The following is a 52,655-nucleotide window of genomic DNA, read 5'->3' as shown; positions in this document are numbered from 1 at the left end:
CCGAAATGTGTGCTCTCACAGAGTCAGTCATTTGGATCCTGTTTCATCCAAAATTGGACAACATTTTTTAAGAGTGTGTCATTGTCTTTTTAGTATATTAGCCATCTGCTCGTATTGCCGTTTTTGAGTTTTCTTGAATAATAATTTGAAGAAAAACTCGTACGAAAGCGTGTTTATCAAACGGAAAATTATCTCGGGCTCTATTTAACTACATGCGTCGTCTATTAGTTTCGGTTTTATGTGAGCTTTTCGAAAACATCTGCAAGTCTTTTTCGTTTATATTAAACTCGTTCTTATGTCTATAAAATTGTTAGTATCGAGTGAGGTGGCGGTGGCTCAGTTGAAAAACAAACGCTTATCAATCTAGACCCGTTTCTATTATCGGCTGATCCATTGCGATCTTATCAAGAAAATTTATTTTTCGATTATATTACATGCGCTCCTATTTTTGAAATTATTTCAAACTGGCGAAGCGTCGGTGACTCAGTCGTTAAATAATTACCTACAAGGCAATAGAACGGGGTCGAATGTATTATTTTACACCCAAGATTTAGTTAATTTTTTGATTACATTCAATCGGTTAGTATTCCTGAATTCCTCTGCCGAGTATTACGCTTCGGGGGTTCAATGGTTAAACACGCGCCTGCCATGCTGGTGACCCGGGGTCCAATCCCAAACGATGCTATTGGTCATGACAATAAGACGAAGCCCTGCCCTTTGGATGTGGAGACGTTTCTCGTAACCCTCAGCCCTCGGTCACTAAGCAGTAACTATCAACCCAGTATATGGGGTGGCGGAGTGGTTAGCGCTTTCGCCTCGCAGCAAGAGGAGCCGGGTTCGTTCACACCTTGTGGCATTGGGTGAAACCTGGGAACCACTCCTTCCGTGTTGAGTTTGAAAGATCTCTCCCTACTGGTTAAAGTGGTTTTCCCGCGAGTTTTCCGGTTTCCCCTTTCCATAAAAACACGTAAAGATTAACGGCAATAGTTCGTGTAGAGGCCTAAGGTGGTGCCTTGGGTATTAGCCTAGCTGATTATTATTTATTATCTTTATTTATCAACTTGTAACGTCACAGCTGAAGTGTTAATAGTGGCCGCCATGACAGTTACCGTTTTATATCAATATGCAAATTACATTTTCATGAGTTTCGAATTAAAAGCACTATACTGTTATGTATTTCTTATGTCAGGCCGTCTAGTCGAGTTGCCAATCCTTTAATTGTGATCTTTGTAAATAAAGATAGTTCTAGTTCAAGTCATGTATAAGCTTGTGTCGTTATTTTATAGTCCTTTAGTTTAACATATAAGTAAACGAGACAAGGATATAACATATACCACTTCCCGTATCTCAGATCACTTAATTGGAGCAGTAATAAAAGTTGCCTTTTCTACGTCTCTGGAAACGGCGAACACAATGATAACGCTTCGCCCCGGTACGTCAACTGCGAACACCCGCGAAAAAGACAGACAAGGCGAAGGCAATTTATCTCTCCGTGAACCCAGTTCACTCGGGGAGTTAAAAATTACGGCGACAAAAACAATAAACTTAATTTGCTACGGAGTATTCGGGCATTTAGTATTTCTCGTACCAAGAATTTAAGCATCAATTTTAGTACCAGTTAAACGTTTTACGAAAGAAATGCGGTTAAGTTGACCAGGTGCTCAATCCTTTTCCAAGCTAATATCTATTGCGAACAATAGTTTTGCATTTAAAACAAGTAGTGGTTCTATCATTGCCACTTGTATTATGAAAAGGCCCCTGTTATTAGAGATGACCATGAATTTTTCCGAGACAGTGGGGTGGCGGAGTGGTTAGCGCTTTCACCTCGCAGCAAGAGGAGCCGGGTTCGATCCCAACTTGTGGCATTGGGTGAAAACTCGGAGCTAATCCTTCTGCGTTGAGTTTGCTCCCCACTGGTTAAAGGGGTGTCCCCGAGTTCTTCGGTTTTCCCCTTCCCATAAAAACCTGTAGAGGTTAACGGTAATAGTTGGTGTAGGGAGATGTTGGCTCGCGTGGCATGTAGGGCTTGCCACCACCCTCTTACGCATTGTAACCCGGCCACCTGTTCAAAGGCATTATAAGTCGTTAGATGACTTGGGCCTAAGGTGGTGCCTTGGGTATTAGCCTAGCTGATTATTATTATTATTAAATGACCAAAAAACGGCAAAATGGGAAAAACCGCTATAATTTAAATTATGTTTGCATATTTGGAAGATAAAATGAACGGTGACTAACCGAGAACAAAACTTTTTCACCTGCGCCCCCTAGCGGCGAATTTTGCTTCCCTTTAAGAGCACAAGGTTTTCGTTGGTGGCATTAGATAGACCGTAATGGCGTTATTCAGTACTATAAAAATCATGTCCATGGGTGTCTTTATTTTTGCCTACATTAAATTTTTGTGTCCAGAAACTGCGTTTTCAGGCAGGTTTTCACGCATTTTACGCGGAAAGGCGCGATTGGAAACCCATTTTTTAAAAGCCCTCTAGTAAATAAATATGGTAAGTTTCAATTCGCGGCTTTTGGGTGAAAGTCGAGTTTCAAAATCTGGCCATATGCGACTTAATTTCAAGCCCAATTTTGGCTATAAACAATTATATACGAAATTATACCAGGCATTTTTCTCAAAAACTATACCTTCTAGAAATGTGAAATTTTCAGTATGTACTCTCTCGGTGGCGATCGTTGTTATTTGTGAATTTCAGAAAATTTTCACGGTTTTAGAATTTGTAGTTTTTGTACGCTAGGTGCTAAACGAAAGGTTTCAATGAGTAAGTTGTAGAGCATACTCGAAAACCTTTAATGGAGTAGGTATGGTCCAAATCGTACATTTCGTCATGAAAAATAACAAGTTGATACTACCCAAATGTTTTTAAGCCTCATGTTATTGTAAAGATTGTCTGTGAAAAATGAAAATGTTTGGAGCCAAATCATTGTTTTACTTTTAAAATTAAATGTTAGAACAAGTGCAACAGTCCATAATCGACTCCTACCACCAAAAATGTCCGGCAAATTCCACCAACCAGACAAGGTTAGTTCCTTGGTAGAATAATGAGATTGGTAGACTTCGCAAAACTACTCGAAAGCCTATAAGCAGACCATCACTTCCTGTCATAAGGCCATCCGGGAAGCCAAACAGGCTTCGTGGAGGGATTTTTGTGAGAGTATCTCTGATGTTCTCAGTACGGCACATAACAATACAAAACATTTGGATACTATTAAGTTGAAGATGGTAGTTACTCAAGTTTTGGAAGGTTCACTTTCCAGTGGCGTCGCCAGGGATTTCATTTGGGGGGGGGGGGGAATCTGGGCCAACAATTTCTAGGAGATGAAATGCCGAATATATATTTTTCCCTTTGGTTTTACAAAACACACTTAAGCAACCTGATTCCCTAAGATAAGCAGTGGCGTACCTAGAGGGGCGTCATTGTTCATTCAATTACAAAAAAATTGCGATTTTAGCAATGGTTACGTTGCACAATAAAACGTTTATTTAGAAACGCTACAGCTGTTTCGGGATGTGCGAGTCGGCCAGAAACAGCTGTATCGTTTCTTACTAAAGGTATTATTGTGCAACTATGGTGTGATTATTTGTTAAATGAGTATTATGCACAAGTTTGCCAGTAAATAGTTAAAAATAGTATCATAGTTTTACTGCTTTTAACTTTTAAACGATTGCTCTTTTGGAAATTCGGAGGAGCGGCAAATACGTCAACCGCCCGGAGCGTCAAGGGTTCTAGGTACGCCACTGAAGATGTGCTGCTAGACCGATACGAAAGTATTATCTTATCTTTGGGGGGGGGGGGACAATTTTGAATTTGGAGGGGCCATGTCCCCCCAAAAAGGGTTTGGTGACGCCACTGTCACTTTCCAGACTCTAAAGTGACTGATACCGATGACTCTTATGATATTCCTCTTCGGTCAAAAGAACGAAAAAGGTAGATTGAGATGTGGCAAAGCAAGTTGTCACTCACTCCAAGCTTATGTGGGCTATAAAGTCATTTAAGCCCTACAAGGCCTCTGGGCTGTATGGAATTTTACTCATTCTACTGCAGGAGGTTGGTTTTGAAATTTGAATTTTTTTTTTAATTTTTCACAGGGGGTACCCTTAGAAGTGCTCAGATTCCCATGTTATTTTCAGTGAGAAAATATACATACTGTGTTGTCAAAAACATTTTCGGTTGCCATGGCAAAACTAAAGCCCATTGCAATTTTTCCCTTGGTGAAATTTCATGTTACCATAAGGTCTTCTCCTCGTTAGTGTTACACCCCTCTCTGATGCTCATTATGCCTATCAAAAGGGCAAATTTACTGAGACTACCCTCCGTGGCATGATTAACTGCCTCGAACGTGCAATTGAGTTAAAAAAATAGAGTCAGCGGTTTTTCTGGACATCAAGGGGGCTTTTGATTAAGTCTCTAAGGCTGTCATTCTTAAGGCTGCTAAGCGTTTCGGTATTAATGATACGTTGTGTCTATGGAACGATTCTATGTTGACTGATCGGGTCGCGACGGCCTCCTTGCTGGCGAATCGCTGAGGGTCACAACTACCCGGGACTGCCCCCATGGGATTGTTCTCTCACCCCTGCTGTGTTTTCTGGTTGTAGACGAACTCTTGGTGAGGCTAAACAGGGACGGCTGTCGCTGCTTTGGTTACGCCGACAATGTAATATTAAAAATAATAATCAGATAGGCTAATTAATACCTTAGACCTAAGTCATCAAGTGACTTTTAAAGCCATTAATTCAGGTGGCCGGGTTACAATGCGTAGGGGAGTGGTGGCAAGCCCTTCATGCCACGCGAGCCAACAGCTCCCTACACTAACTATTACCGTTAACCTCGACAAGTTTTTATGGAAGGGGAAGCCGAAGAACTCGGGGAAAAACCCCTTAAGCCAGTGGGGAGAGAACTTGCAAACTCAACGCAGAAGGATTTTTTCCGAGCTTTCACCCAGTGCCACAAGCTGGGATTGAACCCGACTTCTCTTGCTGCGACGTGACAGTGCTAACCACTCCGCCACCCCACCATGTCGCGATGATTATTACTGGGAGATTCCCAGGAACCATTTCGGCTATAGAGTAATGGCAGTGCTACGTCACACGACGCCATCCATGCTTTTTCCTATTCATAAAAAATTCGCGCCCACAAAGGCGGCCATGGCCAAAGCTACGGAGTGCTACTACTCTATTATGAGAAAAGCCCCCATCTCTGTGGAATGCTGGTGTATAGGGAGGTTGGCCTCACCGTCAAGCCTGATAAGACCAGCCTGGTTCCCTTCACTCGGAGGAAGGTACAGGACTTGTTCAATGATATTTCATTCTTTGGGACCATTTTGGTCAAGACAACTGAGGTAAAATACCTCGGTGTCATTCTCGTCAGTAAGCTAACATGGAAGCCTCATCTCGATCTTTAGTAACAGGAAGACTAAAATGCTATTCTGGAGAGTTATCAAGTCTTGGGGTTTTTGTCCAAATGTTGTTTATTGGTTCTATACTATGATAATAAGGCCCATGCTCCTGAAGTATGCAGCAGTGGTTTGGTGGTCAATGGTAGTGCTTAAGTCAATTCAGGCTGAGTTACGCACTGTGCAAAGGCTGGCCTGTGTCAACATTACAGGAGCTATGAGAACAGCCCCAAGAGCTTCTCTGGAGGTGCTCCTGAACATTCTATTGCTCCATCTTTATATAGAGGAGGTTGCAATTATGAGTGCCTATCGGTTTACATAATGGTTGTTGGAGGTCTGCTAATTGGGAAAGTAGCCACACCAAATTTTTTCGACAATATTATGGTAGACTGGTCATTTACCGATCTTATTGATGGGTTCTGACAACATGGCTGCAAAGTTACAATTTGAAAAGCTGTTTAGTGTTTACTTTCCAAGTCACTTAGACTGTACTGGCAACACAGTTTTTGGAACCAAGGGTGAAATTTTTTGGTACACGGATGGCTAAAGGACTCACTCAGGGGTGGGGGCTGGAAGTTACTGTCAGACTTAGAAGCTTGGCTTTTTTGAGAGCCCCGGCGTTCTTGCTACGGTTTTTCAGGCAGAGATTTCTGCCATCTGCTTATGCGTATATATCTGTCTTAAGAAGATTTTCTTGGACAGCCAGGCTGTCCTTAAAGCTTTAGTATTACTTATAATCTCGTCCTTAGCTGTTTGGATCTCCTGTCAGAACTGGACACCCAAGGAGGGTGCGGAGGCTAGGTTTTTGGGTGTTGAACCTGCTATTCTAATACCCAATGGCCTGGTTCGCAGCCATGTGCATTGCACTATGGCTAGAGACAGTTCAGGCTTTGGCTTGAGATGGATGGTCAGAGGAAGGTCAATGAGGTTATCCCTGGGCCTTCTAAGAAAAGAGCAACTGAGTGGCTTTTGCTCCCTAAGAGTAGTATCAGGGTGGTCACGGGCCTAATTTAGGTCACTGCCAGTGAAATAGACATCTGTATCTGATTGGCATCAGTGAGAGTCCAATGTGCAGAGCATGCCTTGTAGAGGAGGAAACCTCCTCTCATGTCATTTGTGTAAGTGATTTTTATGCGGCTCAAAGTTTTGAGCATCTTGGTATGCACAGGCAGGAAAAGAGCGATCCTTCCAAAATCTCAGCGAAGCAAATCTGGAGCTTCGTTTCGAGACTGGGCTTTTCCGTGTCTAAAAGGCTGTGGTTTCTCAATTGACTTCTGGTCGAAGTGCTAGGTTGGGATTGACCCAACCACCCAACCCATACTAATAATATTAATAACAATACACATTATTATAATACAAGTATACAAGTTTTACAAAAATAATTTAGTATTGAAAATGTTCACTGGAATTCTCTTCCTCCATGGTACTCTCAAGCATAGAAATCTTATACTCATACCTAGAATGCTCCCGTCTACGGGAGAACCTGACGCCAAGTCATTTTCTAGCAACGACTAATGATTATATAGTCTTTGCTTAAGCTTCAGCCAATCAGCGGCCATCCATTGACTACGGCAAGCCGCTAGCGCCATAACATGGCGGTTAAAAATAGTAGAAGCTCAGACGATTTTTACAGGATCCATCCGATCCAAGCTCGCAGAATTCCCATAGGTTTTTGCTGGAGTTTTTCACATGAACCACTTAAACGTTTTTGGATTTTTATTTAAGATTTTTTGAACTTTTAGTTTTGTTTTCATATTTACTTATTATAAGGAATATTTAAATGCCATTGTGAGGAAGATAAATAATATTTCGTTTAGGTTCGCTTTGAAAATATTTAAGCCTAGGCCTGACATAGGCCTGACATAGGCCTAACTTTTAAAATAGCGGGCAATGTCAATGGCAGTTTTGGGAGAAGCAGTGACTTAAGGTCCTTAGAATTAACCTTTGTATTTAAAGGTTATTTCACATTTAAAGTAAGTAATATTATATTTATCTTTATGTTTGTAGAAACTTGGATAAACAAAAACCTTATTATATCCCAGAAAAAATACATTACACTAACGAATGACACTTATGACGAATTGACGACAGTCATTTCATTAAACAGCAACAATCATACTGATAATTGTCTTATTTTTCAAAACTTTACCTTCTATTTAATAATATGCTTTTTGTCTTAGAAGCTTAGCCAAGATAAATGTCTCGCACTCTGCTTAAATTCAACATTCCACTGTTAAACAACATAAGAGATAGTACTCAACGAAGACCGATATTTACAATGTTAAATAGTGTTTTTTAAAAAACGGATATTACAGTAATTATATACTCTTTTTTTTTTTAATTTTGCTGGGCGCGTCCTTGTTGAGTTTACCCCCCTTAACCCCAATTCTCAATATCCTGGGATCAAAGACCCGAGCCTAGACCCCCCACCGGGGTTTCCAGGTAATGGCCGACTAGCGGGCGGCCAAAAAGAGGGATCGAAGAGACCACCAAAAAGAGTGTATAGTCCTGAGTTGTTGTTCCACTAGGCTCACTGAACTTCCTGAAATCACTTTTACCAAATCATCAATTTGAAAGCCCGCCGTTTGTTAACATTTCAAAATGCCCCAAGGTTTAAGGAAACCCAAACTTTTACCTGTACAACGACACATTACCGTCCACCGCAAATCGTTTTCTACATGTGGAAATGAAACATCGAGGAGCCATAACAACAAACAACGCAATAGTTATCCAAAACGTTTACATATAAGAGAAAAATCTTTACGAGTAAAGAAACAGTCTACCATGTTTAAAAACTACATTAAACTCGATAACGGCCCCCTGCACGCACTCACGTGAGCGCGTGCAGGGGGCCGTGACTCGATTGACGTGGGCCAATCAAATGCGGGTTCTTAAGGTGACGTATTATAAAATCAAATTATTCTTTTCAGTAACTCAAACTAGATAGCAACGAATCGTTGTTTCGTTGCCGTAGTCCCTCTTTGAATCGTGATTGGCTGATAATGACGAAACCTCCGAAAATGTAATTGGCCCATTTTGTATTTATACGGAATCATTCTATTTTATAAGATTTCTATGCTCTCAAGCCACGTAATGATTGCACGAGGATACGGGGCCTTTTGCGTAGAAATTTACCCAACAAAAATATGACTCGAGAGCGGCTAAAATCGCAAAGCCGGTTTCTCTCAAAGTTTTAACTATATTTAATTGTTAAAAATAATGTGAGCATCATTTTGGTTCTAATTTTTAAATACTAATTCGATAGAATTAGGTTCTATAAGTTTTTCATTATCCTTTAACAGTGTTTTAGAATCCATTAAAAAAAGTATAATAAATGAAGGTACCTAAGAATGTGGGACTGAAGATATTCAAAGCTGAAAGCTCGCATGCTTTGTAGAGATAATTATCTGGTTTATATTTCACAATTCGCACATAATAGCCCACCTTCTTTTTTTACTCTTGTCCAAAATCCAAATACTTTACCTTTTCGTGGTCGTGTACTCTGCTTTATCAATAATAACTGGATATATTGTTTTATAGATCTATTATTGAAAAACAAAATGGAGGAGCACTCATGAAACAGATTTATTATATAGATAAAATCATACACGGGATTTCTTCTTTCTAGTGATTCCTATAGGTTATTTGAGTTTCGTCTTTTTCTGATGGTGCATAAAAACCCATTAATTACTGATTAATACCTTTGGTTTTAGCTGAAATATAGAATAAGCATATGGATTGATCCTAGATCGTACATTGGCTGTGGTAATTATGCGATGCGTTAACACAACAATAAAAAATTTAAGGCATTTGTAAGAAATAAATAGGGCCAGGGTCACCCTTCTTAAAGACAAATTTTTTCATTATTTTTAACATTAGGAGTCACTGGTCTTAGGGAAGAGTTGTATAAAATACTTTTTCCTAGCTTATTTGACTGATTCTATGGGTAAGACTCTTGTAAGGACGGACGTACAAGCATAGAATAATGGAAACACCGTTGGGAAATTAGCCATGAGATGAGTTTCTGAAAAGTGAAAACATAACAAAGTTTTAATTCTAGATTTGCGGTTTTGTGTTCCTATTTTCGTTATTTTCGTCGTTTTCAAAGAAACGAGTGTTCCGCAATTTCATCTTCACCTTGGCATCTAATTTCACTTAATTGGTAAAGTATAGAAATTGCCCGTTTTCTAATGGCTTTTTTTCAGTGGCATAGCCAAGTTTGGTTTCAAGGGGGGACACAAATTACACTATTTTAAAATTTGTCCATACAACAAAACATTTTGAGGGGAGCACGTGTTCCCTCTGGCAACACTCTGGCTTTTTTGCCATGGGTTACCCTGAAACTGAAATCAACTTTGGGCTTTAGACATTATGTGTAATAGGTTTAATGACAGTAATAAGAGTTGAAGGGCTTGTATGTGTAACTTGTGAGTTGAATATCATGTGCCTGGGGGACCTGGAAAAGGTGGTTTAAACTTAGTGTGGAATTTTCTTTTAATGGTAAGGGATGCGTGTGAAAGTAAGTACCCTGGTAAGTAATAAAGGTCAGAAGTTAACGTCAAACAATAGTTAAATTTTTTTGTTACATGTATATTTTATAAAATTGTTAATCTGAATTTAGTTTTAGTGCAACGATGCTGTGAAAAATAAACTAATGAAATATTTAGCCTAAAATAATACTAAAATGCTATGGTAATATTAGCAAAATAAAATTATTGGTTAAAGTACAATTTGAAAGCAATTAATAGGATGAATGTAATAGTTATAGGTAAATGACCTAATTTTGGTAAAGATTTGCGAACTGAATGTCTCACAAGGGAGGATGTTCCATTTCACTATAGTGTGTTAGGAAATGTTTATCTGTCTCAAATCGGTTTTTAGCCACATTGTGGCAGTCTTTGGTTCCTGTGGAGGGTGACCAAAATCTTTCTGATGACCAAAATAATTCCTACTTCATATTTTTCACGAAATTACCCATACCAAAAAATAAGTTGGATTTTAGTTTGTATACACATTATTAGTTAACATGAACTTGGTGTTAATTAGGAAGTTGTTAGCATATTTCAAGTTACTAGTTAAATGGTTAATAAGTTGTTATTCAGTTGGTAGGAAAATTCTTATTTTTTTAAGTTTGAAATTAGTTGGTTTTTTGTAGTCAAAAAATTACATATTATTTTTAAGTTGGTTTTAAGTAGTTTGGTAAAAACGTTTTCTGAAAGCTATATGATTTTTGTTAGAATTGCTAAACAAGTTACATGCTCTCCGTATGAGAGTTATATCTCTTTCATCTTTTTCAAGATAAAATAAAGGTAGTATAAAGTTAAAAAAGTTGGATGATACAGAATATTTATAATTAATTTTGTATTATATATTTGTCAGAATGCCTCGTTGTGCAATTGCTAGTTGTAGCAATAGATATGAGACAACTTAAATTAATCTGGAAAAGGAACATGCAAAATATCATAAATCCCCAAAATATCCCGCAATTAAATCTGCCTGGAAACAGCGATGTTACAGAGAAGATAAATTTAACTTAGACCATGCACGGATCTGTTCAGAACACTTTCTTGATGAAGACTATGAAAGAGACCTTAGAGGAGAGCTTCTAGCATTGGACTTGAGGCGAAAATTAAAGAAAAATGCTATTCCTTCAGCTATCCCTTACCAAAAAATAAGTTGGCTAAAAACCACTTAGGACAACTTGTATTTCAACTTGGTTTTCAGTTTGTATTTGGGACAAATGCCTACTTAAAAATAACTTAAATCCTCTTTATGAATCAACTTATTTCCAACTAAACCAGAATCAACATTTACATTTAACTACTTAAAAGCAACTTAAATCCTACTAGGGAAACATCTAAAAACCAACTTAAAAATATTATGTAATTTCCTGACTACTAAAAACCAACTAATTATAAACTTAGCAAAAGCAGTATTTTCCTACCAACTGAATAATAACTTATTACCCCTTTAATAGTAACTTGAAATATGCTGACAACTTGAGCCTACTTAATACCAACTCAATATCAACTAATAATGTGTATACAAACTAAATACAAACTGAAATCCAATTTATTTTTTGGTTAGGGATTATATATTAAAAATTTAAAAAGAAATAAAAAAGTAGTGAAAGAAAGTCTCGGATATTGAAACGTGAAAGGAAAAAACTAGTCAAGGATTTGTTAAAAGCTTCGCCCTTACCAAAAAATAAGTTGGATTTTAGTTGGTATACACATTTTAGTTGACGTTAAGTGGGTTTTAAGTAGGCTCAAGTGGTCAGAATATTTCAATAAACTTGTTAAAGGGGTAATAAGTTGCTATTAAGTTGATGGGAAAATACTTTTTTCTTTAAGTTGGTAATTAGATGGTTTTTAGTGGTCAGAAAATTACGTATTATTTTTAAGTTGGTTTCAAGTTGGCTTTAAGTCTGGACTAGTTGGTATTAAGTGGTTTTTAAGTAGGTTTTTAGTTAATATTTGGTTGGTATTTGTTCCAAATACTAACTTAAAACCAAGTTTAAGTAGTTCTTAGACAACTTATTTTTTGGTAAGGGAAGTGACTTAAGACATTTAACTGGTAATAAAAGTATTGTGTCACTTCAACAAAAATTTATAAATACAAATTCAATAAAATATGAAAATGTTATTATGAGAATATTCAAATAGTGTCCAATTCTAATCTAAAACTAGCTCAATTAAAATCGAAAATGAAGTTCTTAACGATACATATCCTGATATTATTGAAACAACTATTGCCATTAAAATTATTTTAAATTAATATGTAAGGAGATATAGATAATTAAAAATTGTCCAATGACTCTATACATTAATATTATATTAATTTCTGAAAAACAATTTGAACACATTGAACTCTATTCGTCCACCTGTTTCCATATGGTTTTTGCACAATATTTATTTCAAGGATGATTTAAATTGTCTTTGTAGAAACCAAATAGGTGCTAGGTGCTTCAATGTTTCATACCCCTTGCAACCATGCTGCCAGAATTTTGAAGGCAATAACTCAAAAGTATAAAGATAAACTGACTTGTTATATGTCCAGTTGCATTAGTGTTAACAATATTTAATCTTGACTGGTTTTTAATTGAAGTGCCTATTCCCAATTCTCAAAAAAAAAAGATCCATTCAGCTGTGTTAGAGGTACAATATAGGTGATTTTAAAAATTAAGACCTTGGCCCCATTTTGTCCCCCAGTGAATCTCTTGAAAAAATTTGAGATAGAGATTTGCCTATTTTCAATTAATTTTAAGGGTTTAAGGAAAATGGCGATTCTATCATTGCCCCACCCGTATTATGAAAAGGCCCCTGTTATTAGAGATTACAGAGATTAGAGCGTGATGGTGTCATATATAATATTTATTTTATATTTTAGGAAGCTAAAATGTAAACTATTTTCCCCACGTTGGCCGGGACAATGTGTTTACTGGCCAACGCGGGGAAAATAGTGATCAATTTATTTTTTACAGAAAATTTTTTATATCAGAGTCTCTGATTCAGATTAAAAACTTACATTCTAATTTGTATTTTTTTTACAATATTGTATTCTTGCTATTTGAAGTAAAATATATTATTGAAAATTCTATCAAACCCATAGTATTCCTCAATTAACCACTACTTTCCACTAGCTTGGATTGCTATAAAATAAATTGTCCTTTTGTGGTAATATTGTTTGTATTCATATTTAGATAATGAATGAGTTGGAAAAGTTCAGAATCAAGAGACGGATACTCAGAAAAATGTCCACTGTCATTTTTGACAAAATCGATGAAGAAACGACAAAAGATAATATTTCTTGCTGCAGGAAACGTCTTGAACAATACATGGAGCAGCTCTTGGCTAAATATAAAAAAATTTCCGCTTTGGATGCTGAGATAGAAACTAAAATTAGTGTAGAATTTGATTTGGACGCAGAAATATTGGATAGTGAAAAATGGCGAGAGATGTTTGTTGACTACAAATCGAAGATTAATATAACTTTCAAAAGATTTGATTCTGAAGTATCTAAAATTCAGCAATCAGAACCTGGTCTATTTACATTAATTTCAGAAAAACCTGTAACAAATCAACTAGAACTATCAAAACCTCAACCTATGAACAAGGTACTAAGAATTTCTGAACCCAAACCTATAACCAAGGAACTAAGAATTTTGGAACCCAAACCTATAACCAAGGAACTAAGCATTTCGGAACCCAAACCTATAACCAAGGAACTAAAAGTTGTACTAGAACGACTCAACCATCCCATACATGATGAGATTTATAATGGTAAGTAATATTTTTAGACGTGTCGTACTGCTTGTAGCTTTAGCATGCATTTCCATTTTTTAAACAATTGGTTTCCCGTATGTTGTTTTATGAAGAAAATAATAATAATCAGCTAGGCTAATACCCAAGGCACCACCTACAAGAAGTTTGATTTAGATATCATCCAAACAACTCCTTATATTATCAAGCCTTTGTTCATGAAAATTATTTTAACTTTTAAACACTAATTTTCTACAGATTAGTGAATTTATAAACCAATTTTCTAAATCTTAATATAATTTTGTAATTCTGATAAACTAAAATACTAGTGGAAGAATGCTTAAAAGTAATTTTAAAAAACAAGGTAATTGATAATTGTATTCCGTAAATTATAAATTTTTGTGTTTAAAAAATAAAAATAGAGCATATAGTGAGAGCGCATGGTGATAAATTGTTCGAAATTGGCATACAGCTCTGAAAATTAATATACACGTGCCTTGAACTATACTCTCGACTACCTAAATTTTATTTTTCAGAAAAACCAACTGGAAAAACTTTTATAAGCAAAAAACGCCGTTGTTGCCGAGGACGCGCGCATCTTAGTTTATATGTGTTTTAAAATCTTGTTTTAAGTAGTACTGTGACACGTATCACCATAAAAAATTTCATAACTTCTCCAGCTTTACCACCCGAGATACACGCGATTTACCATTTTTCCCTATGGAGAAAAATGGTAAAAAACGTCAAGTAAAAAAAAATACCTCGAAGTGGTTCCATATCAGGTTTTAAGTAGCACTGTGACACGTATTACCATAAAAAAATTCATAACTTTACCACCTTTACCACGCGACTTCCACGCGATTTAGCATTTTTTATTCCCGAAGTTGCGGAGATTCGGTGCAACGTAGAACAAATCATTTTAAAAACACATATAAAGTAAGATGCGCGCGTCCTCGGCAACAACGGCGTTTTTTGCTTATAAAAGTTTTTCCAGTTGGTTTTTCTGAAAAATAAAATTTAGGTAGTCGAGAGTATAGTTCAAGGCACGTGTATATCAATTTTCAGAGTTGTATACCAATTTCGAACAATTCCGGTATATTTTGTAAACATGCGCTCTCTCTAACAATGAAAGTTCAAGAAACTAAATAAAATGGTTTTGTTTTTGGCTATCAGCTCAAATAAGTATTCTTAAATAGATTTATTTTTTTAAATTTTAAAACTTGAAACATTTTTGAAGTGTTATATTCAATTATCCTGCGAATCTGTCTATTACCTGAAACATTATTCATGAACACATTTTTATTGCATCAGTCATTTTGGCAATTACTAGATTTAGAATACCCAGCTATGTATTTTCAACGGTTCAACCATAATTTGGCACTTTATAACTAATCCTCATTCAGGGTTGACATAGTACCTGGGCGGCCTGGAATTCCTGGAAAAAGTCAGGGAATTTGAATATGGGTATTAAAATCAGCGAATTTTAAAAATTAGTCTAGAAATCAGGGGGAATTTTATTTCGGTTGTAAATAGGAAACGTTTTCTAAAATAAAGGTTAAAAAATACAAAATCTTGGCACAAAAGAAGTCAGGAAAAATCAGGGAATTTGATTGTGAAAAAACTGTGGCAACCTTGTCATTTGTTTATTCATTAATACAGCCTAATAATAAAAATAGGTCCTTTTTCATTTCTGCCATATCTCAGCCTACATGCTGCCAATTGCTATTTGAGAAAATTTGGACACCAGTTTTGTTACTAATCCAATTATTTAGCCGCTTCATTTTACGGGAAGTTCATAAATTGCTAGATTTTTGCCTGCTAAACGTTTTGTAACTTTTTTAAAACACATAATTTGTTAAGCTTATGATTTGTTATTTATAAAATCCGCTTAGCAGACAAAAATCCCGCAATTTAGAGCTTCTCGTGTTGGGTGCTATGTGGCTCAAAGGAAACTAAAATGGAGATTTCTTTTGTTTGTAAATAAAATATCAATTAAGAATTGGTACAGACAATCATAAAATTTATATTTTAAATGAAATCTAATTGATTTATCTTTTTTTCAATCTTTATGCATAGTTAAGATATTGGAATTAAAATAATGTCTTTTGTGCTACTTTATATAGAAACAGCTCGTCGTTCCTATTCTCCAAGGATGGATGAATGTGGTAATTTTTTTGTGCAAGAAATGGAAAATTCATATAACATTGTGAATACTCAACATGAAAAATATTTCAAGAAACCTTTGGATTGGGTAGGTATTTCATTTTTAACATTTTTTATAAAATAAAATATTGAAATTTTTATTTTATATTTTATAATTCCCTGGCTGTGATTTACCTCAATCTTTTAAATTTTCAAGGTTTTAAATATTTTGGTTTCGCACCTTTGTTTAACTCATGCACCCTCACCAGCACTTAGTAATCATCTGACCAGTCCAGCTTTTCTACTGGTTATTAATTTCTATTTGAACATTTTAGTCTTATTATAAGTTAATTTGATAAGCTTTAGTAAATAGTTATAACTCAGACTACATTTCCGTATGCAACACAAATTAAAATTTATTAGACTTTTAAAGTATTGGGGTGCAGGTCTTTTTACCCTTTAAACTTATTTCAAAATTATTGGATAGCCAAACGGAAAAGCTATATTTCCTTCACGAGATCTACTGTGGATCAAAAAACTCAAATTAGGTGTCAAGGTCAATTATTGATACTGATTACTTATTTTAAATTTGTTTATTTATTTCAGACTAAAGGCGATAACACTAAAATAACAAATAGCAAAATTGAAGACTTGGTTGAAGTTGGAGTGATTAGTGATTGCCTTCCTGATTCTGCATCAGAAGGATTCACATTTTCGAAAGGAGAATATACCCAAAAAACTTACCCATTCAGGAATACGCACCCTATTACCAAGGTTGAAGTTAAAAGCACTAAACAGACATCTAAAGAAATTCCTACAAAAGAAGTTTTAAAAGCCAGATATGGTTGTAAGTGAATTTTTTTAATTTTATATTCCTCATAGTTAAGCCCCCCCTACTCGCAAGCTCTTGATATTTTTAATCACAACATCATCCTTCCGGGGTTAATATATTTTGGCTTGGCATTAAATTGCATTTCCTCTCAATTCCATTCTAAGTTCTTGAAACCCGAGCCCATTGTTAAAACATACATAATTGTGTATACATTTTGCAGCATGGAAGTCTGTAAGAACTCCTTCTGCGTTGAGTTTGCAAATTCTCTCCCCACAGTTTCAAGGCGTTTTCCCCTGAGATCTTCGGTTTCCCCTTCCATAAAAACTTGCTGAGGTTAGCGGTAATAGTTATGGTAGGGAGCTGTTGGCTCGCGTGGCTTTCAGGGCTTGCCACCACCCTCCTACGCATTGTAACCTGGCAACCTGAATTAAAGGCTTTAAAAGTCGCTCGATGACTTAGGCCTAAGGTGGTGCCTTGGGTATTAGCTTAGCTGATTATTATTATTAGAACATGAAAATCATCAGTCAGCTGGTGTTAAATATATGCATAATTTATGTAAGATTTTCTTTAAAATTGGTTTCTTAAATGATAATAAATTCAGATCGTTCTGTTACCTTTTGTGGTTATACGTTACTATGTAAAGTGTTTATTTTTTCCTGTGTTTGACAATATCTATGCAAAGAGGTGAATGACCAATTTAAATAATTTATTAGCAAGGTTTAGAGTTAGCTTACTTCGCTTTGTCAGCACAGGTCGCTAGAGACAACCCAGTATAAATAAATAGCGTGCTAATTTATGCATCATCAACAATATGTGGAAAATATGGGTAGACACTCGTAGGTAGTTTTCGTACTATGTCATTTCTTTAGTGGACTCTTGTCACTGCCCACATCATTTGACATTTTGCCAATTTTCTCATACTGAATTTAAATCTTTCAATGAAATTTAGCATTTGAGATTTCACTGTTTTTTTAAGCTTAATTAAATGTTCTTTTATGTCTAATTTGTTATTAATTTTAAAGGTATGGAAATTTTTCGAGAAAAAGAGCCAGAACATTTGTCAACTTTACCTCCAATTGGTGTACCTGTGGACGAATCAACTCTTAGAGCCAATTCAAAATCAAAAGTTACTATGAATCCAAGGAAAAAGCCAAGAACTAAAGAAAAACAAACTGAATCAAATTTAATGTTACCATTAGGCCTTGAAGAGCATAATGAAGAAAATTTTAACTCTCAAGCTGCTAAAATTATGGATCTTTTGAATTATCTAGATAATCTGAACAAAGTAGATTGTCCGACAACTAAATCACCTTCCAGATCACCTTTATTAATGAATCAAGACACTGAAAAAGAAAAGAATATAGATAACAAACTTAAACGTGAAAATATAACAAAAGAAAATAAAAGTACAGCTATTTTCGAAACTGACAATTCTATTGAAATAATTGATCTTGAATCAAACGAGGAAACGATTTCAAGTGGCTCCATTATAAATACGACTCTAAATAGTCGTAACCCAAATCAACCAAATAAAGTCATAACCTCAAATTTAGAGATTGTGAATGCAAGTACAGTGACACTTGCACATCAACCACCAGGTTCTGAGAAAATTAAGTTCATATCGTCTCAACCACTGGGAGATGTGAATACACACAAATCAGTTCAAAATAATAAGAGTATGGTAACATTAGAGTCGTTTCAAACACCTAGAAGTGCAAGTATAGTCACTATACCATCATCTCTAACACAGAGGACTAAATGTACTGTGACATTGGCTTCGTCTCACGCAAAGACTACTGAAAGTACGCTCTTGTCGACACTAGCAATAAGTAATGATGTAAAGTACCAGAAGTCCTTAAGACCTCACAAAAATGTTAGTGGCGTAAGAAAATTAATCAGTCTGGAAGGAAAGACCATGGGCAACAAATTTAACTCTAAAGATACGGATGATATTGAAATAATTGAACTTGGATCAGATGAAGAAACTCTTACAGGTAGCCACATTAAAAGCAATCCTCGGAATAGTGATACAACAAATCCAGCTATAAATCCTCGGTTGAACAAAGCTTTAGCCAAGAATTTGCACAATGTAGATGAACAAAATATGTTGAAAGCACTATTCAGTGCGAGTACACTTGCATCTCTACAACCAAATTCCCAGGCTATTCAAATCATTCCTTCTCAAAGACCGAGTAATACACTATCATGCTCTCAAACACCTAATAGTATGAATATAGTCACGCATGTATCTTCTCTAGCAACAAGTCCTGGAAATACAGTTGCGTTTCCATCATTTTGTGCAACAAGTACTAACAGTATGTCTTTGCTTGCCTCATCACATGCAGAAAGAAGTAAAGGTACATGTACAATATCGTCCATTCCAGCTCCTTGCAGTGAAAGTTCTGTTGCTCTTGCACCATTTCCACTATCATCGTTACAACTCCCAAGTTGGCAAGCAGCATTAAGACTTAACCATAAACCTACTACATTTCAACTCAAAAATGACCCTGCCTCACATATTCCTTCGTTAGCCAAGGTTTCCAACACTCCAGTGTCATCATATGTCATAACTAATCCAAAAATAAACGGTGTATCATCGCAGAGTACCAGTTCCTATACAATTGGGTATCTTAATGCTATGAATTTTCCTCTATCAGAGAAACTATCACCATTAAACAACCTATCTATGCCACTAAATCGAAGCAGCCGTTATGAGGCTAGTAAAGCTTCAGCTAATTTATCCCAAGCACCATTACTTGCGGGTAATCTACCATGTGTAACAGCACCAGTGCAGCCCATTTTTGCCGTAAATAAACCTAGATCTCAGAATGCTTTGTATATTAATGCTTCAAACACATCGCAAGCACCTTTTGTAGTTCAATCCAGTGGCTTATCATTTGTGAGTCAACCAGTTGAAATTTCTATTGTAGCTAAAACAAGTGGCTATGTGCTTACTCCCCAAACAACAAGCCTGATAGACCCAGAACAAACTTTGCATTGTGACCCAACCAAACAGTGAGGTGCTTACTTCTCTACCTAATAATATTTTGTCTCAGAACTGTAACAACTTTCTTACAGCTCAAAAACAAACTTTGAGTAATGCAATTCTCACATATATTTTAAGTATCCCATCAATAAATACGGAAAATGTTGCACAGTATTGTTTTAAATAATATTAATACTTGAAAGTTTTAAGTTTGAGATGAAGATACAACTAATGATATAAATTCATTAGAATTTTTGCAATTCAGTTTCGATTCTTGATTAGTTTTTAATAATTATGTAGTATAACAAAGCAAAAAATGTATTATACAAAATAATAAGTCATTTGCTATGAGAAGTCATATTTAAAATTATCTTAAATTGCAATTTTAAATAACTATTGACAGTGGATTTGGAATTATTATTGTAAGAAGTATCTAAACAATAAAATAATTGTTTATTGAGAGGAGTAAATTTTTTTACCAATATTGATTTAACATTTTATTTGTGAATAAATAAAGAAAATTAAAAAAATATTGTTGAAGATAAACAAAGAAGATGGTTCTTTAACAGTGGGAAAGAAAAAACCACGGAGAGGTGTTTCTTAATTTAATTTCCGCTTTATTTCCATGTTTGTTTTTTATGTTTATTCATATCTTGCTGAAATACGTCAGTCATTCTGACGACATCAAAGATGGAAAAGAGCGTTTCATTTTATGACTGTATCATGATCTCCTGCATTTTCGAGTCATTACCGAAAGACGAATACCGAGAGTTTGGGATGCGCTGGTACACATTGCCTGCGGAAAAGCAGACTGTCGCTGAGCTGTAGCGCCTACTGATTGGTCGTGCCACACGTGACGGAAACGTCTTTGAAGAGTCATCTGGTTTTTTTAGCTCGTCGAGATGGTAGAAGGAATTTCAGTAGCACTGGAAACAATTCAAGAACTGACGAACTAAGTCAATCATGTTCAAACAACCGAAGAAATCGGCCAAGATATTTCCAAGTGTTAGAAGATCAGACATCTCAAAATTGACTGCACTGAACGGAAAAACCGACTGGAAACCATAGAACTGGAGGAAGCAGTAGCAACACTAGCGCCGACAACGGCGGTGGTATTATTGCGGCAAATGGCCTGGATGCTCATACTACGGCAAACACTACATCACGAATAACGCTACGAAGTTCAGGAGGTTCAACAGTCCAGCCATTCTACTAGTCGGCAACAAAGCTCAGAGGACAGCAGACTGCGAGGGTGACATTCGCGTACGTTTTAATGTCGGAAAGTCTGTTCGTCACAAGATTATCCACAACGTTTTGGCACATCAGCGCTTTCGCCTGCAACGTATTTTCTCTGAAAACTGCCATGAAACGGAATACCAACCTAGAATTTCAAGCCACTGCGACATCCTGCGGACTGTATGAGAAAATCAATAGTAAAAAACGTTTACGTCTTCCTGGGGAAAACGAGTCCCTATTCCGGGTGGATATCAAGTTCCATATTTCTTGCCACTAACCCAAGGAACGAGAAAAAGCTGGACCATCAAGTCTGGCACGAAAGATTGTGCCATCAAGATAAACGACATGTAGCGGCTACTCTGAAGAAACTCTGTTACGAGATTATCAATCAGGAGACTGATAAGCTATACGAAATATGTACCTTTGGAAAAATGGCTCGTCACAGCTTTGGCACTTGGTTGGGTAAAGCCACGAAGGCAGGAGAAATAATTATATCTGATCTCTGGGGGCCATCATCAACGCCATCAATGAAGGGAAAGCTCTATTATCTTCCCTTCGAGGACGAGTACTCCGGCATCCGTAAAACATATTTCTTGGCAAATAAATATTAAGTCATGGATCGTTACAAAGACTTTCTCGCATTCTGCGAAAACTTTTAACGGATAACGGAACGGATAAGTCAATGATGAATTTCGCCGAATAACGACGCAATAAGTTGGCCTGAAATATCGAACCTCAATGCCATACACTCCTGAACAAAATGGAGTAGCTGAACGTGAGTATTAAACAATCATGAAATCGGTATTTGAAACCAGATTTACCTCCAAAACTGTGGGCCGAAGCTTTCAACACGACAACGTATGTTCTAAATCGCAGAGGCCCAACTCGCATCAATGGGAAGACACCGTACGAGCTAGGGACTGGAAAGTCGAATTCTCCAGTCAAGCATTTGCGAATATTCGTAACCGATTGTTACGTTCATGTGTCAAAGGAGAAGCTAAGGAAGCTGTCCAAGAGAGCATTGAAAGGCATTCTCGTTGGATATGAAGATAACAGGGAATCCCTGTTAAGGGTTTTCCCCCGAGCTCTTCGGTTTCCCCTTCCATAAAAACTTGTTAAGGTTAACGGTAATAGTTAGTGTAGGGAGCTGTTGGCTCGATCTCGTGGCATGCAGGGTTTGCCACCACCCTCCTACGCATTGTAACCCGGCCACCTGAATTAACGGCTTCAAAAGTCGCTTGATGACTTAGGCCAAAGGTGGTGCCTTGGGTATTAGCCTAGCTGACTATTATTATTATTATAATTATTATCTTCATATCAGGGATGGATATTGTTAGGGTCTTAGAAATTATTGTTTTGAATTTACCGCTTAACGCCCGAGTGCGCTAATATTTATAATGTAATAATCACCGCCAGGGGGATTCAAGAGGACTCGGGCGCGACGCTTGAGGCAAAATATGCCTCCTACAAGCTGTATCTTTTTCTGTAAATAAATTAGTGTTTAGTTCGATACAAATCTCTCAATCAACATAAATAAGTAAATGTAAAAGAACCCTAACAAATTGGCGACGGAGATGGGATGAATATGGACTTTTAATCAAGTAAATCAGTGCAACAACCTAATCCCTTTGTTTCTGTTAACGGCGACCATTTGGGCCTCGGCTCCCATAAAACTAAAGAAAAGAAAGGGAAGGACGTTTTCCATGTAAAGGTAAAAACAAGCATTCACGTGACACCAGCGAGTAAACAAGACGTAACGTTACACAGCGAAAAGTAACCAGCGAGTAAACGAGACGTAACATTTAACAGGAAAACATTCGTTTGAAGAACAACATAGCGTCACGAGAGTTAACAAGTAACGTCATGTAGAGTGAAATTGCCACGTGAACAAAAGAAAAAATAAGGAGTAATACAACAAATAGAAGTAGACAAAACAAGGAAAAAACATTTATCAGTTAGCAACATTCAGAGTAAACAATAGCACGGTAAACAATGTCTATAATTCTGCAATTTCCACCATTTGAAGAGGGAGGAGAAAACTGGACGAGTTATACAGAGCGCCTTGATCAGTATTTTTTAGCCAACGACATTGTAGAGGTTCCGGACACAATACAAAATGCAACGACCATCAATAATACAGTGAAAATAAAGAAAACTAACAAAATACTTTAATGATCTAAAAGCGTGTCTTACATGCATAGCGTTCGTCAATCGTCTGACTGCTTTCTCCGTTGTGTCAGACGCCCCCCTTTGCTCTTTTGGTGGCGCCCTCTGTGGTGATCCCAGCAAACATAAAGATACCCATAAACATCTCCCCCTTTTAATTGTCCTTCATAAAAAAAAAACTTTTCTTTGAACTGGTTTCATTTGCTTAGTCCAATACAAAATCCTTTTGCCACTCCGGTCGGCATCTATTTGAGCTCGGTCGCAACTTTGGACGCTGGGCATGGCCTGTTTGTATCCGTTCCCGAATATCCAATTCAATTGGTTGACTAAGCACCCCCGCATACGTAGGACTTCTAGTTCTGACTGATTCCGGTAAACTGTTCGCACAGTTATCCATGTCTGCAGACGGAATTACCACTGGATGAGCAGTCGGGATATCTTTTCCAACATGCGCTAGTGCCGTTGAGCCCTGAAGGAACCCTTGATTTAATTGCTTGCTTCCTTCTATAGTATTTCCCTGCAGCGACTTCCCCGTTTCTATTGACTGTGGTTCTGGTAGCGCTGTAATAGCTGCTAATGCTGACTCGGTGCTGGAGGTTTGTGCTGTCTGTGGTCTGAAGGGTTGATTGGCGCCCTCTCTACGTGTATACTTGTTCACTCGATGATTCGTTGGTTGGTTGGTGAGCTTTATTTGTTTGGTCTCATGCGCCTGATGATATCGTACTTGATGCCCCATCTGTGCTTGTAAGGCTGGCGTTATTTGACCTTGATACTGAGGCCGGTAAATTACGCTATTATCTTTTTTATCAGACCTCGTAGTATCCCGTGCTGGTGGCAATGGTTGTCCTCCTAATTCTTTAAGAAATCTTCTATTCCTCCGTAGAATTGCGCCGTTTTCTGTTTTGACTAAGTACGACCTCGGTCCGACTTGTTTAATTACTTCCGCTGCCACCCACCGAGATTGCCTCTCACGTGGTTGTACGTGAACTTGTCTACCTATGTTTATTCGTCCTAGGTCTTGTTTGCCCTTGTCGTATTGCTGTTTGATTTTCTGTTGTCTTTCCTTGATTAACTCTGGAATCCTCGGTATAACCACGGGCATTAACAACTGATTTGTAACCGGAAGCAGTCCCTGCGTCCGCCGTGCATAAAATTTCTGTACTGGACTCACACCGTCCTGTTGTGGTGTATTTCTCCATTCTAATAATGCCAGTTCCAATTCCTGTTTGCAGTACACCGCCTTTTTGACCAATCTTTTCGCTACCTTCACAGCCGCTTCAGCTTTCCCGTTCGACTGGCTGTGATATGGGGATGTGGTGATATGCACAAAACCCCATTGTCGAGCAAAGCGATCATACTCCTCACTAACAAAGTTGGGACCATTGTCCGTTATTACTACTTGGGGCACTCCATGCCGGGCAAAATGTTGTCGTGAGACTTGTATTAGCGCCGATGATGTTGTGGAGGTCAATCGATCAAGCTCCCAGTAGAAACTAAAATAGTCGACTGTCACAAGGTAGTTAATTCCATTGATGGTAAATACATCCTGTCCCACCATCTGCCACGGGCGCTGCGGAATTTCATACGGCTGTAAGGTCTCTGGTTTTTGTTTAGCCATGAAGGTGTTGCAGGCACTGCATTTACTGACATATCCTTTGATGTCCGCTGCCATTCCCGGCCAATAAATTACATCCTTGGCTTTCCTTATAGTAGCTTCTGCGCCAACATGACTGAAGTGTATTCGCGCCAATATCTCATGGCGAATTGAGTTTGGTATTATTATTCTTTGTCCTCGGTACAGTAGCCCTTCTTGGAACGTAATATCGCCCCTTTCTGACCAGTACTGCCTGACTTCTTGAGGTACTTCTTGTCTATTTATGGGCCAGCCCTTCAGCACTAACCGCGTCAGTGACTGACAGACTGGGTCTTCCTTTGTTGCTTGCCGCACATATTCTAGAGTTGCTGTGCTGACTGGCAAGTATTGAACTGGATTGATTTCTGATACTTCATTTAAAATCCGTTCGACTGCATAAACTATATCTTGATCTCGTGACTCTGGTGACTCCGGTAGGTAGGCTCTACTCAGCATATCCGCAACAAACAGAGTACTTCCCGGACGATACTGCAGTTCGAGGTGATAATTTTGGAGCTGTAAGATCATCCGTTGCAGTCGTTTTGGCGCACAGCGTAAAGGCTTCTGAAATATGGGTATCAGTGGTTTATGATCGGTGTGTATTGTGACTAATGGCCGTGCTCCGATATAGTGATCAAACCTTAAACACGCAAACAGAATTGCTAAGCACTCTTTTTCTATCTGCGCGTAATTGCGCTCAGTTGGTGTTAGTGCTCTCGAGGCATATGCAATAGGTTTGCCTTCCTGCAGTAACACTGCTCCGAGGCCTGATTCTGAAGCGTCGCATTGAACGGTTGCTTCCTTAGCGATATCGTAATACGCCAATATGGGTGCGCTGCTCAACTGCTCTTTAATGCGATTGAAGGCCGCGGCTTGTGCTTGTTCCCAAGTAAAAATTACGTCCTTTTCCATCAGAATTCTCAGCGGTTCCGTGATTGCAGACATAGATGGTACAAAACGTGCTAAATAGTTAACACTACCCAATAGTCTTTGTACGGCTTTCCGATCCGTCGGTGGTGGCATTTTCATTATCGCTTCCACCTTTGCTGGGTCTGGATAAATGCCTCTGGTGGTAATCACGTGTCCCATGTATTTAACTTCGGACACGGCCAGTCGTAATTTCTCCTTGTTAAGTATAAGATGTTTTTCTCTGGCACGAACCAATAGCGCGTGAAGATTACGATTGTGATCTTCTATATATTCCTGCGGTGTTTCTCCTCGACCCATTATTAAAATATCATCCGCTATATCTTCTACACCGTCCAGTCCCTCCAGCAGTTCCAATAATCGACGTTGGAACTCTTCCGGAGCGGAGGATATCCCAAATGGTAGTCGACGGTATTTGAAGCGACCAAACGGGGTCCAGAATGCTGTCAGATCGGTACTCTCCTCTGCTAACTCAATTTGGTGGAACCCGTCTTTGGCGTCCACGACTGAAAAAATCTTGGCTCCTTGTAGTCGAGGTAAAATACTATCCAAAGTGGGCATTTGATATTTCGGGCGCCGAATGGCTTTATTCAGATCCTTCGGATCCAGACAGATGCGAATTTTTTCCTTTCGTCGTACAATCATTAGGCTACTGATCCATGCTGTTGGACGTGTGACTCTCTCTATGACCTTTCGCCGTTGTAAATCATCCAGTTTATCTTTCAGAGGCTGCAGGAGTGCTACCGGAACTCTCCTAGGTGCGTGTTGTACCGGTACTACCTGCGGATCCATGTCTATCTGGTACTTCCCCGGAAAACAGCCCAATCCTTCGAAAACGTCGGGAAATTCTTGAATTATCTTTACTGCTTCTGATTGCGCTCGTGCCAAAACTCTGGTTTCTTGGTCATCTTGTTTGATTTGAGGACAGGATGTATTCCATGTACTTGAGGTGCTTGAGACTTGATGAACGGTGAGATAACGTTTATCAAATGTTACGAGACCTAACTCTACTGAGGTTCGGGCTGACAGTAAGGGTGTGACATCTTGTTGCAGTATTTGAAATTGAACGTTGTATTTATTTTCTCCCAAGGAGCACTGCAGAACACACGTTCCTTCTGGCGTAATTATATGACCATCATAAAGACGTAACTGTGAGTACGATACATTTAACGGTGGACTGTCCTGATGTGTGATGGTGCAGTAATCCCTGTAGGAAATAATGTTGCAGGTGGCCCCTGTATCAATTTGACAAGTTAGTGAAGCTGGTGGTTGTCTTGGCTGAGAAGAGACTGTTAATGTTACGAAATATTTTGCTGCCCTGTGACTGTGTCCGATGGACTCTAGTGCCTCTATCTGAGTTTCATCTTGTCCGATGGACGCGATTTCTTCAACTACGAAAAGATCTTCCGAATAGTTGTTGTATTCCTGGATGTATTGCCCCATTCCAGAGGCTACGAAATAACTTGGTCTATATTCTTCACCTTCCACCTGACGAGCGTCATCTAACGTTTTTTGCTTCTTCTGTTTTCCGCACACTTTCTTGAAGTGATTGTAGGATTTACAGTAATCGCATTGCTTTCCCCAAGCTGGACATTCCCTTGGACCATTAATGTGGGCTGTACTGCTACCACAGTACCCACATCCACTGCCTTTATCTGCATAACTGTTCCGCCGAAAATTGCCCCGTGAGTTGCCCCGCTGCTGGACTGTGGAACCGCCTCTTCTTACCGCTGCTGCGCCTCTGCGTTGATACCGCTGTATTTGGTGAATGGTGTCTGTTTCTCCTTCTGTATTGGACGCTTGGTGTGTGGCGGGATCAAGTTTGTTTAGTTCGCTTAACTGTGCTTTGGCTCTTTCACTTATGCGTAGTGCATTCAATGCTTTGTCTATTGTGACAATATCCTCCTCTCGAAATAAAGATTCCTTGGCCTTAGTGTCTTTAGACCCCATCACTAATTTGTCACGGATACACTCTTCGACCACAGCTGCGCTGTAATTACAGTCCTTGACGAGTTGTCGTAGCCTGATATAATACTGATCTACAGTTTCATTCACTAATTGGTGAGCGTGTAAAAATATGGACCGTTCGTATAGAACATTTGTCTTCGGTTTAAAATGGCTATTCAACGCTATTAAGATTCTGGTGTCATCCTGTAAATCTTCCGCAGAGAGTGGTAGGCTTTGCATTATTTTCTTACATTCGGCTCCCATTAACGATCGAAGCAAGGCCACTTTATACGTCGCTGGTTTTCGATTCAATTCCGTGAATATTAAATAATCTTCGTACGCCTCCTTAAAGTCCGCGAAATTCTGAGCTAAATTCCCGGTCATGCACATGGGTGAGGGCATAGGCCCATGAGCTTCCATGATTCTTGGCGCCGATGGCAAGGCTTATCGTGGCGGAAAAAGAATTGTACTCAATATATTGCACACATCACTGACGAATTTTATCTTCAAAACCAGCCACTTCTGACATCATGTTTGTCGTTTATAATAAAGAGTCGTATTATAACTAACAAAATACTTTAATGATCTAAAAGCGTGTCTTACATGCATAGCGTTCGTCAATCGTCTGACTGCTTTCTCCGTTGTGTCAGACGCCCCCCTTTGCTCTTTTGGTGGCGCCCTCTGTGGTGATCCCAGCAAACATAAAGATACCCATAAACACCTACTAATGTTTATAGGACCGACCACCTATGGACTTTTACGCAACTTAGTATCTCCGGACAAATCACAAGATAAATCATATGAAGATTTAGTAAAAATTTTGTCTGTTCATTATCAACCAATTCCCAACGAAATAATGGAGCGTCACAAATTTGACAGCCGAAATAGAGAAAAGGGTGAACCCGTTGGTGTATATTTCTCAACTGAGAAAGTTGGCAGAATTTTGTAATTAAACGGATCTTGACACTACTTTACGAGATCGCTTAGTACACGGCATCAACAACGAAACCATATTGATGAAATTTCTATTGGAAAAAAATCTTACACTTCAGCAGGCAATAGACATTGCTCAATCCATGGAGAACGTAGAGAAGGAAGTCAAAGAATTAAAGGCAACGTCAAATGTGGCTAACAACACAGTCAACAAGATCTCGAACTTTAAGAGAAGAGAAATTAGACAAAACAATCAACAGGGAGCGCAGTACAGACAAGATCATAATAACTACGGTGACAGAGGAAGAACTAACAAATCTCAATCTAATTCCAGACAATTTCTCACGCCACATAAACATCAAAATCAAGATTTCAGAAATAGGAATCCGGCGAATATGAAGTCATGTATACGATGTACAGATATCGGACACAGCTAATGGGAATGTATACATAAAGATTCGGAATGTTTCAAATGTCATTTTAAAGGTCGCTTAGCAAAAGCTTCTCTTCGTGAAAACAGACCAAACCAACCAAGATTGAACAATTATCGTCCGAATAGAAATCAGTTTAACACCAATTACAATCGCTACAACAACAACAACAATCGTAATCAGAGCAGCACTGGTAACGGAAGATTTTACAATAATAACAGGCAAGGGTTAAACAGAACCAATAATATTCAATTGGAATCGGAACAGAATTTTGAAACTCAAGAGCAGTATGATCTCTTTCACATATTCGAAGTACCGCGAGTTACAAACAGAGAAGTAGTTAATTCCATAAATACAAGTGACGTCGATCCGACCCTACCAATCAAATTATCTTGCACTGTTAACGGTGTTCGAACAACCTTTGAACTTGACACAGGATCAGCCCACACATTAATTTCGGAAGACGTTGAAAGTCGCTTACCAGGGTTATCGCTACAACCAACCAACAAGTCTCTATTTTCCTTTTCGGGACACGCAGTTCGTCTTTAAGGACAGGCTAATGCTCAAGTTACTCACGACAATTAAACGAAGGAACTACCCTTGTTGGTGTTTAAGGGGTCGGGTCCAAGTCTTCTAGGAAGAACATGGATGTTTTCAAATCTCCAGATAATGTCGCATCCGTCAGTAATGATTGGTCAAGTACGATCAACTGAACTATCAGTGCAGGAAATTTTACAAAGACATGAAACTTTATTTTCTCCCGGTAGAGGTTGCCTCAAAGGTGTAAAAGTCAAGTTATATATTAACCTAGATTCGAGTTCACGATTTTTCAAGGCTCGTTCATTACCCTATCACTTGAAGGACAAGGTAGAAGACGCTTTATCGAAACTAGAAGCGTAAGGAATAATAACACCGATACCTTTTGCTGAGTATGCAACCCATAATGAAACCAGATGGCACAGTTAGAGTATGTGGCGATTACAAAATCACCAGTGGTGATTCACCACAAACAAAATAATCAACACCGAACAGTATCCACTCCCAAAGAATCAAGACATTTTCGCAAAATTAGCGGGGTGTACAGTTTTCTCTCGTCTCTATATGCGCAATGCATACAATCAGTTAGAATTAGCTGATGAATCTCGGAAATACGTAGTTATCAATACAATCAAAGGCCTCTACCAGTACAATTTCTTACCCCAATGTATTTCGTCTGCATCCGCTATTTTTCAAAGAAATATGGACATATTATTGCAAGGTCACGAGGGTTGTAAACCTTACAAAGATGATATTTTAATTGGTGGGACTGACACGTTAGACCACAACAAGAAATTAGCCAAGGTGTTAATGACGATGGAAAAGGCTGGACTCAAACTTAATAAGGACAAGTGCAAATTTTTAAAACCGTCGATTGATTTTTTAGGATTTAAGACTTGACAAAAATGGCTTACACCCTCAGGAACAAAAATTAGTAGCTATTCGAGATGCACCAGCACCGAAGTCACTAAATTAACTACATTCTTTCTTGGGACTTGTGAGTTATTACTCACGTTTTATACCACAGTCGTCAACACTTTTGGCCCCTTTGTACGAATTGTTAAATAAGTCGGTGAAAGGGAATTGGACTGCGGTACATCAATAAACATTCGAGCAAGTGAAGCAGGCTATCAAATCATCTGACTTACTAGTACACTTCGATCCAAATAAGGAAGTAATTGTTGCATGCGATTTCACCAGTAGGCATAGGATGCGTAATTTCTCACAATATCAATGGTGTTACCCACTTTCGTGACTATCTTCTAGGAAAAAAATTTACTTTGGTCACAGACCATCAACCATTAGTCACCATTTTTAATGAAGATAGTCCAATACCACCAACAGCAGCCGCACGAATTAAACGCTGGGCGCTGATGTTATCCGGATTTGACTATAAAATTCGTTACAAGAAAGGTTCAACACATTCGAACGCTGACGCTTTAAGCCGCCTGTCAGTAACAGTGCCCGACTTCGAACCACCACTCCCCTCCGAGTTTGTATTCCTTTTAAAGTCAAACAGTATCAAGGCTATCAACGTCACCGAAATGGCTCAAGAAACTCGAAATGACGAAATACAAGCCACATTCATGAAACTGACAAGAAACGGTTGGCCTCCAAACAGAAAGAAATTGAGTCAAGACCTTAAAATTTTCTTTCAGCGTCGACACAACATTTCTATAGCCAGGGAGATACTATTGATGGGAAACAAAGTAATTGTCCCTTCCACGCTGAGAAGCAAGGTTAAACAGGATTTACATTCCACTCACCAAGGTCCTCGTTCTATGAAAGAGTAGGCTAGAAGTAAAGTGTGGTGGCCCGGAATCGATGCCGACTTAGAAAAAATAACCCACGAATGCAATATTTGTCAACAAAATGCATCTATGCCGCCTCAAACGTTGTCATCTTGGCCAAAGGAGTGCGCCCCATGGCGTAGAATTCATATCGACTATGCGGGACCAATAGAAAACAAATACCTCCTAATCACAGTGGATTCATTTTCGAAGTGGATGGAGATTGATATTACATCAAACACATCAGCAAAGTTCACGATAAATTGCCTAAGGCAACATTTCTCTCGTTTTGGGATTCCATTAAAGATTGTCAGCGACAATGGTACTTTCTATGAAAGAGTAGGCTAGAAGTAAAGTGTGGTGGCCCGGAATCGATGCCGACTTAGAAAAAATAACCCACGAATGCAATATTTGTCAACAAAATGCATCTATGCCGCCTCAAACGTTGTCATCTTGGCCAAAGGAGTGCGCCCCATGGCGTAGAATTCATATCGACTATGCGGGACCAATAGAAAACAAATACCTCCTAATCACAGTGGATTCATTTTCGAAGTGGATGGAGATTGATATTACATCAAACACATCAGCAAAGTTCACGATAAATTGCCTAAGGCAACATTTCTCTCGTTTTGGGATTCCATTAAAGATTGTCAGCGACAATGGTACTTGCTATACGGCCGAAGAATTTCAAACATTCCTATCACAAAATGGAATTAAACACATCACCACGGCACCGTACCACCCAGCGTCCAACGGACAGGCGGAAAGGTCCGTCAGGACAGTGAAAACCACACTTAAAAAATCAATGGTGGCACGTCGCAAAGTACTGACATAGTCAATGAAGGGTTGGAATCTTACCCAGAAGGTTCGTTAGAATTACGCTTATCGCGATTATTATTGAACTATCGCAGAACACCTGTAAATGGTGGTCCATCGCCAGCGGAGAAGATGTTACAGCGACCATTGTTAACACATCTTGACTTATTTCATCCAAAAATAAATGTTGATTGTCACACGGACACTATTACTAATGATGACAGTGACCGTAATGGAACAACCGTACAAGTTCGCAATGATGGTAGAGGATTTAAATGGATAACTGGAAAGATCATAAGGCCACTAGGGCGAATGCTCTTCGAAATAGAAACCAATAAAGGAGTGTTAAACCGCCATAAAAATCAAACACGGCAATTTCCAAAATATCAACAGTCTTCAACAACGCAAACTTCCAACTTAGTTCCTAGTCAAACAAAACCCACACTTTCGCAACCTTTTTAACATTCATCGACCTCTATATCCGGACGCAACGCCCTAAATCGAAATAACAATCCGCCAGTGCGAATTTCCCCGGATCAACGAATTCCATCTAACTATTTTAAAGTGCTACCACAACAAGCCCATTTATCTACTCCAATAAGTCAATCAACACCAGTCAGACAACATTCACCACAAAGTAGAAACAACGACCTCTCTAAGCAGAGCACACCACAACCGCCTCCGCAGTTTACTCAAAGACACAGTGTGACGCCAGTATCCGTTCCTCAACTTTGAAGATCTTCGCGAGTTCCTAAGCCGCGCATATTATTTGATATTTAAAAAAGAGAAAAAACCCCCTTTAACATTTTTTTTAAGAACTGTTTTTGTACAAATTTTTTAAAAAGGGGGTAGTGTTAGGGTCTTAGAAATTATTGTTTTGAATTTACCGCTTAACGCCAGAGTGCGCTAATAATTATAATGTAATAATCACCGCCAGGGGGATTCAAGAGGACTCTCGGGCGCGACGCGTGAGGCAAAATATGCCTCCTACAAGCTGTATCTTTTTCTGTAAATAAATAAGTATTTAGTTCGATAAAAATTTCTCAATCAACATAAATAAGTAAATGTAGAAGAACCCTAACAGATATCGAGTCTACGTTCCAGAGCTCAATGACGTCATCCGATCTTGAGAAGTGCATACTCGAAACTAAACCTAGAGAATGTACGAAGGTCTCTAATCATGGAGAGCAGAATTCCGATGATTCAGATTGCGAAGACGAGGTATCCAGATCCGTCAACATTCCCGAAGACGCGATATCCAGATCGGTCGACATTCCCGAAGATGCGACATCCAGATCAGTCGACATTCCCGAAGACGCGATATCCAGATCCGCCGACATTCCCGAAGATGCGACATCCAGATCCGTCGATATTCCCGAAGACTAGAGGTCGGCGTTTGGATAAAAATTAACCGTTTATTTGGATAATATCCATAAACAAAAATTATCCAACAAATAATCAGTCATTTTTGGCTTTTTCCCATATTAAATCGTTTCTATCCATGGATAAACGGTTAACCGCAATTTTTATGATTAATCGAAATTTTGACAGTTAATTTATCTGCTCCGCCGATCTCTACCGAAGACGCGATATCGAGATCCGTCGACATTCCCGAAAACGCGATATCGAGATCTGTCGACATTCCCGAAGACGCGACATCCACATCGGTCGACATTCCCGAAGATGCGACATCCAGATCCGTCGACATTCCCGAAGATGCGACATCCAGATCCGTCGACATTCCCGAAGATGCGACATCCAGATCCGTCGACATTCCCGAAGATGCGACACCCAGATCCGTCGACATTACCGAAGACGCGATATCCAGATCGGTCGACATTCCCGAAGACACGATATCGAGATCCGTCGACCTTCCCGAAGACGCGACATCCAGATCCGTCGACATTCCCGAAGCCGCGATTATTGAGACTGTTTTCAACACAGAACTAAAATTATTTATTTTGGTAAAAACGAAGTAATTTTACATTTTAGATCGGATTGCGTAGGATATGTTATCGGATGGTTAGAATTATATTTTTTTAAGAAATTGATAAGAATCGAAATGAACAAATAATGGAGTGGTTTAAAATACAAACTTAAATGACTACGCGAACATAAAAAAGTAAAACACACCAACACTTCCTCTTGGTCAAGTAGTCAGACCTAATTTGGAACAAAGTTTATTTAACCGGGGTCTATGTAATGGTTTCGTAAAAATGTCAGCAACTTGATTTTCCGTGGAAACATATTCAATGTCGATTTCTCCTTCAGTCACTTTTTCTCGGACAAAGAAATGATGAATTCTTATATGCTAAGTACGTCGATGGTACTCGGGATTCTGTGCTAGACGAATGGCTAACAGGTTGTCGACTCTTAGAACAGGCAACTGCTTGATCTCCACCATTTCAGATAGTAATCGCTTGAGCCAAATCAGGTCTCGAGCAGCGGCGCTGGCTGCCATGATCTCCGCCTCCGTCGTAGAAACTGCTATGGATCCTTGTCTTTGACTGAACCAAGATATAGGCTCCTCCGGCATACATGCATACGACCCCCGTAGTTGATCTCCCTGTTTGTAAACAACCAGCATAGTCGGCATCGCTGAAGCCTTCAAGGACCCCAATATTATAGTTCGGTTTGTAGACAATGCCGTAGTCTACAGTTCCCAACAAATAGCGGAAAATTCTTTCCACTTTGATGACGTCTACATTTGTCGGGTTTTCTAAGGTTCTTGATGCAACACTGACTGCGTACGCTATGTCTGGTCGAGTTCCTACCATCAGATACATAAGTCCGCCCACAGCTTCTCGATAGGGGAACTCCAATTCCGTCGTAGGTTCTTCCTCTGCTTCTGAGCCTTTAAGAATCGGAGTCGAGACCGGTTTACAGACGTTCATTCCAAAACGTTCGAGAAGTCTCTTGGTATATCCAGTTTGAGAAATTTTGACTGATCCATCGTCCTTTTTGACGATTTCAATTCCGAGGAAATACGTGGCTGGTTTAGTTGTAATCTTAAACTCTTGTTCTAATTGAGTAATGAAATGTCTCGCATCCTCAGCGTCTGTTGCAGCAACTAAACCATCGTCTACGTGAAGAGCCAAATTAACTTCTTTACCCCGCTGCATTTTACAAATAGATACGGGTCGGCTTCGCTCGGTTCGAATCCCAAATTCTTTAAAAAGCTGCTGAATCGTCGATTCCAGCATCGCGAAGCTTGTTTTAATCGTTTCAGTTTGCAGACTCGATCAGTACCGTCATAGTATCCTTCTGGCTGCTTCATGAAGATTTCCTCGTTGAGTTCGCCATACAAGAATGCGGTTGAGACGTCAAATTGCATCATCGACATGCCCTCGCTCGCGGCCATGGCGATGACTGTGCGTATAGTTCCGGTCTTCGTGACAGGACTAAATGTTTCCTTGTAATCGATGCCTTGGCGCTGTTGAAAACCTTTTATTACTAGTCGTGCTTTATAGCGATCAATCGAGCCATCCGAGTTGGTTTTAAGACGATAAACCCATCTACATTGAATTGCTTTTCGACCCTTGGGTAAAGATACTAGCGCCCAGGTATCATTTTCACGGAGAGAATTTATTTCGCTGTCCATGGCCGATTGCCATAATCTGTGATCATGTCTTCCAATGGCCTCCCTGTACGTCTCCGGTTCGTTTATGTTCAAGACGAAGTTAACTTCTTGTGAAAATCCAGCTTGATATCGGTCAGGAATAGTAAGAGTCGACCGATCTCGTAACTGTCGCCCAGTCGATTGGATTTCGGAAGTTTCATCTTCTTCCGCTTCAGTGTTCTCGTCAGATTTGTCCAGCCTACTTGACATTTTTATTGGAATCTGAATAAATTTGTTGTTTCCCGCGCCATCAACCGGTTTATTTTCGGATTGATCTTCAGTGTCGGGAACTTCCACAGATTTCCTAATTGGTTCTTCGAGGAACGAGACATCTCGTGAACGAATGACTTGGTGATTAGCTTTATCATAAAGTCTATAGCAGTCTTCCTCGTCGTAACCGATCAGGATACATTTCGTCGACTTCCGATCCATTTTTCGTCGTTTCTGCGAAGGAATGTGCACGTACACCGTCGTACCAATGACTGTTAAATGCTTGATTGGTGGCTTACGTCCATACCAAACTTCATATGGTGATTTTTCTTCGACGGATGACTTGGCAGTTCGATTTAAAAGATAGCCCGCTGTATTGACAAGCTCGGCCCAAAGTTGTTTCGGCAAATTTCCCTGACAATGAAGCATAGACCTCGCCGACTCAACGATGGAACGATTCTCCCGCTCTGCTGATCCATTTTGCTGTGGCGTATATGGGGTACCAATTATTTGTTTTACCCCATGTCTGGCGAATATGGTGCGAATTTGTTCGTTATCAAATTCCCCACCTCCATCACAGCGGAACGCCTGGACCTTGTGACCCAGAGTTTCAGCCTCGTTCAGAAACCGTTCGATTTTGGCCGGTGCCTCAGACTTGTGCTTAACGAAATAAACGGTACGGAATCGAGAAAAGTCGTCTTTGAGCAACCTTCGCAGTTTGAGTTGTTAAGAGGCAACTTCATATTGAACTCGCGTTCAATTACTTTTCGAACATGCCGTTTGTCTTAATGGCCCTTTCTCTCATGAAATAACTGCAATAAATTCTCGCTTAGCTTCTGATGACATTAATGGTTTAATTACTTCGATAGATAATTTGAAAAGTCCTCCTCTTCTTTGGCGAGTACCCGTGAGATGGACTTGCTTATCCGTGGTTAAAGTGCATACTTCGGCCGTCGACTGAAACGTACTTCTGGGAACGTGGTCATGGGCAGAGAGAACCGAAAAAAGATTTTTCTGGAAATTCGGTACGAACCAGACGTTCAATATTCTCATCCCAACAGCGTTTGCGTACTGCCCATTCGCCGTAGTGACTCTGTGAGATGTGTCGAAACTTTTAAAAAGTCGTAAAATTCCGTCGGTCATTCGTAATGCGCGTTGTTGCGCCGTTGTCCACGTACCATCCATTATCGTAAGATGGTGCTGCGAATACCAACTCGTCTATTGACATCACGGTGGTAACGTAAGCGATACCGGACGATTGCAACTTCGGTTGAGTTTGAGAGACATCTTCGCTCTTCGATCCATTACCGGAAACCGGATTATGAGATCTGTCGGGTCACCCGTCTCTGATCCATTTCCTGCAATACCGGACTATATGACCTTGCTTCCGACAGTAATTGCATCGTAAGTTCTTGTAACGCTCTTTTCCACTTGATTGTCCATCTTCCTTCTCCCTTGAGTTCCCGGAAGCTCTTGCCGATTTCGAACGACTAAGTAACGCTTCTTCCCTACTCTCACGGTGCGAAGAATGTTCTAGGTCTCTCTGGAAAGCGCAAACTTGCGTAGTTAAGTTATCTATAGTTCGATCTGATTTACTCAGTAGTTTCCAAGAGGATTTGAATGAGAAAAACGAACTCGGAAGAGAGCTTAATATTTTGCAAATTTAGAACGTATCTTTATAATTTACTTGCGATCGCTCCAGTTCCGCGACTATATCGGACCATAATGTGCGCAAGGTGGAAATGATAGTAACCACATCTTCATCGGGTCCCGGTTTGTATTCGACAAAACGTTGCATGAGGTCATAGACTTTCTCCTCCGTAGCTCCGTCATAGAGCCTATGTAGCTCGTTCCAAATTTCAGACGGTGACGTGAAACGCATAATCTTCTGAAGTATATCGTCAGGCAATGAGCCTAACAAAATTCCGATAGCGTGATTTTCGGCAGTTTTGTACTTGGCGAGGCTGACTTCGTAAAGTTTCAGGTCTGAAGCGGTTGCTGACGCTCCGGGTTGAGCAGGTCTAATGAGTAATCCACTGACTACGTCTTCCGCTCCGTCCACCATATTAAGTGCCATCCGTACCCGGTACTTCCAGGTCGTCCATCCGTTCTTCCCATCTAACGGCTTAATATTTATTCGCAACGTATCCATCGTGGCAACGTGTTGCGATCAAAAACTGTCGTTATACCGAACTCCACGTTAAGAGTTTACGCGCAGTTGGAGCTGGCTCGGCCCATAACCTATTGAGACTGTTTTTCACAAAGAACTAAAATTATTTATTTTGGTAAAAGCCAAGTAATTTTACATTTTAGATCGGATTGCGTAGCATATGTTATCGGATGGTTAGAATTATATTTTTTTAAGAAAATTGATAAGAATCGAAATGAACAAATAATGGAGTGGTTTAAAATGACTACGCGAACATAAAAAAGTAAAACACACCAACAGCGACATCCAGATCTGTCGACATTCCCGAAGACGCGACATCCAGATCCGTCGACATTCCCGAAGACGCGACATCCAGATCCGTCGACATTCCCGAAGATGCGACATCCACATAACAATTTTTTATGTCTCGAATATGAGGCGGCTTTTTTAAAAGCGCGCCATTTGACGGCAAGTAGAGGCAGTTACAAAGACGTTCACGCGCGACAATAAAAAATGTATTGTAGAAGTTGGCTCACGCACGATTTTTTTATTTTTATTTCGTAAAATAGAGAATTTTCATGGGCTCTTTCTGTTTGCTGTAAAAAAAAGCCGCATCACTTTTGAGACATTCTTTTTCGAGGTTGATGCAAGTACTTAAACAGAAAAAGCTTCTAGCCAGGCCAAAAGCCAGAAACCTTAGCTTAAGGGGGTAATATTTGTTTAATGGTATCAGGGCCCTCACCGATCTAGAAAACAGCTACAGTACAAATGCTATGGTGGGGGCGGGATAAGTAAGATTCGGTGTCTGACGTGTCGGTGTCACCAAATTTTGGGCGGTCGTTTCGCTGCCGATTAAAGACATTTTCAAAGGGGGGCAGCAGATTTGATGAAATTGTTAAGGGGTCAAATAATAATTGGAAACCTCATTAATTGCTTGTTTATTAAAAAATTAGTTAAAAATATACACACGTGTTATTAACAGCAACAAGAGAAATAATAACAGCCTCTGACTAGAGTTAAAGAGAAAGAGAGAGGAAGTGACCTCATATAACCCCTGGCGTAAGCAAGTATCTCAAATCGGATGTAACGTCATGAGTCATTCAGAACGTAGTCTGCTAATAATACATAATAGACAATGTATGCCAAAGCATGCAAGTTGGTTACCTCTTTCAGAAATAGGGCTACCCATTTTATGAGATGAGGCCCCCCCAGGTGTGATGAAATGTGGGCCACATTCACTTGAATCTAAACGCGAGGTATGGCTTAGGCTGGCTTGAAGTGATCTCGAACTGCTTTTCAAAGTACTGAAAGAACGCTTCCCGGAAACTAGTCCATCATCAACCTACAGGACCAGGATTAGGAATATTACCTTGCTTGACAAGACATATAAGCAGTGTTCTCCATCGACAGACTTGTGACTTCTCCCACATATCTTTAGGGGAATCACAGTTCGTGATCATATTTTGGACCTTCCTTGAGAGTGATGACCATATGATCGTACGTGGGGTTTGCCGACGCTGATGCTGACGTTGGTGGCGTGGTTGGCTCAGTTCAGCTACCCTTGATTACGCCAAAGACATCCCTGATCGTAAGAGCATCGCTAACCAGCTCCTCCAATTCTCGAAACCGCTCAAACTTCTCAATCTCAGTTCGAAGTAGTCCATCCTTCTTGAACTGCAACTAGGAGCAGGATTCACCGTTGTTTACAGAGTACCAGGAACAGGATTCCCAGTTGTCTAACCAGTTTACTTATCTAAGTAACGTACGAATCGTCAGTGGCGCAGTGGAAGCGTGCTGGGCCCATAACCTGTTGAAGTTCGTATTCAACGAAGTAGTCAGCAAAGCTTCAATGACGGAGATGAAAGTTAAAAGGAACGAAAACTGGTTTATTGTTAAATTTACATATTTGCAATAATTGCATATTGGAGTTAAATGCAACATGCAAGTGGACAACTCCAGATACCGCGGTCCCTGAAAGCACACTTGATCAATAATAACACGCGTTATATACAAGATTTTAGCAGTGTTAACGTTAAAGAACAATCAGGAATATTGTTAAAAAATACACCCGATAGTTTACGCAGGGTAGATGCATTTTGGGTCAGAAGTCCGCATCGTTTTATCTTTACAACAGCAACCTTGAGCGGCAAATTGCTAATGTTGTATAGATATTTAATGTTCGTAATAGAAATTGGAATAGTTGGTGGAAAATCACCGTGTAATTTTTTTGGGGGCTAATTGGGTGAAATCTTATTGATTGTGCTAATCACTAAACAGTTTGTCAAAATTCTCCAAGTCGAAGGGACTAGAATAAAACTTTTAAATTGACTGATTGGTATTATTGATAAACACTTTTAAGATACAACCACAACTGCTACGATTTCTTCAAATTCTATTTGGAATATATTGAACTCCACTAACTGTGTCACCAATACCAAGGTCTGCACCCCTATCCCCATACACGATCGTTAAAAATAATAATAATAATAATAATAATCTAATCAATTACAGATAGTGAAATACAAAATGAAATATAATAATTATGCAGTGGCCCATCGTTCTTCGACTACTCTAATCTCTTCCAACGCTTCTTAATTTTTTGTTATTTGGGAGCGCTACTGTTATAAATCCCGAGAAAACAACGTTAAGCCCGATAAATATTTCCTTTACCGGCAAAGGAAAAATTAAGTCATTTTATGGAGGAGCTGCATGATTTTGAAGATTTCTATGTCACTATTTTTCACCATGTACAATATGGCACAAAGTTTTTGTTTACTGTCAACTAACCTTCGCCGAAAAATTTAGTTTTTTAAGGGTTTGCCCGTTGATGTCAACAGTAGGAATAATAGTGGTAAGCCTTCCTAATGCTGAATCTTGAGCATGAGAGAAATGCTAGGAAAAGCGAAAGTACACGTACGGGTAAAAGAGGGTAGCTCACCGGCAAAATTCGTCCCAACTTGCAATTTGGCCTAAAAATTCTATAATGTCTACTTTGAGGATCCGATGAGTCCGCAGCAATGCGGGGTGGACAACATAGTTTTTTGGTCCGAAAGTATGGTTGGTCCTGGCCAAATGGTTGATACCTTTTCAACATTTAGTGAAAGTTCGAAAAAATAACTATTAGTCCCACGGTTGGTCTCAATCGACGCAGCTAAATTTAACATTTTGGGATTTTATTCATATTAGATTCGAAATAACTGTTTTCGCGCGAAGTCAATAAACTATACGTAGGTGCGAATTTCTGGAAATTATAATTCTGACATGTGGTATATAAAATTAATGATGGTTTTACTTTATTAGGGTAATGTGTAGTATCAATACACGAAAATAATATAAATATATCAGAAAATAACAATTCTGACAAAAGTAATGATGCGAATAATTCAATGTATTGTTACATTTTTCTAAGGAAAATAATTAAGACTGATAAGAAATTACACTTTCTTGGGCCCTTTTTAACGGGCATATTAATGTCAGCTCCCCTATCCCCATACACGATCGTCTACCACACCGACCACCCCTTCAATCATCCAAGACTTCAGACATGACTTTTATAATAAGAATTTTAACACAATTTTTAAAATTTTTAGCACCGCGGATAATAATAGGATGTAATTAATATATACATTAAAAAGATAACTAATGTAATATTTAAAAAGATTGATCATTGTTCCCAATTTTTTCTTTAACATTAATAATAACCGGCGTAATACCCCCCTTGGTTAAAGGGGTATTCCCACGGGATCTTGGGTTTCCTCTTCCATAAACACATGCTGAGGTTAACTGTAATAATTAGGAAATTCAATTAGTGATTTGCTTTGTTTAATAGTTAATAAATTGCAAAATAGTTGATAGAATTTAATTACTAGCGTCATAAAAAATATTTCAAAATCAACAATCAGCTTACGCATAAGTTAAATTTAACTCATTTAGTTCGAGCAACTCGAATTAAAGGTCTTGTTGTCGTCTTTAGCCCTGATTTCTAGTTCTGTTATCGTGATTTAAAATTTTTTATCCCTGATTTCTAGTTTTTGGGTACGTTCAGTAACGCTCATCAAAAACATCGCTGAGTAATCGATGCCAACATTTTGTTACTGTACGATTTTTCACGTTTCCGATTTGACGTCACGATAGGCATCCGATGCTCATAAAAAAAAACCATCTCGGCGAGAAGGTTTTTTTGATGACTTGGCGTCAAACGCGTCGGTGTTAACATTTATAGCCGCCATCTTTAAAAACAGCGCTGACTAAAATAACATCGTTCAGTAACTTCCTACGTCACTATGACGATGAGCGGTCATCAAGTAAACATGAAGTAAAAACCGATTTTTCCCAGATTCGCGTCACTGAACGTACCCCAGGATTGTGTTGATGTCTAGGTTTGTTAGCTTTGTTTTCGGGATTTTTTGCCCTGACGTTTGTCCTATTTTGGTCATTATTTTCGATATTCTTTTCCCTGATTTCAAGTTTAATTTACCCTTAGTTTTCTCTTATTTATCAATTTATTTACAGGCTTTACATGGAATTTCAAACCTTTCAAACTGATCTTTTATTAATCTCGTATTTTGTCTATTATTAACCCACCGCCGCCTATAGAAATGTTCGAACCGCCTGTCAGATGTGTAAATATTACAAAGAAACCCACCTATATCCATCAATCGACTAAAGTCTCTAGATTATTTTTGATTAGGATTTCATTTATTTTTGATCAGTTTTAAATTAATCTTGTAACTCTACCAGTATTTTTAAATTTTATTTGTCGAAATTTGCTCTACAAACATAAAGATCGGAATATTTCAATTTTAAATACAAACAGATCAAATCAGAAGCGCATCGCGAATGAAACAAAATTAACAATGAAACATAAATATCGGTTTAAAACGTAAATAAAGTATAAAATTAAAAAAAAAATTATTTAGGGTGAGTGAGGGTAAGAATGGGCACTTTTTGTAAAATTCCATTAATGAATATTCATTTTTAATTTACTGTGGTTTTTTGGCATTTAAATTTGTGAATTTTTAAAACAATAATTATTTTAAGATATGAAGTGAGTAAGTCAAACATTGGACAAAATAGTTTTGAATTGGACTGGGGGGGGGGGTGCTAACAAAAGACAATAAGGCTTAAAATTAGACACCAATTCGCTAACTTTGGACACTATTAGGAAAACTATGGACAAGAAGGTATATTTTTGGACAATTTCGTCTATCATTGGACATTTAAAAAAAAACATATAACTTACAGTTAGTGGAAAATTTTGAAAAAAGATTTTATTAAGATAAAGCCTAATTATACGGTAAATTTGTTTTAAGAAGTAATTTAAGGCAAATAAATAATATGGAAACCAGTATTTTAATAGGGTAGATATTGGAATATTACAATATTAATATATAAAGATATTAATATATTACATATTATACTTCTGGTGAGCAGTTATCACAGAAATAGTTTACAGTATCTTTGGAAATTTCTCCTTCGGGGTTTTTTGTAAATTTGTAAGATTTCTTAAATTTGCCGTAGAAATTTATTAATTTTCTCAAGATTTGCTAAAATTTCAATTCAAATTTACAAATTTTTGCAAGATTTCAAAACAATTTGCGGAAAACCATCAAATTTCATAAGATTTATTAAATTTGAGAAATTTGCCAAAACATTTGAGAAATTTGAAAAGATTTTCTAAAATTTAATAAGTAATTTGAAATTTTCAAATTACTGGCGTGTACGAAATTTGAAAGAGTGTCGGACCTATCGACTCTCCTTCACTAATAATGTAAGCGAGGCAGCCTCATAGAGGGAACTAGCTACGTGTTTCGTTGAGCTCCAACCTCACAGCCGTACGCAGTCAGCCGTCTGCTTTCCCGGGAAATTTGAATATGAAAACTTGTTTTTAAAGTTTCCTTTCAAGCAAAGACCTTAAACTAAATCCTACCTCGTTTGAAATTGAATACAATCGACATGTGATTGATCACAAGGTAGGCTGTCCAATCTTAAACTTTGCACTAGTTAATTTAAATGCTTATAAAAAAGGCAAAACCTTCATTAAATTATAAATTTCGTGTACTAGAAAAACGCGAAATTGCTTAAAATAATACTTAAACAATTTATTTTTATCTCACCATTTCATGTTTGCATGCCATATCTTATTTCCTAAGCCACAAAACGAAATTTCCAATGAAATGTCAAGACATTTTTTTCGATAATTTTAGTTGTTTTATTTCAAGACTTGCTGTATAAATTGTCGCGGTGTAAATATTTAGTAATAAATTGCATGTTTTAGGGTATGTTTAAGGCTTCAAAATGAGACCAATTTTGCGCTTTGGCATCAAAGAATAAATTTTCAAATAAATATTTTTCAAAAGTGTACAAACTTCGCCATGTCCATTCTTACCCTCACTCACCATTAATATCCTAATTTTATTTAGAATTCTACAATAAATGCAAAATGAAAAACGTTTACTTAACAGTTAAAAGGTCTTTGTGATTGTGAATATGTTAACTGATCTGCTGTTTAAATAAAAATCCATAAATCAAACGGTTCTATGCTCCAGGTTGTAGAACAATACTATGTCGTCTAATTAGTAAATTTAAATTTATGCTAAAATGTTTCTTATCTGATACCTCGGATTGAAAACAGATTATAAATTGTGTTAAAGAAATTTTGATTTTTATTCGAATAGCAGTAAACCAGTAAGTTGATATTCGTAGTGCAGATGGTTTAAAAAGGTTAATCTGATTTTTATACAGTAGAAACAAGTTGGCAAGCTTGCCAAAATATACCTCTCCTCGGAAGATTTGTCCCTAGTAGTATTAATTTCTCGAGATAACCATTAAAGATATTATTCCACAATTCAGAGTTTACTAAAAACGTAATCCTGGTTCGATCCCACCCGGTTTAAAACTTTAATTATAATTAAAATAATTGAGACGAAACAACCGATTTTCATTTATTCAGAATATTATAAATTAAGTAGTTACAACAGTGAGTTAGACGCATAGGCGTGCGCAGGCATTTAAAGCAGGTCGGGCCAGCTTATTTTTTACGCCCTATTAAGCTCTTGCGCCCTCTATCCTTTTTTGTGAAACTTATTAAATACCACGGCGCTCCTGTGTAGTTCCTTTCTTTCTCAATAGATGTAGCTAGAAATTGGTATTCTTTAGAGTATAGTAGAGTATGTGACGAAGAAATAGTACTTTTTATTTTAAACAAGACTAAAAACCAATATAGTTAACAAAATTACATTGCCACGTGTTGTTTTAACAAAAACGTGTTCTAATTTTTAAAATTCGAATCTTCGTAATCCCATAGTATCACATTTTTACCATATAAAAAAAAACCTTTCATTTTATCCTTTTTAATCCAGGTATCTTGTTCTTGTGTTTGATTTATTACTAGCTTTCTACCTGTAACCTTTTTAGACGTTCCTTTTTAAAATCGTTGCCCGATTTACGTTTTCGATTTAAAACAAGTGTCGGCTCTAGGAGAAATAGCTCTTTTTTCAACAGATGTCGCTAGCGTCGAAATTAAAACAAAATGCTGAAGCTACATTTTGACCCAAAAGGCGGGACATAAAAGTACGCTTCGCGTTGATTGGCTCGTTTGTAAATTTGTCAATAACTTCAATTATAGTAATTGTTTACAATATATTTTATATGGGATATATAATTTAGGTTAAAGTTCACTAACCTCGTAAGTAGAGTAAAAGTGGTCTAAATATAATACTCTATAATGGCTCTCTGACGACGTTATTGTTTCGCTATTTTGAATTTTAGCTTCTGTTCCCATTAATAGATGGTACCACGCTCTCCACGAAAGAATTTTTTTTCGAAGATTCGGATAGATTCGTGGTCATCTCTAATAACAGGGGCCTTTTCATAATACAGGTGGCAAGGATAGAGCCGACAGTTGCTTTAACATATTTATTTCTACGCGCTTTTTTTCGCGAAGCAATGCGAAGAGGGTTCGGCCAAGGATAATATAGAGAAGGATGCAAAATTGCAAGACGAGCTACTACCTGGCTCGTGATGCTGCATAGTATAAATGGATATCGCCGAACTACTTAAGAATGAAATAAATAATAGCATTCAAGCTAAAACCATGGATACATGAAATTAAACAAGACCTTTCTAATGTAATTTTATGAAAATTTTTCGTGACCTTATTGGCTCACAAAAATTGCGGGGAGAAATGCCCCCTGCCCCATTCTAATCACATCCCTGACTACAGTCCATGCTTAATATGCCGTCGTCATGTATTTCGCTATAGCAAATATAGTTACGACGTTGTACTAGAGAATACAAGATGTTATTTAGGGATCTTGTGAACTACATTTCGTAAACTAACATTGAAACGGTTAAACCGTTTTTAGCAGCTAGTTTAAAATGTACTATCGAATCGCTTTCGCAGTCGTGTGACCGTGGCTACAGAGTCCGAAAAAAACGTATCCTAGCTCCAAATGACTAATTTCGCGACAGTGTCCGTCAGTAGCCATTTTCCCAAACAGTTTATTAAAATATAAAATACGTGTCCGATGGGAGATAGAAATCTCTAGTGAATCTAGAATATCACCAAATAACAATTATTTTTTTAGCATTTTACCGATAACTATACTTTTTTATTTGTATTTAACATTCTTAAATTTTTATCGATGTTCTCTTGTTCTAGTTTAGAATCATGTTTTGGTGGATTCTTTGAAATTTTGGGCACCTACAATGTTAAGGCTAGCGCCCTTTTTTCCCAGATTGTTTGCGCCCTTTCAGTTTTCAGGTCGGGCCATGGCCCACCCTGGCCCTATCGTGCGCACGCCTATGGTTAGACGTACTAAAACAATGCACAATTGAATTTAACCCTTTTTACAGTACAAGTTTATCAGTTGAATATAATACGAAGCAAATTTCAATGGAAGAAATATCTACAGAGGGTATTTGTATTTTTCTCGCTTACGAAATACTTGCCGCATCTTTAACGCTCATATTATTTCAACACTCGCCTTTGATGAAGATACCGTAGAATAGCTATTTTCTAAATAGTCACATAATTTGGAAAAGGTTTTTGCTAGTTCTGGGTCATCTGGTCTTCCCTAATGGCCCAAGATGATTCTTCGCGTAAAAAAATAAGTTTGCAAGGTCTGTGGTACTTGGCTAACTGCATTTACACGCGCGTGTACAATATCTCCTATAGTTCATCTCAACTTTCCCTTACGCGTTTCTCTACCGCGTTGGCTATTTCCAAAGACTATATATACGCTTCGCTTACTAGACAGGCGTCTCCATTCAAAAAACCTGTTAACACTTTCGAAACACGGGAGAAGCCTTTGACCAGCCGTTAGAGGCGCCACTAGTAGCACTGCTGAAGCGCGGGGAAAATTTTGACCAGCGTCTGCTATCGTATGCAAGTTGAGCCATTGAACACGCCAGTCTATTTAGCGAAGCGTATATATAGTCTTTGGTTATTTCTAATGTAGTGACTTCCGAAACGTCATTGCGATATCGTCTTTCGTTTATACCCTTCCCACAAAATAAACAATTAGATTTGAACTTAAATTCTTCAAGAGCTAATGGGTCATTCCATATGATATTTCGACTAATCATGTAACCATGAGTCAATAGATTTTTTTAAATTTTAAACACTGATAGATTTGCCTAAAAACGGAAAAACCCAAGTTATTAGCTGAAAATATTAAGTAGTTTTAGAATAAACACAGTTTAACCGAAACCCCACATTTTTTGGTATATCGTATCTCGATTTCAGTACCCCTTCGCTTTAAGTTCAATAACTTTTTATATATATATTTTATCTTAACAAAATAACACAATCTTACACATTTCGGCAAGGTATATTCAATGGTGTAGTTTATATAATCCTAACTGGAATTGATACCAGGTTATTGGATGTCAAAATGTAAATTTTTGTTTTTGGGGGGTCTCATTCGAGGTGTTAAAGGGTCATGTGGGCGATTGAGAACACGAAATATAAATACACTAATAGATAGCTCTAGAAAAGAGCTTTAAAATAAGCTCTTAAAAAAGGGTATTTTCCTTGTTTTTATTTGATAAATCAATAACTATTTTCTTGAAATTCAACACTTTTGAAATTTTATATTTTTGATATCATACAAAAAATGGTTTAAATCTTTTAGAAATTATTACTACGTATTTAACGATGTGTGATAAATAATGCTCGAATATTTTCTAAATCATAATCTTTGAGAATAAAGGATCTAGCTCTGGAAGCAGTCGCTGTAGGCGTTGATATCAGTCGCAAAATCAAGTTAAAGGGGGTGGAAAGTGGGGTTTTGAATAACGTCATCCGTGACGTCATTAACTACTTTTTCTCAAGTTCGCGAAGACGTAAACAGGCACCGCTGTGTTGGGATTTTGGTATGACGAAATCCAGCGTGGTGTTGGTTAGTGTTAGCTGAGGAAGTTTTAAAATTTCATTAATCCTTATTGAGGTTTAGTTTAGTGAACAACAAATGTTTAACGAAAAATTCATTTGAGCGATAAGGTCTTTTGATAGTAGTGTGTTCGTAATTTTTTAAATTATTATTTGCGAGTTTCATCGAATTTGGTAAAAAAAACGCTAGATGAATCGACGCTAATTTCTAAGCGCCTTGGTTTCATTGGAGCATTTTGATAAACCTTAGCACTCAACCACAGTTCTTATGTCTTTTCCCACTTATCTAATTCACCAACAAGAGATATTTTCGTATCATCACGTTTCCGTTTCTTATTTGTATTAAACTCGTTCATTATAAATAAATAAATATTAAAATACTAGAACCAAAACCACGTCCACAAAGGCCCGAATATCTTAGCTCGCGTATGAATACCTCTCACTAGTCTCGCTCGGGTCGCTCCTCACTATTTTAAACATCTCCGTCAGAGCCAAATTCCTCAAGCGGTGAAAAAAGAAAATAAAGCAGGGTCCGAATTTTTTTGGAGATACCACGTCACTAGACGATTTCAAAACCCCACTTTCCAGCCCCTTTAAGAGGTACATGGCATTTGTCGTCCCGTTTAGGTCATGACAGACTGTTAACTTATGTATATATTTTTCAACCCTTAATTTTGAGGCGGCACTTCTAAAGGGGTCTCATTTAGAAGCCTGCGCCGATCTGATATGGGTCGGCGGCGGCGTTTGACCCAAAATATACCGGCGGCGGCGGCTTACGCCGGCGTTTGTATAAATTTTAGAGCTATTTTTTGTAGCGACAGTTTAAAAAACACGCGACCAGAAGGGCAAGGGCAAATACCAACTCGTACTAGTCCTTCCATGGACTAATTAATGTACTTCACACAGGGACGCCCCGTTTCCGAATATTTGCTTCGGGCGATTTTTAAATGTGCGTTCTGGCGCCGGAGTTAGGAACTAACGGTAAACTAGGGTCAACCTGGGAAGAAGGAAAAAGGGGGGGGATATATCGTTATTTTCGCGTAAATGAAAACCAAACTTAATATAAAAAAAAATGTATAAAAAAAACGGCGGCGCGCCGTTCTTTGTATCGGCAGCGGCGCGATCGGCGCCTTCAAAATTATCGGCGGCGGCGTTTAGCGACGGCGCAAGCCTCTAGTCTCATTTGAAATGGCTTTAAGGTGAGCTTGAATGCTGGATAAACAATTGTAGGTTTCAGACAGGAAGAATGAACTGAAATACTTGCGACATTTTGAAGTTTTTCGTGAAATTGGTCTTTTCTCTTCAAGTTACATTCGATCAGTGTTTTAATCCCTTTAGTCACGCGAACAGTTTTGACACACAAAGATTCACAACACAAAACTTGACAAAACGCAATTACCGTCATCCATCTTCAAAACATATTCAAACTCTAGCTTTACTTTTAGCGAATAACGGAAAGAAAATATTATCGACCTTTCAAAGATTAAACAAATATCCTTCCGCTATAAATAAAATAATTGGACGAAAGTATAACATATAGATAAAAATATTATGTTATATAATAAATTAATAGTTAATTATATAATTGTAAAATAATAATTTTTATAATATTATAATATAATTATAAAATGCAATGTCAAGAGTGATAATATACTCCTAACCTAATATTTTTCAAAGTGTGGGGTAATAAACAAATCGCTGTAGCTCGGGAAATAATTAACCGATTTTAAAACGCTAAAGACTGTTAAGTTAAGCCTGAATCATGCTAAATAGATGTAGTGTTGAAAAATAAATTATGTATACCTTTGTAAAAACAATATAATAAAAATATTTTCGAATATTTCTTACTTAAAAGATATTTTACCCCGTATTACTAAAGTATGGTGTTGAAATATGTGTGATTTATATCAGTCGATTAGATCTTTTAGGAACTCCAAGATTAGATCTCGAAATATTGTTACATCCGGTACGGTGGCCATTTTCCAAGATGGCGGTGAACCACATCGTCGGACGCTTGGGGACTTTTGAGAGGTTATATAGGACGTCCTATAACCCCTGTAGCACACGGGAGTCGGTTACAAGTCGGTTTTAGGTCCATGACCAAAAGCCGACCCAAAAAGTCTTAATCTTTTTCGAATAAAAAAAATATGTAAGTTTTTCAGACTTTTCTTAGTCAGGGTGGTGACCGCTGTAGCACACGGGAGTCGGTTACGAGTCGGTCTTGGGTCGAAAAGTCGGTTTTAGCTCCATGACCAAAAAGAATCGAAACAAAACGATAATGGCAGCATTAATTTCATTTAATTTAGCTGCTCAACCAACTCCAAATTTCAAACATATTGTTTGATAAAATTATAATGATATGAGATATTTTAATTTTTCTTAAAGGGAGTGTATCTATCTAATTTAGGATTCAATGTACAATTGACGTCGTCAACGACAATAAAGTTATGAGGATAAATAGCATCTTTATCATTCCTTTCTAACATTTTTACAGCCTAAGGGTCTACTTGAGATAAATAACAATTTTAAAGTATTATATTTAAATCGAAATCCAAATTGATTCTTCGTTGAAAACCTGAAACAATGTCAAATACCAAATTTCCTTTATTATTATTAAAAAAAAATAAGTCATGCCTTGGAAAAAAGCACCGGGGCGACGCCCTGCCCCGCCCTTGCCCGACTACACCACTGGTCATAACTGACACTTATACCAGCTCTGTTGTTTGTAAAACAACGTAAAATATTAATATAAGGTTTGGGAACTTAAATAGTAATCGGAGCACGATTAATTAAGGTTTCTTGCCAGCACGCGAACGTCACCTCATAATTTTTCATGTGATAAAATCGTTAAGTTCTCGCGTATTATGGGACATGAAGGATAAGAGCATAAATGAAAAAAGGATTAGTTGAAAGTCTGTATAGTCAATAGAAATAGGGCTTTTTAAAATTAAAGAGGTAAGTTTAGTATTTAAGCATACTTTTAGGTATATACATTTTATTCCGGTTCCATGTTATTCCAGTTTTAACATTTTCCACGTTTTGATTAAGTTTTTAGCGACTTGCACAAATATACTTATTTTTAAAATTAGAAACAACGAATTTTTAAGTGCACAAGAAAATTTTTAATTTTTTTATTTTAAAACATTATTTACTAGTTTCAGACACGTTATCGGACCTTCATACCCCTGATGAAGGTCCGATAACGTGTCCGAAACTAGTCGGGTAAATAATGTTTTAAAATAAAAGTGTATAAAATTTTCTCGTGCACTTAAAAATTCGTTGTTTCTAATTTTAAAAATAAGTATTTTCCACGTTATTCCCGTTTTAAAATTTCCACGTTATTCCGTTTCCACGTTATTCCCGTTTTAAAATTTCCACGTTATTCCCGTTTTAAAATTTCCACGTTATTCCGGCTTTAACATTTTCCACATTATTCAATTTCCACGTTATTCCAGAGGCCCGCTATTTACCACGTTATTCCATTCCACGTAATTCAACAGCTCCAAAATTTTAACACTAACCCCTTTGTAGAGTTAGAAAAATTCTTAGAAAAAGGTGTAATCCCTCGCTATTGTCAGAGGAAAGCTTCGTATGTTTAAAACTTGGAGAAGGGAAGTATTCTGGAGTGGAAAATCCCATAGCGGTAATAAGAACGTCCTTTCCCGCCAATTGCTGTTAGAATTACCCAGACTACCCCGGTTAAACCGGTTTTTGGTCGGACGTCAGCTTTATCTGCCATCATTCTGGCTTGATGACGTCCGACCAAAAAGAGCATGATGGGAATTTTACAAAGCCGCAGGTGGCGCCCGACTTTTCCACTCCAGAATACTTAACTCCACCAAGTTTATAATGTTAGGATTTTCATTTTGTTCGAATTTAAACGTGTATTATCATTTGGAGTTAGTTATTTCCATAATAATTTTCCCCCCATTTTGTTTATTATAGTCAGTTGCAGGCTAAGAAAGACAAAATATATAGTACAGTCGGCGCAAGGATACCTCAGACCATTTCCGGCCAGTCGACCGCGCGAAATTTGAATTTGACCACTTTACTGTTATTTTAAAATTTCGTGATTTTCATCGTCTTTTTGCGCCATCTAGGAACTGAAATTGGAATCTATTTTTTAATTTCATGTTGTCATGAGTTTAATTACTGAATACAGCCGAATTATTTTGCTAAAGAAAGTTCGCTAATGGAAGCTCCAAATTTTTTTAAATAGCCCAAGAGGCTACTATAAAAAGCACGAT

At 38.0% G+C, this 52,655-nt stretch overlaps 1 protein-coding gene across 8 annotated transcripts; it reads left to right on the top strand.

Annotated features, from left to right (window-relative positions):
* The first annotated feature begins 9,128 nt into the window (after nucleotides 1-9,128).
* LOC149963226 (uncharacterized) lies at nucleotides 9,129-19,922 on the top strand. 8 transcript variants are annotated; one of them, XM_090180427.1, is made up of 6 exons: nucleotides 9,129-9,212; nucleotides 9,326-9,562; nucleotides 13,103-13,682; nucleotides 15,785-15,912; nucleotides 16,410-16,650; nucleotides 17,658-19,921. In XM_090180427.1, exons 3-6 carry the CDS (start codon nucleotides 13,106-13,108, stop codon nucleotides 19,652-19,654), a joined length of 2,943 nt encoding a protein of 980 aa, XP_090036553.1. In that variant the 5' UTR covers nucleotides 9,129-9,212; nucleotides 9,326-9,562; nucleotides 13,103-13,105; the 3' UTR covers nucleotides 19,655-19,921. The 8 variants fall into 8 exon arrangements, with proteins under 8 accessions (XP_090036553.1, XP_090036556.1, XP_090036552.1 ...); XM_090180433.1 differs by lacking the exons at nucleotides 9,129-9,212; nucleotides 9,326-9,562 and adding an exon at nucleotides 9,637-9,919 and having other exon boundaries at nucleotides 13,103-13,541; nucleotides 13,578-13,682; nucleotides 17,658-19,922; XM_090180434.1 differs by lacking the exons at nucleotides 9,129-9,212; nucleotides 9,326-9,562 and adding an exon at nucleotides 9,637-9,919 and having other exon boundaries at nucleotides 17,658-18,950; nucleotides 19,020-19,921.
* The last annotated feature ends 32,733 nt before the right edge of the window (nucleotides 19,923-52,655 follow it).

The sequence above is a fragment of the Leiobunum rupestre genome, chromosome 1 (assembly GCF_980474605.1).
Source record: "Leiobunum rupestre chromosome 1, qqLeiRupe1.1.hap1, whole genome shotgun sequence".
Taxonomy (NCBI): domain Eukaryota; kingdom Metazoa; phylum Arthropoda; class Arachnida; order Opiliones; family Sclerosomatidae; genus Leiobunum; species Leiobunum rupestre.
The sequence above is the reverse complement of the archived record's forward strand: the minus strand, read 5'-3'. Positions and strand labels throughout refer to the sequence as shown.

Bases quoted from the DNA above. Each gene is read 5' to 3' on its own strand.
- LOC149963226 (XM_090180425.1), top strand. The intron at 13,683-15,784 runs GTAAGTAATATT...TACTTTATATAG, and splicing joins ACATGATGAGATTTATAATG to AAACAGCTCGTCGTTCCTAT. The intron at 16,651-17,657 runs GTAAGTGAATTT...TTAATTTTAAAG, and splicing joins TTTAAAAGCCAGATATGGTT to GTATGGAAATTTTTCGAGAA.